Source organism: Coregonus clupeaformis, unplaced genomic scaffold (assembly GCF_020615455.1).
Source record: "Coregonus clupeaformis isolate EN_2021a unplaced genomic scaffold, ASM2061545v1 scaf0089, whole genome shotgun sequence".
Lineage (NCBI taxonomy): Eukaryota > Metazoa > Chordata > Actinopteri > Salmoniformes > Salmonidae > Coregonus > Coregonus clupeaformis.
The window spans coordinates 599,972-672,060 of record NW_025533544.1 but is presented as its reverse complement, the minus strand read 5'-3'; the positions used below and the strand labels follow the sequence as shown (position 1 = coordinate 672,060).

General features: G+C 44.8%; 2 protein-coding genes across 3 annotated transcripts in view; both read left to right on the top strand.

The window, feature by feature from the left end:
* The window catches only part of LOC121554401 (retinal guanylyl cyclase 2-like), a 20,430-nt gene extending 12,134 nt beyond the window's left edge, over positions 1–8,296 (top strand). Inside the window, exons 17-26 of one of the 2 annotated variants that reach the window (XM_041867976.1) lie at positions 260–409; positions 828–976; positions 1,514–1,677; positions 1,874–2,066; positions 4,214–4,388; positions 4,483–4,581; positions 5,865–5,959; positions 6,212–6,300; positions 6,398–6,501; positions 7,692–7,777. In XM_041867976.1, the coding sequence (XP_041723910.1) occupies positions 260–409; positions 828–976; positions 1,514–1,677; positions 1,874–2,066; positions 4,214–4,388; positions 4,483–4,581; positions 5,865–5,959; positions 6,212–6,300; positions 6,398–6,491 (1,208 nt within the window). In that variant the 3' untranslated portion in view covers positions 6,492–6,501; positions 7,692–7,777. Of the gene's footprint in view, positions 1–259; positions 410–827; positions 977–1,513; positions 1,678–1,873; positions 2,067–4,213; positions 4,389–4,482; positions 4,582–5,864; positions 5,960–6,211; positions 6,301–6,397; positions 6,502–7,691 lie in introns of both variants that reach the window. The other variant, XM_041867975.1, reaches the window with a different exon arrangement.
* Positions 8,297–15,161: 6,865 nt separating this feature from the next.
* Positions 15,162–36,062, top strand: LOC121554744 (insulin receptor substrate 2-B-like). The gene is made up of 2 exons (XM_041868474.2): positions 15,162–19,604; positions 34,100–36,062. Exons 1-2 carry the CDS (start codon positions 15,470–15,472, stop codon positions 34,102–34,104), a joined length of 4,140 nt encoding a protein of 1,379 aa, XP_041724408.2. The 5' UTR covers positions 15,162–15,469; the 3' UTR covers positions 34,105–36,062.
* The last annotated feature ends 36,027 nt before the right edge of the window (positions 36,063–72,089 follow it).

Sequence of the window (72,089 nt, the reverse complement as noted above, 5' to 3'; positions counted from 1 at the left end):
CAGGGTTCAGTATGGACAGGGTTCCATCTGGACAGGGTTCCATCTGGACAGGGTTCCGTCTGGACAGGGTTCCATCTGGACAGGGTTCCGTCTGGACAGGGTTCCATCTGGACAGGGTTCCGTCTAGACAGGGTTCCATCTGATAAAAAAAAGTGTATATAACTGTAGTGTGTTTATGTACAGTATGTGTTTCTTTGTTTGTTTCTCTTCGTGTGTGTGTGTCCCTCCCTCCCTCCCTCCCTCCCTCCCTCCCTCCTAGACCTGTTGTGGACTGCCCCAGAGATCCTGCGGGGCCCCTCCCCCGGTCTCTACGGCAGTCTCCATGGAGACGTGTACAGCTTCGCCATCATCATGCAGGAAGTGGTGATGAGAGGCCCGCCTTTCTACATGCTGGAGCACTCTGCTGCAGGTAAGAGACTACATTACACAGAGTACACCTGTACTACAGGTAACAGGAAGTGGTGATGAGGGGCCCACCATTCTGCATGCTGGAGCAGTCTGCTGCAGGGAAGAGACTTCATGGTAACACTTTATTTGGATAGTCCATCAGTCTTTCGGTAAGACCTGTCCCTCTCCATTAGATGTCTCTGCCATTGTGAGACAATAAAGTTGTGATTTGAATTGAATATGACTGGCTCTACCTAACTGTCTATCTGTGATTCCTCACATTATATCTCATCGCCTCCCATCTCAACCATATTGGAGGAGAAGATCCAAGGTCCCTCCCCTCAAACCTTCTTCTCCAATGAGTTTTGAGGAGGAATTGAGGAAAGATTAATTTACCTGAATAGTCCTCTGACCCCTGCCCTCTGACCCCTGTCCTCCAGAGTTGATCCAGAAGATCCGTAAGCCCCCTCCTCTGTGTCGTCCGGTGGTCTCCCCTGACTACGCCCCTATGGAGTGTATACAGCTGATGAAACAGTGTTGGAACGAAGAGCCAGACAGACGGCCATGCTTCGACCAGATCTTTGACCTGGTACAGGGGGTGGGGGTGTGTTATACAATGCCTTCAAATCTGTGTGTGTGTTTCAGAAACTCAAATGCTCTCTCTCTTCTCTCTCTCTCTCTCTCTCTCTCTCTCTCTCTCTCTCTCTCTCTCTCTCTCTCTCTCTCTCTCTCTCTCTCTCTCTCTCTCTCTCTCTCTCTCTCTCTCTCTCTCTCTCTCTCTCTCTCTTTCTTCCTCTCTCTCTCTCTCCTCGCTCTCTCTCTCTCTCTTCCTCTCTCTCTCTCTCTCTCTCTCTTTCTTCCTCTCTCTCTCTTTCTTCCTCTCTCTCTCTCTCTTTCTTCCTCTCTCTCTCTCTCCCTCTCTCTCTCTCTCTCTCTCTCTTCCTCTCTCTCTCTCTCTCCCTCTCTCTCGTCCACCCCCATCTCTCACCCCCCTCTTTCTCTCGCTCTCTCTCGCCCCCCTATCCTCCCCGCCCTCTCTCTCCCTTCTGTCACTCCCCTCTATCCTCTCCTCTCTCTCCCCTCTCTCCCCCTGTCCCTCTCTCTCTCTCTCCCCCCCTGTCTCCAGTTTAAGAACATCAACAAGGGGAGGAAGACCAACATCATAGACTCCATGTTGAGGATGCTGGAGCAGTACTCCTCTAACCTGGAGGAGCTGATCAGAGAGAGGACAGAGGAGCTGGAGATAGAGAAACAGAAGACGGAGAAACTACTCACTCAGATGCTGCCACCGTAAGTACACACACACGGACACGCACACACACGCACACGCACACGCATGCACACACACACACACACACACTGGAGGAACTGATCAGAGAGAGGACAGAGGAGCTGGAAACAGAGAAACAGAAGAATGAGAAACTAGTAACTCACACACACACACACATACACCCCCACCCACACACACACTCCCTCTCTGTCCTAGGACGGTTGCGAATGCCCTGAAGGTGGGTGGTACTGTGGAACCGGAGTACTTTGACAACGTGACGCTGTACTTCAGTGACATCGTTGGCTTCACCACCATCTCAGCCAATAGCGAGCCCATCGAGGTGGTTGACCTTCTGAACGACCTCTACACGCTGTTTGATGCCATCATTGGCAACCATGATGTCTATAAGGTAGAGAGAGAGAGAGAGAGAGAGAGAGAGAGAGAGAGAGAGAGAGAGAGAGAGAGAGAGAGAGAGAGAGAGAGAGAGAGAGAGAGAGAGAGAGAGAGAGAGAGAGAGAGAGTGGGTGAGAGCGAGTGGGTGAGAGCGAGAGAGTGAGAGTGAGAGCGAGAGAATGTGCACATACAAGTAACTGTGGTGAACCACACTTTAATCACACAATGACATTTAGCAGTGCCCTAGAACTAAGAATCTGGAGCAAAGATACTACCTAGTACTTACACTTACTGTAGGGATACTTAACAGTGCCCTGATTGGCTTTGGTCTGCCCAGTACATTTACCTTTCTATACAGTACCAGTCAAACGTTTGGACACACCTACTCATTCCAGGGTTTTTCTTTATTTTTACTATTTTCTACATTGTAGAATAATAGTGAAGACATCAACACTATGAAATAACACATATGGAATCATGTAGTAACCAAAAAAAGTGTTAAACAAATCAAAATATATTTTATATTTGAGATTCTTCAAATAGCCACCCTTTGCCTTGATGACAGCTTTGCACACTCTTGGCATTCTCACAACCAGCTTCATGAGGTAGTCTCCTGGAATGCATTTCAATTAACAGGTGTGCCTTGTTAAAAGTTAATTTGTGGAATTTCTTTCCTTCTTAATGCGTTTGAGCCAATCAGTTGTGTTGTGACAAGGTATGGGTGGTACCCTTGTAACGCCAATGTAGTGGGTTCGATCCCCGGGACCACCCATACACAAAAAAATAAAAATAAATGTATGCACGCATGACTGTAAGTCGCTTTGGATAAAAGCGTCTGCTAAATGGCATATTATATTATATTATTATACAGAAGATAGCCCTATTTGGGAAAAGACCAAGTACATATTATGACAAAAACAGCTCAGATAAGCATAGAGAAACGACAGTCCATCATTACTTTAATACATGAAGGTCAGTCAATACGGAACATTTCAAGAACTTTCAAAGTTTCTTCAAGTGCAGTAGCAAAAACTATCAAGCGCTATGATGAAACTGGCTCTCATGAGTACCGCCACAGGAAAGGAAGACCCAGAGTTACCTCTGCTGCAGAGGATAAGTTCATTAGAATTAACAGCACCTCAGATTGCAGCCCAAATAAATGCTTCAAAGAGTTCAAGTAACAGACACATCTCAACATCATCTATTCAGAGGAGACTGCGTGAATCATGCCTTCATGGTCGAATTGCTGCAAAGAAACCACTACTAAAGGACACCAATAATAAGAAGAGACTTGCTTGGGCCAAGAAATACGAGCAATGGACATTAGACTGGTGGAAATCTGTCCTTTGGTCTGATGAGTCCAAATTAGAGATTTTTGGTTCCAACCGCCATGTCTTTGTTAGACGAAGAGTAAGTGAACTGATGGTCTCCGCATGTGTGGTTCCCACCGTGAAGCATGGAGGAGGAGGTGTGATGGTGTGGGGGTGCTTTGCTGGTGACACTGTGATTCATTTAGAATTCAAGGCACATTTAACCAGCATGGCTACCACAGCATTCTGCAGCGATACGCCATCCCATCTAGTTTGCGCTTAGTGGAACTATCATTTGTTTTTCAACAAGACAATGACCCAAAACACACCTCCAGGCTGTGTAAGGGCTATTTGACCAAGAAGGAGGGTGATGGAGTGCTGCATCAGATGACCTGGCCTCCACAATCACCCGACCTCAACCCAATTGAGATGGTTTGGGATGAGTTGGACCGCATAGTGAAGGAAAAGCAGCCAACAAGTGCTCAGAATATGTGGGAACTCCTTCAAGACTGTTGGAAAAGCATTCCTCATGAAGCCGGTTGAGAGAATGCCAAGGGTGTGCAAAGCTGTAATCAAGGCAAATGGTGGCAACTTTGAAGAATCTCAAATATAAAATATATTTTTATTTGTTTAACACTTTTTGGGTTACTACATGATTCCATATGTGTTATTTCATAGTTTTGATGTCTTCACTATTATACTACAATGTAGAAAATAGTAAAAATAAAGAAAAACCCTTGAATGAGTAGGTGTGTCCAAACTTTTGACTGGTGCTTTATATATACTGTATATATCACCTGAAGTTAATTGACCAATCAAAATGTTACCTACCTGTCCTCCTCTCTACCCATAGGTGGAGACGATAGGCGACGCCTACATGGTGGCGTCAGGGTTACCGGTTGCCAACGGAGATCGTCACGCGGCAGAGATATCCAACATGGCGCTAGACATCCTCAGTGCTGTGGGCACCTTCAAGATGAGACACATGCCTGACGTACCTGTACGAATACGCATAGGACTACACTCAGGTGAGAGATACAGGGGGTACACACTCATACATATGAACGCACACGCGCACAAACACAAAGCGCCTCATCTATCTATTGTGTGTGTGTCTTATAGGTCCGTGTGTGGCGGGGGTGGTGGGACTGACCATGCCTAGATACTGTCTGTTCGGAGACACAGTCACCACAGCCTCTCGGATGGAGTCCACTGGGATGCGTAAGTTATAGTACACGATGCACTGCTGCAGTGCCTTCGGAAAGTATTCAGACCCCTTGACTTTTTCCTGTATTTTGGGAGTTTCTCCTATTCTTCTCTGCAGATCCTCTCAAGCTCTGTCAGCTTGGATGGGGAGCGTTACTGCACAGCTATTTTCAGGTCTCTCCAGAGATGTTAGATCGGGTTCAAGTCCGGACTCTGGCTGGGCCACTCAAGAACATTCAGAGACTTGTCCCGAAGCCACTCCTGCGTTGTCTTGGCTGTGTGCTTAGGGTCGTTGTCCTGTTGGAAGGTGAACCTTCGCCCCAGTCTGAGGTCCTGAACGCTCTGGAGTAGGTTGTCATCAAGGATCAATCTGTACTTTGCTCCGTTCATCTTTCCCTCGATCCTGACTAGTCTCCCAGTCCCTGCCGCTCAACAAATCCCCACAGCATGATGCTGCCACCACCATGCTTCACCGTAGGGATGGTGCCAGGTTTCCTCCAGATGTGATGCTTGGCATTCAGGCCAAAGAGTTCAATCTTGGTTTCATCAGACCAGATAATCTTGTTTCTCATGGTCTGAGAGTCTTTAGGTGCCTTTTGGCAAACTCCAAGCGGGCTGTCACGTCATGTGCCTTTTACTGAGGAGTGGCTTCCGTCTGGCCACTCTACCATAAATGGGTTCTTCTTCCATTTAAGAATGATGGAGGCCACTGTGTTCTTGGGGACCTTCAATGCTGCAGAAATTTTTTGGTACCCTTCCCTAAATCTGTGCCCCGACACAATCCTGTCTCGGAGTGCTACGGACAATTCCTTCGACCTCATGGCTTGGTTTTTGCTCTGACATGCACTGTCAACTGTGGGACCTTATATAGACAGATGTGTGCCTTTCCAAATCATGTCCACAAGTGGACTCCAATCAAGTTGTAGAAACATCTCAAGGATGATCAATGGAAACAGGATGCACCTGAGCTGAATTTCGAGTCTCATAGCAAAGGGTCTGAATACGTATGTAAATATGTAAATTTCAAAAAACCTGTTTTTGCTTTGTCATTATGGGGTATTGATGAGGAAATTTATTTTATTTTATCCATTTTAGAAAAAGGCTGTAACGTATCAAAAAGTGGAAAAGGTCAAGGGGTCTGAATACTTTCCGAAAGCACTGTATCTGCACTGTTCTAGCTTAAGTTGATTCTGAAGAAGTAAAGGACTTGTTGTTGTGCATCAAAGAGACATCAAGCTTCTCTAGAGAGTGTCTATGTGAACTTGACTTTGTGAGTGTCCTGCCGCCTGTATTTGCAGCGTACAGAATCCATGTCCATAACAGCACAGTTAAAATCCTGCTGGAACTCAAGGCAGGATACAAGGTGCAACTGAGAGGCAGGACTGACCTGAAGGTAAGAGACAAAATACTGAATATCCCTGGGACCACCATCATGTTGCATACAGTAAGCTAGAACTCTCTAGAACTACCAATAACTCTCTAGAACTCATTAGAACTCCATAGAACTCCCTATAATTCATTTAGAACTCCCTGGAACTCCCTAGAACTCCACACTCTCTGTCTCTCACTCTCTCTCGTCTTTCTCTGCCCTGTCTCACTCTGTCCTCTCACTGTCCTTTCCTCCTCTACTCTCTACTCTCCACAGGGAAAAGGAGGAACAGAGGAGACCTACTGGCTTATAGGGAAGGACAACTTTGAGAAACCTCTCCCCGTCCCCCCCGAATTCAAGAAAGGGTAAGGAACGTCTTCATCCCTTCCCTCCCCTGTCTCTCCTCCACTGTCTGTGTCTTTTCTTGTTGATCCTGCCTCTGTGTCCGATTCGTTTTCACAGGCAAATGGCTCATGGCCTGCAGGTGGAGGAGATAGCGAGGTACAAGAAGAAAAAAGCTGAGAAACTGCAACAGCTTACAAAGAAGAATAACTGAATTACATAAGGTAATGTTATGCATGGAAAATGTATAACATTACTTGTTTGGTGACGTTTTTACTTGCTGTAGTTTGGGACTTGCCAGGCGGTCATTGTACATAATAATTTGTTCTTAACTGACTTGCCTGGTTAGATAAAGGTTAAATAAATGAAAACTCAATCAAACTTAGGACAAACATTTTTTTGTTTGGTTTACCACCCAACACCATTCATATTCATTTGTTGGTCACTGATCAAATCAGTTCTTCTACTTTACAAGTTTAAGGCCGGGATTCAATCAAAGGTGCGTTTTCGACAATGCACTTTTGATTCAATCCCGGCCTAAGTTTCACTTGTAAACAGTGATATGTGAAGATTTGATTATGAGTATTTCAATATAATTTTAGCTAATCTACTGGTATGAGAGCACCATTGTGTTTTTTAATAGAGCAACAAATCCTGATCCTATCATAACTACCCCTGGGAGGGCAGATATCTTGATACATCTGGGACACGTACCTACCATGTAGTTACTATGTTATGTGAGCTGGGACAGGTAGATACCATACAGTTAATATGTTATGTGAGGTCGGACAGGTAGATACTATATAGTTAATATGTAATGTGAGGTCGGACAGGTAGATACTATATAGTTCATATGTTATGTGAGCTGGGACAGGTAGATACCATACAGTTCATATGTTATGTGAGCTGGGACAGGTAGATACCATACAGTTCATATGTTATGTGAGCTGCCTAGATAGACTGCTGCCTACAGTGTGGAATCCCTGTTATGTTGTTGTTTGTACTGTATGTTACACTGTCTATGTATGTTGTATGTTGTCTATGTTCTTCCCTTTAGTTTTGTTCCTGAAAACTCACTAACTTTCGTGTAGTAGTTACATATTTATAATTTTTCTAAATGCCCATTTGATACCAATACCATTATATAATGTCTGTATCACTTTCAACAGAGTTGGTGTTTCATGAAACATGTATGAACCCTGAACTGGGTCCACAGTACTGCTTCTCCCTGGTAGTTCATTGATTTATTCTTCAATGTCACCAATTGACCAGTGAGTCTACTCGTTGGTGTCCCAGGTCTGAATCTGACCAGCAGTACTGTGGCTGGACATCGAGGCCTGGAACTGACTGACCCTTAGTGTAAGCCACGTTAGGACTAACTCTCTCTCTCTCTGTTGTATTATGTGTGTTCCAGGTCTGCCCAGCAGATCAACAAGGACTTCAAGCGGCTCCTCCAGAAGGCCGTGAAGAAAATCTCCACTGTCAGAACGGTGGCTATGATCACTATGGTGGACGACGACAACGTCATGATGCACCACCACTGACCAATCAGACTTCATGATGCACCACCACTGACCTTTGACCGGTCTTTCAGACTGATTCTGTGTCCATTTTGAGCCTCGGATCCTTACTATCTCTCCATGGTCAACGAAGAGGGAACAGCAGGAAGGAAGAGGATCTAGTGACAAGTTTGTGTCTGCAAGTTATTGGTGAATATTCAGAAAGGGGCGCTTACAAGTGTCTGGTCATGCATTGCCCAAGCAACGGTGTGTGTGTGTGCGTGCGTGCGCCTGCATCTGCATGTGTGTGTGTGAGATGGGGGAGGGAAGTGAAATGATGTGCTGTGTAGAGATTACTGCAGCTCGTTTTAAATATGAAGCATCTTGCCAGATGGTAGGACGATGAGTCACCTGAGCCAGGGACTATTATTAGGACTGCATTACTCATTATAAACTGGGTGGTTCGAGCCCTAAATGCTGATTGGCTGACAGCCGTGGTATATCAGACCGTATACCACGGGTATGACAAAACATGTATTTTTACTGCTCTAATTACGTTGGTAACCAGTTTATAATAGCAATAAGGCACCTCGGGGGTTTGTGGTATATGGCCAATATACCACGGCTAAGGGCTGTATCCAGGCACTCTGTGTTGCATCGTGCTTATGAACATCCCTTAGCCGTGGTATATTGGCCATATACCACACCCCCTCGTGCCTTATTGCTTAAGTAAACCACGGATCGGATCTGTCAGGAGATGAACGCTTTGCTCAAACCTTTCCTGCTTCCTGCTTCCTGCTTTCTTCTCCTCCTTTCCTCCTTCTAATCCTCCTCTCTTCCTGACCAAACAGTCTCTCATGAGCGTCATGTTCCCTGCATCCACACGTTTCGAGGAAGCACACTGTCCATCTGCTGACTTACTGAAACGCAAGCTTTGCTTTTTTAGCTTTTGTGTGTTGTGTTATGGTGATGTTCTTTAATGTAAACCTCAGACTCTTCTAGGAAAACTCTCCTGGATTTTGTATTTGTCACATCCGCCGAATACAACAGGTGTAGGCTTTACTGTGATATGCTTACTTATGAGCCCTTTCCCAACAATGCAGTGCAAAAAAACAAAAAATAAAAAAATATATGATGGGTCAGTGATGGGTCGCTACAGGTGTAAAAATCAAGTCCCCGCATAAGTGATACGTTTCTGTAACATGTATAGCACATCTGTGAAATCACTCACAAAAGACTTTAGGTTTTTAAATGAATTTGTAAATTCGTGGGGCCTAGAAGGGGCTGTTATGTATAGGATGTGCTTTTGTATGTGAGAGACAATCCATCAAATATCACCTGTAGGACTTCTCTGATTCCTGTACGGATGTCTTTCTGAATTAGTGTTTCTATCATGATTTCTCAACATTATAACAAATTCAAGACAATATAATATTCTGTTTGTCTACCTGTGTTGGTTGTATTTATGTGTACTGTAACTTATCAGCATGGTTTGCAATACAAATGTGGCTTTTTTCTTGCCTTAAATACTAACAATAGACACTTGTCACTACTGGTCAGTTAACCCACAATAATGCACTTCCATTACCCGTATGTGGGGACTCATGGCAATATGTAGGCCTACTGTATGGTTATGCAGTTAAATGATCGAAAGACGGCACACTGTTACAATAAATGTATTTCCTAGATCACAAATACTGTATTTTTGGTATTCTGAATGGCATTCAAATTAGATACACAAAGGTAAACCTAATAGCCTTATCAATTATGAAAATGATTTGTATCAGTGGTTAGTAGAGGTAATTTATTCGACCCTTCTCCCATGTACTGTCCCCACTCCCCATGTCACAGGTTTTAATCGGTAGAGACTAAATTGACTTTTCTGACATGCAAACCAATCTTTAATGTTAGAATAGGTTATAATTAGGTTAGAGTCAGGGTTAAGGGTTTGGTTAAGGCTATGGTTAAGGCAAGGGTCAGTTTGCATGCCAGAAAAGTCCCTTTGGTCTCATTCAATCAGTTTTAATTAAACTACAGTGCCCTCCGGTGGCAGACAGAGCAGACGCAGCAGATGGGCCCCCAGAATGCAACTGGGATTGGGATTATCTACTGCTCTGCTCCTGCCCCGACCCGATCTGCTGCTCCTAGAACATCATGTACAGGAGGGGCCGGTTCATCCTTAACCAGATTGTAATCCCACTATAAACCTGCTCATAGAGGGACTCGTCGAGAAATGATATGCTGCCTGGGAATACGTATCAGTCTACAGTACAGTACCATTTACTGTACATCAGGGTTCCAGATCCTACCGGCTTTTGTAGGTTTTTGTTACAGCCAGGCAGTACAGACAGAATATATGATAATACACTGCTGCCTGGGAATATGTTATCAGTCTACCAGTAGAGTCTGGTGGGAGGAGCTATAGAAAAACTGGCTCATTGTAATGGATGGAATGGGAGAAATGTAACGGAGTCAAACGTGGTTTCCATATGCTTACATTTGACATTTTAGTCATTTAGCAGACGCTCTTATCGAGAGCGACTTACAGTTAGTAAGTGCATACTTTTTAATACTTTTTCGCTCTACCAACTGAGCTACAGTGAGGAAAAAAAGTATTTGATCCCCTGCTGATTTTGTACGTTTGCCCACTGACAAAGAGATGATCAGTCTATAATTTTAATGGTAGGTTTATTTGAACAGTGAGAGACAGAATAACAACAACAAAATCCAGAAAAACGCATGTCAAAAATGTTATAAATTGATTTGCATTTTAATTAGGGAAATAGGTATTTGACCCCCTCTCAATCAGAAAGATTTCTGGCTCCCAGGTGTCTTTTATACAGGTAACAAGCTGAGATTAGGAGCACACTCTTAAAGGGAGTGCTCCTAATCTCAGCTTGTTACCTGTATAAAAGACACCTGTCCACAGAAGCAATCAATCAATCAGATTCCAAACTCTCCACCATGGCCAAGACCAAAGAGCTCTCCAAGGATGTCAGGGACAAGATTGTAGACCTACACAAGGCTGGAATGGGCTACAAGACCATCGCCAAGCAGCTTGGTGAGAAGGTGACAACAGTTGGTGCGATTATTCGCAAATGGAAGAAACACAAAAGAACTGTCAATCTCCCTCGGCCTGGGGCTCCATGCAATATCTCACCTCGTGGAGTTGCAATGATCATGAGAACGGTGAGGAATCAGCCCAGAACTACACGGGAGGATCTTGTCAATGATCTCAAGGCAGCTGGGACCATAGTCACCAAGAAAACAATTGGTAACACACTACGCCATGAAGGACTTAAATCCTGCAGCGCCCGCAAGGTCCCCCTGCTCAAGAAAGCACATATACAGGCCCGTCTGAAGTTTGCCAATGAACATCTGAATTATTCAGAGGAGAACTGGGTGAAAGTGTTGTGGTCAGATGAAGTCAAAATCGAGCTCTTTGGCATCAACTCAACTCGCCGTGTTTGGAGGAGGAGGAATGCTGCCTATGACCCCAAGAACATCATCTCCACCGTCAAACATGGAGGTGGAAACATTATGCTTTGGGGGTGTTTTTCTGCTAAGGGGAAAGGACAACTTCACCGCATCAAAAGGACGATGGACGGGGCCAAGTACCGTCAAATCTTGGGTGAGAACCTCCTTCCCTCAGCCAGGGCATTGAAAATGGGTCGTGGATGGGTATTCCAGCATGACAATGACCCAAAACACACGGCCAAGGCAGCAAAGGAGTGGCTCAAGAAGAAGCACATTAAGGTCCTGGAGTGGCCTAGCCAGTCTCCAGACCTTAATCCCATAGCAAATCTGTGGAGGGAGCTGAAGGTTTGAGTTGCCAAACATCGGCCTCGAAACCTTAATGACTTGGAGAAGATCTGCAAAGAGGAGTGGGAAAAAATCCCTCCTGAGATGTGTGCAAACCTGGTGGCCAATTACAAGAAATGTCTGACCTCTGTGATTGCCAACAAGGGTTTTGCCACCAAGTACTAAGTCATGTTTTGCAGAGGGGTCAAATACTTATTTCCCTCATTAAAATGCAAATCAATTTATAACATTTTTGACATGCGTTTTTCTGGATTTTTTTGTTGTTATTCTGTCTCTCACTGTTCAAATAAACCTACCATTAAAATTATAGACTGATCATTTCTTTGTCAGTGGGCAAACGTACATAATCAGCAGGGGATCAAATACTTTTTCCCCTCACTGTAAATGAATTCCATTCCAGCCATTATAATGAGCCCGTCCTTCTATAGCTCCTCCCACCCAGTTTCCCCTGGTGTCAACAGTACAGTACCATTTACTGTACATCTGAGTGAGTGGAGCAAAAATACGAGGTTTGCAGGTTTTAGTTCCTTTCCATTACTAAACACACAGGTTTTGACACGATCAATTAACTATGTTGAAATGTCATGCATAAAAGAGAGGAGACTAGAGTGCTTTCATGTAGGGAACTGTTATATCATCTGGGGTTTAGTGGTGTGTGAGGAGGGGGAGGAGAGGGGGAGGAGGGAGAAGGTGAAAGGGAGGGAGGAGAGGGGGAGCATAATGTTTCCACCTCCATGTTTGACGGTGGGGATGGTGTTCTTGGGGTCATAGGCAGCATTCCCCCTCCTCCAAACACTGCGAGTTGAGTTGATGCCAAAGAGCTCGATTTTGATCTCATCTGACCACAACACTTTCACCCAGTTCTCCTCTGAATCATTCAGATGTTCATTGGCAAACTTCAGACGGGCCTGTATATGTGCTTTCTTGAGCAGGGGGACCTTGCAGGCGCTGCAGGATTTCAGTCCTTCACGGCGTAGTGTGTTTCCAATTGTTTTCTTGGTGACTATGGTCCCAGCTGCCTTGAGATCATTGACAAGATCCTCCCGTGTAGTTCTGGGTGGATTCCTCACCGTTCTCATGATCATTGCAACGCCACGAGGTGAGATCTTGCATGGAGCCCCAGGCCGAGGGAGATTGACAGGTCTTTTGTGTTTCTTCCATTTGCAAATAATCACACCAACTGTTGTCACCTTCTCACCAAGCTGCTTGGCGATGGTCTTGTAGCCCATTCCAGCCTTGTGTAGGTCTACAATCTTGTCCCTGACATCATTGGAGAGCTCTTTGGTCTTGGCCATGGTGGAGAGTTTGGAATCTGATTAATTGATTGCTTCTGTGGACAGGTTACTTTTATACAGGTAACAAGCTGAGATTAGGAGCACTCCCTTTAAGAGTGTGCTCCTAATCTCAGCTCGTTACCTGTATAAAAGACACCTGGGAGCCAGAAATCTTTCTGATTGAGAGGGGGTCAAATACTTATTTCCCTCATTAAAATGCAAATCAATTTATAAAATTTTTGACATGCGTTTTTCTGGATTTATTTGTTGTTATTCTGTCTCTCACTGTTCAAATAAACCTAACATTAAAATTATAGACTGATCATTTCTTTGTCAGTGGGCAAACGTACAAAATCAGCAGGGGATAAAATACATTTTTTACTTCACTGTATCTATATATATATATATATATATATATATATATATATATATATATATATATATATATATATATTTGTGGAAAAAAACATATGGGGATTGGAAGTGATGCAGACAACTACATTGATGGAAGTTACAATCTATCTGCAATATTAAAGCTGATCTACCCCCTAAAAGTAACACAAAAAAAAACCAAATATATAAAAAATACAACAAAAGATATATAAATTAAAAAAAATGTTCAAGGAAAATGTGACTCTGTGCAGCCAATGGTAATGTCTGCTTTAGGTATAATGCAAGTTGTGGATTTGACAGCTGTAATGCAGTTCCACCTCAGACACCGTCAAAACAACTTTGGATGTCGGCTAAAGCGGATCTGATTGAAAAGAGCCCCTATTCACATTATGACCAAAGACACTACTGTTGTGTATTATAATATAATATAATATAATATGCCATTTAGCAGACGCTTTTATCCAAAGCGACTTACAGTCATGCGTGCATACATTTTTGTGTATGGGTGGTCCCGGGGATCGAACCCACTACCTTGGCGTTACAAGCGCCATGCTCTACCAGCTGAGCTACAGAGTATTCAATTAAAGGGGCAATCAGCAGTTGCTACATCCATTTTTGGACTTGATTCTTGAAGAATATAACTTATAAATGGATCACGAGCTTAGTTCAACAGTCGTATCCCATCAGAACCCAAAATATAATGTTTTATGACAATGTTTGTAAACAAAGTAACTGTAAAAAAACACTGTATAGCCTAAAAACATGGTTAAAACTATCATTTAGATATCATGGATGGTCAGTCTTTGCATCCATAGCTCTGTTTTTGAATTTGAGAGTGGTTACTTTTCTCCAGCCCTATCTCCCCGCTTTTTAACTAAACAGTTGTGGGGAGTCATCTTTGTTATTGTTTTAACTGCTGATTGCCGCTTTAACAAGGTAGGTGTCTGGATAGAATGAATAACTTATTATTATGCTTGACACCCATCCCTGTCTCTCTGACCAGACAGGGCACAGGTCAATTATTTCTCAAGCTCCTGAATAAATACCTAACCATGCTGAGTCATAATGATTCACACCACTACAGCGTGCAAACAACTAATCATAAAAGGAATACAGGAAAAACAAAACAATATGAATCATTTCAAAACACCCACTGTGACCCCTGGCTTTTTGCAGATCAGGGGTCGCGCGTAAAGCACCTCAGAGTAGGAGTGCTAATCTGTTTGAATACGATTATGGAGATGGATGACCTGATACTAGATCAGCACCTTGACTCTTAGGCGCATTACGAATATTGTCCCTGAAATAACCGGATAGGTGGTATTTCATTGCATTCCAATGGATTTAGGGTAGTCCCTGCCATGTTGCTTACACCTATCCAGTTCTTTTGGATCTGCAAAGTATACCAAAGGGGTAGGAGATAAGGAAATGTTTTGGGGAACATTTGGCCTTCAATACCTACAAATAAGTAGCATAGGAGAAACTTGCAATATGAGGGAGGGGATTCACCTTCGTGCCAAACGAAAACAGCACAGCCAATGGTCCACACTGTGATTAGATAACCTCAACGACAATCAACAATATTGTCCAATGACAGTGGTAGTATCAACGAATGCTTATCACTCTACAGATAATCATTGGCCAGTCAGATGTCGATCATCACGAAAACGTACCCTCCTATTTTTACATCAATGAAACTCCGTGCGATATCATTAGTCGACCGTATAGACGTAAAACACGAATGACCCTCAACGATTGGCTGATTTACTTGTCCGTTTCTGTCAATCTCGCTGAAAATCCAATGAGAAGCCCCGACTCGCTCATTGTTCCTCCTGCTTATGGGTACGCACGGGTCACGTGTTGTTTGTGCTCTGCTCGGTAGAGTTGTGTACAGAGAGTGAGAAGGGGACTGATCGCTAGCTTGGGTGCTAACGATTATAGAAACTGGGGTGAACGTGGAGATGTTTCACAGGGTGTGCTTCCTTTTCTAAAAGCGCATATTGGATACCTGTTTGTCACGAAGAGGCCTGGAGGACGGGCCGTTTTCAAACGGAACCAACATACATTTCTGCATGTATTGTAGCTAACCATCGCGCCGTGTAGCCACAGCAGCTCCAGCCGGAGCCCGTCTCCAAAACAAGAATGGGGTCTAGGTCCACATCACGGCTTAGGTAAATAAAGTGACCTTTGGTTGTGTTCTCTAAATGGCAAATTTCACGAATTACCAAGAAAGCAAAGCCGCTATGTTGTTAGTGGAGACGCAACAGAGGGTCATCGGGACGAAACCAGCGGCGGCGGCGGCCAACAGCAACGACACCTCGGTCGGGGAACCCCCTTCCCTATTATTGAATATCGGTGGCGTCGGAGCCAGCGGAGCTCGTGTCCATCAGCAGCACTTTCCACCCTCCAGACAACATCACTACCCCCAGAGCTCGCTGCCCAAAGAACAACAACACCCGCTGTCGCACCACTACCAGGCGGCGACGCAGCAACCGCAGCATCATCTCTCCGGTGAAAACATAACGGAGTCCCCGGTAAGGAAAGCTTCGTCGTCGTCTTTGAACCTGGTACAACAGGACCCTGCTGCTAGCCACCACACACACGCCGCGTCGGTAAACGCAGCGTCGGCCGCGATACAACTCGCCGTGAATGCTAATGTTAGCGTGGCTACCTCAGAAGGTGTCGTGGACGACATTCAGAAGTGTGGCTATCTGCGGAAACAGAAACACGGCCACAAGAGGTTTTTCGTGCTGAGGGCGGCCAGCCACCTAGGCCTCAGCCGGTTGGAGTATTATGACAGCGAGAAAAAATTCCGTAATAGCCTGCGGTCTGCTGCTGCAGCCGCCGCAACCGGTACGGCCGCCCCTTCTCCCCCGAAAAGGGTGATCTATCTGTATCAGTGCTTCACTGTCAACAAAAGAGCAGATTCCAAAAACAAACACCTCATAGCCCTCTACACTAAGGATGAATACTTTGCGATTGTGGCTGAAAATGAGCAGGAACAAGACGACTGGTACGTTGCCCTGAGTGAATTGATGAGTGAGGGGAAAAAGGGTCATCTAGACTCTGATGAGTTGGATGATGGCTACGGTACCGTCACACCAGGTACGGTTTTCAAAGAGGTGTGGCAGGTGAACGTGAAACCCAAAGGGCTGGGTCAGACCAAGAACCTCACAGGTGTGTATCGTTTATGCCTCTCTACTAAAACTATCCACCTGGTCAAACTAAACTGTGAGACGCCATGTGTCAACCTTCAGCTGATGAACATCAGACGCTGTGGACACTCAGAAAGCTTCTTCTTCATGGAGGTGGGTCGGTCATCCTCTATAGGCCCTGGGGAGATATGGATGCAGGTAGATGACTCTGTAGTGGCACAGAACATGCACGAGACCATTCTGGAGACCATGAAGGCTCTGAAGGCCTTCACCGAGATCCGCCCCAGGAGCAAGAGCCAATCGTCTGGCTCCAACCCCATTGCTTTCATCACCACCCGCCGTCACCTAGGCAACCTGCCTCCGAGCCAAACAGGTCTCCAGCGCCGCTCCAGGACCGAGTCGGTGGTTGGGACGCCGCCATCAAGTAAGAGCTCTGGCGCCAGCGGCTATCGCTTCCGAACATCGAGCGAGGGTGAGGGGACGATGAACCGGCCGTTCCGCTCCGTTACTGGCAGCCTGATCCACCTGAACACCGCCCGGATCCACCTGGGGCGCCAGGAGGGCGGGGTAGGGGCGGGGAACACCGGGAGCACCGGGGGAGTAGGGCGCTACGCCAGGGCGCTACCAGGCTCCACCTACCACGCCCGCTCCGCCTCACTCCCCGTCTCCCACTTCCCCTCCACCACCTCCCCCGTCAGCGTGTCCAGCAGCAGCGGGCACGGCTCGGTCTCCGATACCCTCACCCGGCCCTCCTCCGCGTCAATCTGCGGTTCCCCCTCCGACGGAGGCTTCAACTCCTCAGACGAGTACGGCTCAAGCCCTGGGGACTTCCGCTACTTCCGGGTCCGGAGCAACACGCCTGATTCCCTGGGCAACACCCCACCTATCAGAGAGGAGAACAGCATGAGCGACTACATGGTCATGGGCTGGCACCGCGAGGTGTTTGGTGCGGGCGGCGGGGGAGGGAGTAGTTCTGGTAGCGTGGAGACCCCCCACCGGGACGAGAGCACGTCGACGGATGACGACCGGTCCCTGAGGAGGCAGACCCACTCGTTCACGCGGCCCGGGGGTCAGGGTGGTGTTACCAGCGGCAGCAGTGGCGTGACTGTGTACCAGAAGATGACCCAGACCACCTTCTCGCTGGACGAGTCGGTGTCCGTGAGAGAGGCCCTGTCTCTGGGCCGTACCGACAGCATCACCCAGCCTTCCTCCTCTTCTTCCTCCCTCCGCTCTGACTACAGCTCCTGCTCCGAGCACAGCCAGGGCCGACCCCCTCCTCCCTCCTCCTCCTCGGCCAAGGAGGACAGCGGCTACATGCCCATGTTGTGTGGGGTGGCAGCCTCACCCTGTGACGCCCCGGACTACATGCCTATGCAAGCCAGCTCCCCCTCTCACCACCACCACCATCACCAACCCTCCCACTCTCCCCAAGCCCCCAGCTCAGCCCTAGCCCCACGTTCGCCCCAACAGCCCACAGACCCCAGCGGCTACATGATGATGCTACCAGGGGGGCGGAGCTCCTCTTCCCCAGTCCAGGCCTCCCCCAGCCCCCACAGCAGTAGCAGTAACATGGGTCTGGGTGGAGTTAGTGTCAGTAGTTCTGGTAGTATAGTGGAGCGTCCTGAGAATGGAGAATACATGGACATGTCTTACAGCATAGGAGGAGGTGGAGGGGACGCGGCAGGGGGACGGAAGCTCTCCAACGAGGGGGGATACTATGCACTGAGCACCCCTGAAGGGAGAGACCCTAAATCATACAGCCCCTACTTCTCCCTGCCTCGCTCCTACAAGGCCCCCGCTGCAAGAGAGAGAGAACAGAGGGAACATGATGAGTATGTGCCTATGAGCTCCCCGGCGAAACCAGTCTACTCCCAGATCGCTACCGGCAACGTCGCCGAGAGGGGCGTGACGACGAGGGGTGTTGGTAGTGGGGGGTCAGACACCCATCACATCCCGCCTCACGCCTACCCGCCCCCTCCCTACGGGGTGCACCACCAAGCGGCTAACGGTGACCGACGGACGACCCCGGTCCGGCCCAACCGCCTCCCCCTAGGGCGCCGCAGCTTCCACGGGTCTCTGAGGGTCAGCGAGCCGGCCGCCGACGAGGTACTCTCCAGCCCTGGAGAGTACATCAACATCGAGTTTGGGGGCTGCTACAGACCCCCCACGTCCTATCCTCTCTCTGCCCAGGATGGTTCATCCTCGGTGGGCTCTGCTGAGCAGCGCCGCTCCCCTCCCCACCCCCATCCTCAGAACCAGGACTATATGAGTGTAGAGGTGGGGGTTGGAGGTGGTGGTAGTGGGGTTGATGATGGAGGTCGCCTGGCTAAGAACAAGTCTCCCAGACCCTCTCTGGTGGCTCCCTGGAACCCACCCAGCTACATCCGACCTCTTGCCACTGGGGCCTCCGTGAGTGGGGCCCCTGGTTCTTCTGGAGCTCGATGGCGGACGGGGACAGATGACTACACAGATATGACCTTTAACCTCAGCAGGGGTGAGGAGTCGCGGGGGTTACGGAGTAGCCCCACGGCCATGCTGCAGCATCTGTGTTTGATGGAGGGCCGCTACCCCCCCACCTTACCCCCCAACTCTGCCTCCCCTCCCTCCTCCAGCCCCCAGCCTGAGCCCATCAAGGTGGTACGCGCGGACCCCCAGGGGCGACGCAGACACAGCTCCGAAACCTTTTCCTCATCCTCCACCTCCGGAGGAGGCGGAACCACAAGCTCCAGCACCAACCCCTCCTCGGACTCAGCCAACCCCTCAGCCCTCAACGTAGCTCCTTTGGCTGAGAGCTCCAAGTGGACCGGCTCTGGCTCCTTTGACAGTGTGTGGATGTGTGTTGAGGGGGTAGCGGGGGACTCGGCCGGCCTCCATGCCCGGCCAGGGCCTTCTGATCTGGGCATGGCCTCTGCCTCATCTGGGTGTCCTCCTGGAGGTCGGATGTGCAGGAACATGTCTGTAGGGTATCAGAATGGACTCAACTACATCGCCCTGGAGCTGAGAGAGGACCGGGACTCTAACCCTCTACCCATACCCCAGCAGCAGGGGGGCACCGGGCATGGTACCGGGGCGACCCCCAACGCTCCCCAAGCCAGTAACGTGACTGTGCCAGTAGCGGAGGACAACGGAGCCTACGGCTGTATAGACTTCATCAAGTCAGACGGGATGACTGCCACGTCCAAGGGTGAGTGACAGAGGGATTGTGTGTGTGTGGAGGGGGGGTGCGGTGAGTAAGTGTGTGTGTGTATACAAAAGCGTATTGCTCATACGTCTGTGATAGGCTTTGGGCGGTACACCGTAATATACCGTATACCGGGGTATTTGGAAATAGCCACAGGATGGTTTTTCAATACCGTTTAAACAATTTCTTTGAGGTTTTTCTATACATTTTAATATTTGTAGCTACTTTTTAAGTAAATACCTTCTGTCAACTTGTGCAATATGTTAGGAGATAAAGAAGATCGAGTTCTTCATTTCACCTGTCACATTATTTAACATTATGAAGCTGTCCGTAGTTCCCCAGAACTGTTGAGCCAGTCACGTGTTTGTTTGTAAATAGCACAGCTGGAGAAAGCGGGAGTCCAGCTGTGTATTGACAGGGGTCATGTTTTATATTGAAAGTGAAGTGTTTTTTTGCTTCCATAGAATGATCAGGGGCATGCAACTATAGTTTTTCTTCACAGAAAATACATTAGTGCAACACATTCGGCAGAAAACAGCTTCATTTTCATCAGATGACAACAGAAGTGCAACGCTATTTGGCTGGCAGCCACTCAAGTAGGCTAAATGAGCTTACAATGAAAAAGCAAGGTATGTTTTGCAAAAACTGTTTTTTATTATTTTTATTTAATCTTTATTTAACTAGGCAGTTAAGTCAGTTAAGTACAAATTCTTATTTACATTGACAGCCTACCCCGGACAAACCCGGACAACGCTGGGCCAATTGTGCGCCGCCCTATGGGACTCCCGTTCACGGCCGGTTGTGATACAGCCCGGGATCGAACCAGGGTCTGTAGTGACGCCTCTAGCACTGAGATGCAGTGCCTTAAACTATGCATGGCCATCATATTTCTGTTTATTATAGAATGTAGCTACATTTCATCATGTTTTTCTTAAAGTTAATCTAGCATTTTACCAGAGAAAAGTAGGCTACACTGAGAAAAGTACCAGAGAAAAGCAGCTATACACCAGTCAGAGCTGTCTGCTGATAGAATGCAGTGGAGAAGTGCAACTGAAGCGCAACATTAGTCTGATGCCGAGCAGAAATTACAATAAGAAGCATTTTAGATCTGTGTTTACAAAACGCAGCAAGCTATTTCTTATTCGTTGTATATTTTTTTCCTGCCTGAAAACAAATAATTCTGCATTAACTAGCAAGTTAAACGTTATCTAAGTAAGTGGCTGACTTAATGAGGTGACGGAGGCGTCATAATGTGTTGGCTTTTTGCCGTGTTTGAGAAGTCACAGCTGTTTTGGATGCGTTATCTGTACAGCTGCCACTGCTATCTTTTGATTTCCTAGCATTTTTTTCTCCTCTCAGTTCTCAGCCTGTCTGCTCCTCCCCCATGTTCTCTGAGCAGAGCAGGCAGGCCCGTTGCCCTAGCGACTCCAGACTCCACACAGACACAGCTTGAATGCTGCCCTAGAGCCAGTACTGTTCATTTGCACCAATGTATCTCGTTCACATTCGCTTGTAAATGTCCAAACTCACCAAAAATGACATTCGGTAGCTCCTACCTAAATACGTATAACTTTATGAGCTGGACTGCCTGTCTTTGCAATTTGTTTCTTTTTTTTTGTTTGCGCTCGTTAGCATATTTATCTAGCAGCCTCCATGGAAATGCTAATTTTGTTAGCATTCTGATAATAGACACCTAATGGGCTTATACTAAGCTGGTAATACCGTAAATCCCAGGATAAGAGAAGGACGATATGAGAATCTGGATACCGCCTAACCCTAGTCTGTGACTGTGCAGTCTGTGTGTGTGCGCTGGCCCTCCAGTTGTCGGCATGCCCTGCAGTGTAAAAGGTAATCATGATGAGAAGAGAGGGAATCTCACCTACTGTACTACATACACTTCATTGATCCAGGTCCTGGCCAAAGTGGGTCAAACGGTACCATGTAATATGGAGAAACCTTGACCTGCACTTGCCCCTGTGTGTGTGTGTGTGTTTCCACCAGAGAGAGTGTGTGTTTGTGTTCGTTGCGTTGACTCCTTGCTGCCCCCCTTAGCGAGGTCATTTCTTAGTTTCGTTCCATTGGAAAACCAACACTGTGTGTGTTTTGTGGGTGTGTGTGGTTTTCCGTAGAAAAACCAACACTCTTCTCCGATAAAGCTTGTTGTCACTGTTTGAAGTGTTTCCACTGTCATACTAATGTGTGTGTGTGTGGAGTCATGCGGAGGGTCTTTGATGTGCTCTAATTGGACCAGCGTGTCGGGGCACCACAGCAATAGAACAGAGCCACAGGAAATGCATCATCATCACACAGGAATACACTTCCTGTGACCTGCCCTCAGCAGCCAACCAGGCCCCTTTCAGCACCCTTTTCCTTTTGTTCCTCCAGAGGAACACCTTCTGAAACAGGGTAGTGGGCTACTGGGACCTGTTCATTATGACATGCTGTAGCAAAACCTTTTTACTTAGGGTAGAGAGTGTTCGCTAGCTAGCAGCACCCTTTCCTGTCCCACATCCTGGTCCTCTGTAGCTCAGCTGGTAGAGCACGGCGCTTGTAACGCCAAGGTAGTGGGTTCGATCCCCGGGACCACCCATACACAAAAAAATAAAAAATATGTATGCACGCATGACTGTAAGTCGCTTTGGATAAAAGCGTCTGCTAAATGGCATATTATTATTAACATCCAAAGGCCCCCTTCATAGTGTGACAGTGTGAGCCTACTAGTTGTACTGGTCTTGGAGCTGCTTGGAGCTGAGTTAAGGTCCTGTAGTAGAGAGTGTTGGCTAGCTGCTGGTGAGGGTGTTGGCTAGCTGCTGGTGAGGGTGTTGGCTAGCTGCTGGTGAGGGTGTTGGCTAGCTGCTGGTGAGCGTGTTGGCTAGCTGCTGGTGAGGGTGTTGGCTAGCTGCTGGTGAGCGTGTTGGCTAGCTGCTGGTGAGGGTGTTGGCTAGCTGCTGGTGAGGGTGTTGGCTAGCTGCTGGTGAGCGTGTTGGCTAGCTGCTGGTGAGCGTGTTGGCTAGCTGCTGGTGAGCGTGTTGGCTAGCTGCTGGTGAGCGTGTTGGCTAGCTGCTGGTGAGCGTGTTGGCTAGCTGCTGGTGAGCGTGTTGGCTAGCTGCTGGTGAGCGTGTTGGCTAGCTGCTGGTGAGCGTGTTGGCTAGCTGCTGGTGAGCGTGTTGGCTAGCTGCTGGTGAGGGTGTTGGCTAGCTGCTGGTGAGCGTGTTGGCTAGCTGCTGGTGAGGGTGTTGGCTAGCTGCTGGTGAGCGTGTTGGCTAGCTGCTGGTGAGGGTGTTGGCTAGCTGCTGGTGAGCGTGTTGGCTAGCTGCTGGTGAGGGTGTTGGCTAGCTGCTGGTGAGGGTGTTGGCTAGCTGCTGGTGAGGGTGTTGGCTAGCTGCTGGTGAGGGTGTTGGCTAGCTGCTGGTGAGAGTGTTGGCTAGCTGCTGGTGAGGGTGTTGGCTAGCTGCTGGTGAGCGTGTTGGCTAGCTGCTGGTGAGGGTGTTGGCTAGCTGCTGGTGAGGGTGTTGGCTAGCTGCTGGTGAGGGTGTTGGCTAGCTGCTGGTGAGGGTGTTGGCTAGCTGCTGGTGAGGGTGTTGGCTAGCTGCTGGTGAGGGTGTTGGCTAGCTGCTGGTGAGGGTGTTGGCTAGCTGCTGGTGAGAGTGTTGGCTAGCTGCTGGTGAGGGTGTTGGCTAGCTGCTGGTGAGCGTGTTGGCTAGCTGCTGGTGGCGTGTTGGCTAGCTGCTGGTGAGGGTGTTGGCTAGCTGCTGGTGAGCGTGTTGGCTAGCTGCTGGTGAGCGTGTTGGCTAGCTGCTGGTGAGGGTGTTGGCTAGCTGCTGGTGAGGGTGTTGGCTAGCTGCTGGTGAGGGTGTTGGCTAGCTGCTGGTGAGGGTGTTGGCTAGCTGCTGGTGAGGGTGTTGGCTAGCTGCTGGTGAGCGTGTTGGCTAGCTGCTGGTGAGGGTGTTGGCTAGCTGCTGGTGAGGGTGTTGGCTAGCTGCTGGTGAGGGTGTTGGCTAGCTGCTGGTGAGAGTGTTGGCTAGCTGCTGGTGAGCGTGTTGGCTAGCTGCTGGTGAGCGTGTTGGCTAGCTGCTGGTGAGCGTGTTGGCTAGCTGCTGGTGAGGGTGTTGGCTAGCTGCTGGTGAGAGTGATGGCTAGCTCATCCTATTTCACATCATCTATATTTACTGCTTTATTTTCAGACTGACAGTTATTTATCAGCTGGGTCTAGCAGTAGGCATGTGTATGCTTAATCCCAAATTGCACCCTATTCCCTAATGTAGTGCACTACTTTTGACCAGAGCCCTGTATAAGGAATAGGGTGCCATTTGAGACACAGAATGTGCACTGGCCCTAAAGCAGGAAGCTGCACAGGCAACTGGATCCCCTTTCGTGTGTGTGTGTCAGCGTGTGTGTGAGCGTGTTTGGTGTTGAACCTGAACTCTCTCACACTCTGATATACATACACACATATGTTAATATAGTCTCAAGATGTTAGGTCAAATCAATTTGAATGTTTTAGTAGGCTTTAGGTTATACCTCTTTAATTAATTGGCTTATTGCTGTATAATAAGTTGCTGGATAATACGTTTCAAATGAATATGTAAGGGGTAATCAACGAGGGGCTATGCGTTCTATGGAAAATAATGAACAACGTGGAAGGTGTGTTCCATGACGCGCTATATGAGTGGAACTGACCTTCCACCGATTTGCATTATTTCCCAGAGAACGCATAGAGCCTTGAGTTGATTATCCCTTTCATACCATGGATATAATTTAACACATCTGCCAGTAGAAATGTGTTCAACATCCACTGAAGTAGCTAGAAAGTTTACAAGATAGCTGCAGTAGTTGCTGTGGTAACCAAACAGACTTGCTAGTTTAGCTAACCAAACCATCAGTCCTAGCTTGCTATTATGAAAATCAAATTCAACAATGCCAATACTGTTTTCAATTCGACTTTTGCTTTCAAAAGCAGCTCGAACAAAACATATACCATGAGTTACAGGGAAATAATGCATGCTCTAGAACGCCAATCAGAAAAGAGTATTCAACAATGCCATGGTATAAGACGATAGAAGACTTCCATACTAATACTGCTGTTACAGTAACTGCTTCAGGTAGTGTTATCAGCCATTTCTATGGCAATGCCTCTTCCTGTGGACTTTCATTAGGCCTATATAGACTTGTATGTTAGTGTGTCCTTTGTTACTCATAGGTAAACACCTCCTGTCTCTGAGTCAAAGCCAGGGTATTTTCCCAGTAGGCTACTAGGAATATATTAGCCTAGTGACTAACAGGCTAGCTAGCTGTTTACTGTTGTAAAGTGTGGTGTGTCTGTGTGGTGTGTGTGAGTGTGTCTGTGTGGGGTGTGTGTACTGTGGTAGGCCTGAATGTTTTCTCATTCTCTAGGACAGGGATCATCAACTAGATTCAGCCGCGGGCCGATTTATTTTCTTGAACGTATAGTCTGTGGGCCGGAACATAATTACAATTCATTTGTAGACTGCAAATTGACCACAAGAAGCCCAAACTGATATAATATTTGACTAAAACATAATCATTTCAAACCTTGCTTACATTTTGTATACGGTCACGTGTCTCTCTATTATGCGTGGGAATACTTGGGAACAGATTTTTTTCCAAATTAAATTCATTTGGAGCTGATTTCCTGGTGTTTTTACAGTCTTATGTCCAACAATATAAAAAACAACTTGGGGGGGCAAATGAAATCACCCGTGGGCCACCCTGCTTTAGGATGATGGAGTATTAATAGTAAACGTTCTCCCACATTCAGATAGGAGGAGGATGTGAGGTGACTAATACGAAATTGGTTGAGTAATCAAATTCTTGGGTTACCATGTGCCTTGAGTGGAAAAAATCCCCTAAACTCCAAAGCTTATATTTTGTATTGTTGGACATAAAAGACTGAATAAAACACCAGCAGATCAGCTCCAAGGGATTTAGATTTTGAAAATCCGTTCCAAAGTATTCCCACGCATAATATAATATAATATATATATATATATATATATATATATATATATATATATATATACAGTGCTATGAAAAAGTATTTGCCCCCTTTCTAATTTTCTCTACTTTTGCATATTTGTGATACTGATTGTTATCAGATCTTCAACCAAAACCTAATATTAGATAAAGGGAACATAAGTGAACAAATAACACAACAATTACATTTTTATTTCATTTATTTCATAAACAAAGTTATGCAACACCCAATTCCTCTGTGTGAAAAAGTAATTGCCCCCTTACACTCTAACTGGTTGTGCCACCTTTAGCTGCAATGACTCCAACCAAATGCTTCCTGTAGTTGTTGATCAGTCTCTCGCGTCGCTGTGGAGGAATTTTGGCTCACTCTTCCATGCAGAACTGCTTTAACTCAGTGACGTGTGGGCTTTCAAGCATGAACTGCTCGTTTCAAGTCCTGCCACAACATCTTAATTGGGATTAGGTCTGGACTTTGACTAGGCCATTCCAAAACTTCCAATTTGTTGCTTTTTAGCAATTTCCATGTAGACTTGATTGTGTGTTTTGGATCATTGTCTTGCTGCATGACCCAGCTGCGCTTCAGCTTCAGCTCACAGACGGATGGTCTGACATTCTCCTGTAGAATTATCTGATACAGAGCAGAATTCATGGTTCCTTCTATTAAGGCAAGTCGTCCAGGTCCTGAGGCAGCAAAGCATCCCCAAACCATCACACCACCACCACCATGCTTGACCTTTGGTATGATGTTCTTACTATGGAATGCAGTGTTTGGTTTTCGCCAGGCATAATGGGAACCATCTCGTCCAAAAAGGTGACTCAAGTTTGCCAAAAAGCACCTGGATGATCATCAAGACTCTTGGAAGAGCATTCTATGAACAGATTATTCAAAAGTATAGCTTTTTGGACGACATGGTTCCAGTAATGCCTGGCGAAAACCAAACACTGCAATCCATAGTAAGAACAAGCGTGGTGGTGGTGTGATGATATATATATATATATATATATATATATATATACAGATGATATATATATATATAGACAGTGAGGGGAAAAAAGTATTTGATCCCCTGCTGATTTTGTACGTTTGCCCACTGACAAAGACATGATCAGTCTATAATTTTAATGGTAGGTTTATTTGAACAGTGAGAGACAGAATATCCAGAAAAACACATATCAAAAATGTTATAAATTGATTTGCATTTTAATGAGGGAAATAAGTATTTGACCCCTCTGCAAAACATGACTTAGTACTTGGTGGCAAAACCCTTGTTGGCAATCACAGAGGTCAGACGTTTCTTGTAGTTGGCCACCAGGCTTGCACACATCTCAGGAGGGATTTTGTACCACTCCTCTTTGCAGATCTTCTCCAAGTCATTAAGGTTTCGAGGCTGACGTTTGGAAACTCGAACCTTCAACTCCCTCCACAGATTTTCTATGGGATTAAGGTCTGGAGACTGGCTAGGCCACTCCAGGACCTTAATGTGCTTCTTCTTGAGCCACTCCTTTGTTGCCTTGGCCGTGTGTTTTGGATCATTGTCATGCTGGAATACCCATCCACGACCCATTTTAATTGCCCTGGCTGAGGGAAGGAGGTTCTCACCCAAGATTTGACGGTACATGGCCCCGTCCATCGTCCCTTTGATGCAGTGAAGTTGTCCTGTCCCCTTAGCAGAAAAACACCCCCAAAGCATAATGTTTCTACCTCCATGTTTGACGGTGGGGATGGTGTTCTTGGTGTCATAGGCAGCATTCCTCCTCCTCCAAACACGGCGAGTTGAGTTGATGCCAAAGAGCTCGAATTTGGTCTCATCTGACCACAACACTTTCACCCAGTTCTCCTCTGAATCATTCAGATGTTCATTGGCAAACTTCAGATGGCCCTGTATATGTGCTTTCTTGAGCAGGGGGACCTTGCGGGCGCTGCAGGATTTCAGTCCTTCACAGCGTAGTGTGTTACCAATTGTTTTCTTGGTGACTATGGTCCCAGCTGCCTTGAGATCATTGACAAGATCATCCCGTGTAGTTCTGGGCCGATTCCTCACCGTTCTCATGATCATAGCAACTCCACGAGGTGAGATCTTGCATGGAGCCCCAGGTTGAGGGCGATTGACAGTAAAAGTTTCTTCCATTTGCGAATAATCGCACCAACTGTTGTCACCTTCTCACCAAGATGCTTGGCGATGGTCTTGTAGCCCATTCCAGCCTTGTGTAGGTCTACAATCTTGTCCCTGACATCCGTGGAGAGCTCTTTGGTCTTGGCCATGGTGGAGAGTTTGGAATCTGATTGATTGATTGCTTCTGTGGACAGGTGTCTTTTATACAGGTAACAAGCTGAGATTAGGAGCACTCACTTTAAGAGTGTGCTCCTAATCTCAGCTCGTTACCTGTATAAAAGACACCTGGGAGCCAGAAATCCTTCTGATTGAGAGTGGGTCAAATACTTATTTCCCTCAATAAAATGCAAATCAATTTATATTTTTGTGTATGGGTGGTCCCGGGGATCGAACCCACTACCTTGACGTTACAAGCGCCGTGCTCTACCAGCTGAGCTACAGAGGACCAACTTTCTTCTGAAACTAGTCAGTTTATTCTTGTTCTGAGAAATGAAGGCTTTTCCATACCAGAAATTGCCAAGAAACTGAAGATCTCGTACAACGCTGTGTACTACTCCCTTCACAGAACAGCGCAAACTGGCTCTAACCAGAATAGAAAGAGGAGTGGGAGGCCCCGGTGCACAACTGAGCAAGAGGACATATACATTAGTGCCTAGTTTGAGAAACAGACGCCTCACAGGTCCTCAACTGGCAGCGAGTGTGTGTGTGTGTGTGTGTGTGTGTGTGTGTGTGTACATTCTAGGTACATGTCATGTCATTTTCCCCCCAGAATGAAACTGGAATGTCCACTAGTGGACATGATATAACGACTCCTAACATCCCTAGAGATGCCCACTAGCACCCCTAACCCTCCGTGAGACCTCACCCCTGGAATAGCCTAGTTATTGTTCTGGTTTTCCTGAGAGACTCTCTGGGTTCCATTACGGCGGAATTGTGATCAATTAGAATGTTCCTACTTCTAAACAGAATCAGAATGGGAAGGTTAGGAATTCTATCTCCCCATAAAGGTTGTTCCTTGTCAGCCAGTAGAATATAGTATCGTCGTTAACATAATATGTGTGTGTTTCTGTACTGCGTGTGTGTGTTTCTGTACTGCGTGTGTGTGTTTCTGTACTGTAGTGTGTGTGTGACTAGTATTCCCTCACTGTATTGATAAATTGTGAAAAGAACAGCGACAAAAACAATAGGAGATGTAATACTTAAGAAAAACTAAATGTATAAAACAAAGAAATATACAAAGCAATGTAAGTAATGGTTTACATTCAGAATCTAATTCAACAAACAATTAAAAATGACTGGAGGTACTTACATTGTTTTGTTACTTATTATACATGGAGAAAATAGTAGGCTATATTCTATGTTTCCTCCCTTAGCTTGTGGTAAGCTGTGACGTACTGTGCTGCCAACTCTTTAACATCAGACCTTTGTTTGATTGTTCTGTGAATGTAGAACTTTTCAATTTGAATTTAGGGAAGAAGGAATCTCTATACTGAACAAAAATATAAATGCAAAATGTAACAATTTCAAAGATTTTACTGAGTTACAGTTCATAGAAGAAAATCAGTCAATTAGAAATTCATAAATTAGGCCCTAATCTATGGATTTCACATGACTGGGCTGGGGAGCAGCCATGGGTGGGCCTGGGAGGGCATAGGCCCACCCACTTGAGAGCAAGCCCACCCACTGGGGAGCCAGGCCCAGCCAATCAGAAGGAGTTTTCCCCCACAAAATGACTTTATTACAGACAGAAATTCTCTCTCTCTCTCTCTCGCTCTCTCTCGCGCTCTCTCTCTCTCTCTCTCTCTCTCTCTCTCTCTCTCTCTCTCTCTCTCTCTCTCTCTCTCTCTCTCTCTCTCTCTCTCTCTGTCTCTCTGTCTCTCTGTCTCTCTGTCTCTCTGTCTCTCTGTCTCTCTGTCTCTCTCTCTCTCTCTCTGTCTCTCTCTCTCTCTCTCTGTCTCTCTCTCTGTCTCTCTCTGTCTCTCTCTGTCTCTCTCTCTCTGTCTCTCTCTCTGTCTGTGTGTTAAGCCTGTGATTAGTTGATAATGCCATTAGCTGCCTAAAACACACACAGAGTGGGGGGAGGGGCTAATGTGCCCCCCAAACCCAGATTATACTAATGTATAGGATGCATAACTCTGCCTTCGCCTACAATGGTTGCGCTCCCGCATACATCTGATTAACATAATACAAAAATCCCCATTGAAATCCGTCTGTTTAAGCTAGAGATATGTGTTTTTTTTGCATGGCCTGCGTCTCAATCCACTGCATCTGCCGATATCGCCCTTCCGCATCTGTGGTGAAAGGTGGCAGAGCTCGAGCGGTGTTTGTCAGACCATGAGAGATCCCAAAAATCGTTTTTCTTGCGAAAACGGTTTGGCCTACAAACTGTTATGACCACTCAATTGAAAGCGGAGACTCTCAAGAACACGATGGTGTTCTCCGATTGTGTTTTGCCCTAGGACGCTCACAAGATTCATCTGAAGGTCCCCAGTACCAGTTAAAAAAATTAATGGTCATATATATATATATATAGTTTAGTGCCTAAAATAAAGGGATAAATACATGGGGATAAATACATGTACAAAATAAATACATTGTTTCCTGATCTTTCTTATATCTCTCAGATATAGGACAGACACTTCAGAAAAAACGTCATTTTGATTTTCTTTGGGGGGGACTATCTGTTGTTCCATTTAGTGAATCTGTTATTCAATGTGTTTCTATTGGCTAATAGCAGTAATGCCAAATTCCATGTTTCATCCAATCATTTTTTTCTATATTTTTTTTGATACCTTAAGGGGTCTTAAAATTTAATGACAGACTTTTGGCTGCAATGTTTTTTTTAAAAATCTGGCTTTACATGTGGAAATGTTGTACAGTGTACCTTTAACAGAAAAACACCTTCCGGTGTAAAAACCACTGAAATTAAAAACAAACCACATTTGAAGTGAGAAGTAGGCATCAAGCTGAAAAAGAACTTTTAACAGTATGAATTAGGCTGTTTTGAGAAGGTTCGAATCCTACGCGCACACTGACACGCGCGCACACTGACACGCGCGCACACTGACACACGCGCACACTGACACACGTGCACACTGACACACGTGCACACTGACACACGCTGACTGGGTCATGGAGGGTGAGAGTACAGCGACAGTAGTGGGATTTAAGAATGGCTGTTGTTTTATTATAGTAGTGAGTTTGTGGGCATGGCTGGTTTCTGAATGTACTCACATGCACACAAACACACTTTCTTTCTTTCTCCCTCTCTCTCTGACTGTCACAGACAGACCCTTAGGCCAGTGGTTTTCAAGCCTCTCCTCTAGGACCCTCAGCCGTTCCTTGTGTTTGATCTATCCCATAGCTAGCACACCTGATTTCAATCATCAACTAATCATAAAGCCCTTGACTAGGTAAATCAGGTGAGCTAGTTCAGCGCTACAATAAAATTGTGAAATGTCTGTTGGTCCCCAAAGCGAGGTTTGAAAACCACTGCCTTAGGCCAAGTGTAGGGCCCCATAAAAGCAGTTATTTATTTTACCTGATTCCGTTTTTGTTTTTCCAGGTTTCCGTTTTTCCCCATGTTTTCAGGTTTCCGCTCTCAAAATCACACCTTTTTAATAGAACATAAAATGTTGTTTTTCTTAGTCCACAATAATGCTTAAACCACATCAGGAGACCAGTTTTGAGGTCTGGGAAAAATCTAAGATAATTATTATTTCGAATTTTGGCTGTAGTTACCCTTTAATGCAAGTGCCAACAGCCAGAGCCTGTTGTTTGGATAGCGGTGTTTCTGTAGCGCTCATGTGATTGCAGAGTTTGCAAAACAAGTGGCCACTGGATTGATGCATATAATCATATCATTCTGCCAGGTAGGCATAGGCTACTTTGTAGTTAACATTTAATTGAGAAGGTTTTTGAGAAAGCTTTTCCATCAACCAGCAGACGGTTATCATTAGCATCATCGCTAAATGCGACACAAAGTGTAGACTAGACATACGAGAGCTGCACACAACCCAAACAGACGGGGTCATGACCTTTTAGAAAGTTGCAGGAAAATGCAAATCACCAATGCATTTTGTTCATGTCTAATGATTAACTTGGGCAAATTAATGCATTTTCTAATATGTTCAATACATTTAGTTGATTCCCTACTAAGTTAAAAACAACTTTTTTTTAATGTCTGGATTCCGTGATTCCGTCCACGTTTTCCGCAAAACAGAATTTATAGGGCCCTACAAGTGGAAGGATTGCCCTTTCCATTTCAGTCGAGAAAAGAGGAGATGAGGCAGGGGCATGAGGTGTTGAGAAGCCACATGGGCAGCCTGGTCGCTCCGACTAGGCATACCTCAAAAAGGTATAATATAATACGAGTGGGTGTGAGACCGTGTTGACATGGATGGCATTACCACTATTAAGACTCATCCCACCATTTCATCAGGATATCTATTGAAGTTGAGCCCCTTGGATGGAATTGACCCCCAAGTCCCCAACTAGAGGGATGGGGGGAGGAGGAGAAGGAGGAGGAAGGGTGGAGAAGAGTAGAGGCTAATTCCTTCTCCTCCTTTTTTCTCCTCCGTCCGGCTTCAGCGGTCTTCTCAGGTCAACCTCTCTCTCTCTCTCCTGCCTCCTCCTTTGTCAAAGAACAGGTAGGCTACAGGGTAAAAACAGATTTGATAGAAAGACGGAGAGGGAGAGAGGAAAGCGAGAGGCAGAGAAGGGTGAAAGAGAGATGGGAATTGGAGAGGATGGAGAGACAGAGAGGACAGTGGCAGAGCTAGCTGAAAATGTGTCCTGTGTTGTACCACAGGCAGTAGCTATCGGCTTACAGGCTAATCAGGGATACTTAACCTGTGAGCTGATTTGAAACCTGACCTTTAACCTCATACTTAACCCAGACCTGACCAGGAACCTCATACCTAACCCAGACCTGACCAGGAACCTCATACCTAACCCAGACCTGACCAGGAACCAAACGGGCCGAAACGGGTATGGACCTATTTGAATTTGTCCAATAAGAAACACTTGTCGTTTTTTCCGTTGTAAAACGTTTTGCTACGGTGTGTACTAATGAATACAACTCAGTGTAACCCAGTTGGTCCTAACCCTAACCCAGCTAAAATAAACTGGCTAGCTAAAATAAACTTGCTACCTCTGGTTGGGGCTTCACTGCCTATGATGATGAAATGGACTGGTCGTTCACTAGCCAGCCTGGCAGCTGGCATTGTAACGATCCTGGAGAAAAAAACCTGTATCAGCCTGACAATAGTGGATTCAAATTGATATCCGCGTTCTAAAGAAGCCGTAAACGATCATGTGATGTTCACTTTCATAGCTTACTGTAGGTTAACTGTCGTCTGTTCTGTCGTATCGGTGATATCAAAAGTTTCACTTCAACCAGTGAGGTGTTTTAGTTTTGATAGTGTGTGTGAAATTATGTCAGCTGGCTGGCTGTTGCTTTGAGAGCCGAAGCACCCCGCCTTAGAGAGAGATTTAGCTTGGGCAAACACTGGCCCAGGCGCCAGACTAGGTCTTAATGCAGGTGGTCTAGGGGTGTTGTGTGGAAATATGCAGGCGTTTTATTGCTGTGTGTGGGGGTACAGTAGTGTCCTGCAGTGGTGGAGTCCGAGGAGATTGTTATGGTCAAAGTCAACTGACATAACAATTAACCAAAGACCTCTGTCCACCTCTTCTCTCTCGCTCTCGCTCTCTTGCCCTGTCTGTCTTTCTGTGTCAACCCTCTCTCCCCTCTCTCTCTCTCTCTCTGCCGCCGCTACTCCCCCCCGTAACAAACAGACAGATAGAAAGCGTTAGCCGGCATTCCTGTCGCTCCAGCCCGTCCACAGCTGAAGCCCTCTCTCTCTCAAAGCATATGTTAATGGTCAGCAGCCAACAGGACAAAGCCCTTATCAAAGCCCTGCTCTGGGTCAACACACACACACACACACACACACACACACACACACACACACACACACACACAAACACAGAGGCATGCACACTTGGGATACACATACCGACACACGCTTACACACACACACACACACACAGGGGATACACACACCGACACACACACACACACACACACAGAGGCATGCACGCTTGGGTTACACACACCGACACACGTTTACACACACACAGAGGATACACACACCGACACACGCTTACACACACACACACAGGGGATACACACACTCACAACAGGGCCGGTCAGAGCCCAGACTAACCTACTACCAGAACCTGTGTGGGTGTGTGTGCCACCACTAACCAGGTTAGCTGAGGCCATGCGGGGACATGCTTCTTTACCAACTGTTTTGGTGAAGTTAACTGATCATCTTTTTCTCGCTCACTCTCTCTCTCCCTCTCTCTCTCCCTTCTATCTCTCTACAGACTGATGATGGATGGAGGGATCTGAGAGGGGTGCATCACAGACCCCCTAACCCCCTCCACCGTGGCCTTCAACACCCCCACACCACACTTTGACCGTCAACCCCTCAACCTCAACCCCCAAGGCCAGCCCACGAGGTCACACCCCCTCTGAACAACAACAACCGCAACATCACTAAAACGATCGAAGACGAAGACTGAAGGCACTCGCATTTGTGTTTTAATAATTTTTTTGTTACTTTGTTTTTAATGATATTTTGTTTTTTCTCAGACCGTCTGGTTCTGAGGCTGCTGTCGATGTTAAAGGACTTTAGATATAATAACTTTTATTTCTGATCTAACAGTACGAAAAGGGAGCTTTGCTTAAACAGTTGAGTATGGCTGTATAACAGTAATGAATAATACGTCTTAGAGACTGGGTGGAGGCCGACCGGTCAGTACAGTTTTCTCTTAAGACTTATATACACACTACTATATTTATTGCCACAAAAGGTTTCAGGTGCATTTATTATGTTAACATGATTTATTTAGTATTTTTGTATTAGGTAGCAGAGAAGGGTACTGGACTCAACGATGGTCCCAGTTTTCCTGATGAAAAAGATTTTCTGTAAAAGAAGCAGGTACTTTATTTCCACTTAAGGGCCTTATTAGCACAGTTCTGGTACAGTGTGTGTGTGTGACGCTTACACAAACACACACACACACACACACTTTCACATATCTGGCTGCTTGTCTGTCCTCTTTAGGCTACATTGAATGACTACACACACGTGTCAGTGTGTCCTGTTTAGGCTAGGCGACACCTGTTGTTTCTGTGACTCCACTAGTCTGTCAGCAGGGCTGCTGGTTCACATAAACACACACAGGGGGCCTGGGCCTCGTTAGGGGTCCCAGTAATCCGACTCTACCCCCCAAGGTGCAACGTGCTGGGCATATTTGCCCCCTGTGCAACACACACACACACACACACACACACACACTCAATACACACGTGGACACGCACACATACTCATACAAACACACATCTCTGTCAGCCTCTAACTTCCCTGCTTATGAACTCTAGACCCTTCCCACTGCCAATAGGAGAGAGAGAGAGAGAGGAGGAGGAGGGGGGGTGAGGGTCTATTCTCGATCTAAACAGATCCACCAGTGGTTTGCTGGAAATGACCTTAGGGTTAGCGCTGGGGGAAGTAGCTACAACAAAGGGTTGAAAACGAGATGAGAGGTGCAATACTTTCTGTTCAATGTGTTGCTTGGAATCAGTCGCTTTGTTCGCCTCAACACAACAGCTGCCCAAACACGTCACGCATCTTCGCATCTTGCCAAAACAACGCACATTTCCACCATCGACTCGCCACACGACAAGACTCATGGGTTTTATTTTCTGATAGGAAAGGGTAGAAGTTAGAAAAACGAGTGTCAGCGCACAACTTGAGAACAGAGGAGTGATAGAAAGACCATCGGAACTCTGAAAGCTGAAGGCCTTCCTCTTTTTTATTATTTTCTTTCATTTTAAGTATTTTACTTTTACGCAAGTATGACAATTAAGTACTTTTTTTCACCACTGGTTAAATACCACAATAACTTTAAGCAGTGCTTTGCTGCAAGCCTGTACATGATGTTTGCATTATAGTACAGCACATAAGAGCAAAATCCAATGGGTACAGATGAGTGTTAACTGCAGGCTTAACCTTAGCGGACTAAACTCCACTGAATGGAACTTCACCAAATGTATTTTGACTCAAGTGTGCCATGGGTGTTTGTATAACATTCCTCTATTCTTTTTTTTTTTTTTACCTCCCTCTCCCTTCTGAAAGGCTGGAAGCTGTTAGTCCTAGAGGACTGTTGTGTATTTTGCGGTATAATCTCTGTCAGCCTTTTATGTAGTTAACCCACTGTAGAGGAGAGATGGATAGAGAGAGAAAGGGGGCTGGAGGGAAGAGGAGATGTTAGTGGCTTGACTGTAGTGTTTTTTTGTTTTAGTTTTTTGCTCACCTGATTATTATACTCCCTCCCTCCCTCCCTCCCTCCCTCCCTCTCTTTTCTAGCTCCTTTACTAATTTGATTTGATGACTGAATCAAAATGTCAGTGGAAAGAAAAATGAGCTTGACTTTTGTTGAGAAAAGAAAACGAAACGTGAAAAGCTACAGTATTTTTCATGGTACGTCTTGTCGGTGTGTTTTCAGTAAGAGGACGTTGATGATGATGATTATGATATTTGTTGGTGCAGAAAAGGGGACAATATGAAAAAGTTGACCCCAAACCCTTTCAACAACCAGTCAGATCCCATCCGTCTAGCTACCCCTCCAGGAATAGGGTGACTTCACCTGTTTTACCCCATTTGGTACAACCAGTGTCTTATATGGTACAGTTACGGGGCACAGAACCTACTGTTATGTTATGGAAAAGGAACCGTTACCATACCTACCAAGGCTGGAACTATAGAACTAGAATTATCATAATTCTAATTCTATGGTTGGAACACATTGAAAGGCTGTACTGTGATTTGTCTGCAATATTTTAAACTTTTATTTGTTCATAAAAAAAACATACATTTCAATTTGAAAGGTTATGATATGCGGTGAAACAAACTTTGTTGCTTTCATATTTCGGATACGTTTAGTTTGACAATGTTTTATTTTTTAGGTTACGCTGCAGTGCTTTTCGGCTTTGAGCTATTAGATTTGACCAATAAAAAAGCTATATTTGGCAAAATACTTTCTGTGATTGAGAAGTCTTACCTAATCAATTATCTAATCAATTCAATCAATCATAAAGATGAGTATTGATTATCAGCCTTTTTTTTTTTTTTTTTTTTTTACAATTTAGTTTTAGTGAATGATTCTGCTTTGTACTGTCTTTATGTTCTGTTGATGATATAGGCCACTACGGCTGTGTCCCAAAACTCCATACTAGCCATGTACTAGACATGCATTCTCAGTAGTGTGCTAGTGTGGATGTTTGAAAAGGGCCATAGCGTTCTGAGTAAACAATAACAAACCCTTTAGAAAATTAATGGGAAAATTCTGATAATAATAACTACGTAATATATTACAGAGGACGTAAACGGTACTGCATAAATATATATGCAGCTGTATTTTCTTTGTTTATCTACTTTACAGAAAAGAGCAGAAGTTAAATCTGTTATTTTATCTAGTTTACAGAAAGGGCAGAAGTTAAATCTCTTTTTTTTGGTGTTGTGTTGATCAGTTTGGTTGAGTCTCTTAAAGACAGACGGGGGTTTTAAATAATTTTGAAACTAAACAAAGACAGGATAAACTTTTTTTCAAAAAGTACAACGACTTGGACATTTTGCAGTTTTGTAAAAAAATACAAAAAAAAGACAAAAGAAAAGAAGTAAAATTGCTGCCTAATGTTTTGTAATTATTACTATTTTATTTGCTGCTGTGTAGTACGAAATAACAACTGGTTGATTGATGGCAACCGCCACAGTGATGAGGAAGGTGTCATTTTCATTGCTACCTGTGGTTTTTCTTTCAGAATTGAATGGCTTTGTAATTTAGCTTTACGGAACAGACAGTTCTCTTCATACTGTGGAGGTGTTGATCCTCGGATGTGCATTATATTTCTCTGCAACGTGCGTCTTTATGAAAAATAAAAATGGTTGAAAAAAAACGAATGATTTCAAAATGATAACTGTTCTTGGTGGATTCCACCCCCCCTCTTTAAATAGCATACAGTTGTTGTTTTTTTCATGTTAATGGCGCCTCAAGGCACCTTTTTTATTATCTCTCTCATCTACTTCAGGAGGGAAAGAGGGATGGGTGCAGGTTCTATTGGGAGGAATGTTGAGCATTGCATAGTGTTTATATTTATCAGACCTTTTGCTTTCGATAGAGCTATTGCAATAAAAATGTCTTCATGTACATCTTACCGTCTCAACTGTCCCTCATTTTGTATTCTTGTATGCTTGTTTGTCATATGGTGTGTGTGTGTGTGTGTGTGTGAGCTTGCACATGTACAGTCGTGGTCAATTGTTTTGAGAATGCCACAAGTATTGGTCTTCACAAAGTTCGCTGCTTCAGTGTTATGAGATATTTTTGTCAGATGTTACTATGGTATACTGAAGTATAATTACAAGCATTCCATAAGTGTCAAAGGCTTTCATTGACAATTACATTACATTTATGCAGAGTCAAAATATGCAGTGTTGACCCTTCTTTTTGAAGACCTCTGCAATCCGCCCTGGCATGCTGTCAATTAACTTCTGGGCCACATCCTGACTGAAGGCAGCCTATTCTTGCATAAGCAATGCTTGGAGTTTGTCAGAATTTGTGGGTTTTTGTTTGTCCACCCGCCTCTTGAGGATCGACCACAAGTTCTCAATGGGATTAAGGTCTGGGGAGTTTCCTGGCCATGGACCCAAAATGTGGATGTTTTGTTCCCCGAGCCACTTAGTTATCACTTTTGCCTTATGGCAACGTGCTCCATCATGCTGGAAAAGGCATTGGTCGTCACCAAACTGTTCTTGGATGGTTGGGAGAAGTTGCTCTCGGAGGATGTGTTGGTACCATTCTTTATTCATGGCTGTGTTCTTAGGCAAAATTGTGAGTGAGCCCACTCCTTTGGCTGAGAAGCAACCCCACACATGAATGGTCTCAGGATGCTTTACTGTTGGCATGACACAGGACTGATGGTAGCGCTCACCTTGTCTTCTCCGGACAAGGTGTTTTCCAGATGCCCCAAACAATCGGAAAGGGGATTCATCAGAGAAAATGACTTTACCCCAGTCCTCAGCAGTCCAATCCCTGTACCTTTTGCAGAATATCAGTCTGTCCCTGATGTTTTTCCTGGAGAGAAGTGTCTTCTTTGCTGCCCTTCTTGACTCCAGGCCATCCTCCAAAGGTATTCGCCTCATTGTGCGTGCAGATGCACTCACACCTGCCTGCTGCCATTCCTGAGCAAGCTCTGCACTGGGGGTGCCCCGATCACGCAGCTGAATCAACTTTAGGAGATGGTCCTGGCGCTTGCTGGACTTTCTTGGGCGCCCTGACGCCTTCACAACAATTGAACCTCTCTCCTTGAAGTTCTTGACGATCAGATAAATGGTTGATTTAGGTGCAATCTTACTAGCAGCAATATCCTTGCCTGTGAAGCCCTTTTTGTGCAAAGCAATGATGACGGCACATGTTTCCTTGCAGGTAACCATGGTTAACAGAGGAAGAACAATGATTTCAAGCACCACCCTCCTTTTAAAGCTTCCAGTCTGTTATTCTAACTCAATCAGCATGACAGAGTGATCTCCAGCCTTGTCCTCGTCAACACTCACCTGTGTTAACGAGAGAATCACTGACATGATGTCAACTGGTCCTTTTGTGGCAGGGCTGAAATGCAGTGGAAATGTTTTTTGGGGATTCAGTTAATTTTCTATGGCAAAGAGGGACTTTGCAATTAATTGCAATTCATCTGATCACTCTTCATAACATTCTGGAGTATATGCAAATTGCCATCATCAAAACTAAGGCAGCAGACTTTGAGAAAATTAGTATTTGTGTCATTCTCAAAACTTTTGACCACGACTGTACAGTGTTTTAGGAAAGTATTCAGACACCTTGACTTTTTCCACTTTTTGTTACGTTACAGCCTTATTCTAAAATGGATAAAATAAAAACATTTTCCTCATCAATCTTCACAAAATACCCCATAATTTTACATTTCAGTCATTTAGCAGACGCTCTTATCCAGAGCGACTTACAGTTAGTGAGTGCATACATTTTCATACTGGCCCCCCGTGGGAAACGAACCCACAACCCTGGCGTTGCAAGCGCCATGCTCTACCAACTGAGATACAGGGGACTAATAATGACAAAGCAAAACAGGTTTTTAGAAATTTACATATTTACATACGTGTTCAGACCCTTTGCTATGAGACTCGAAATTGAGTGCATCCTGTTTCCGTTGATCATCTTTGAGATGTTTCTACAACTTGAATGGAGTCCACCTGTGGTAAATTCAATTGATTGGACATGATTTGGAAGGCACACGCCTGTCTATATAAGGTCTCACAAGCCATGAGGTCGAAGAAATTGTCCGTAGAGCTCTGAGACAGGATTGTGTCGAGGCACAGATCTGGGGAAGGGTACCAAACATTTCTGCAGCATTGAAGGTCCCCCAAAACACATTATTAAATTGAAGAAGTTTGGAACCACCAATACTCTTCCTAGAGCTGGCCGCCCGGCCAAACTGAGCAATCGGGGGAGAATGGCCTTGGTCAGGGAGGTGACCATGAACCCGATGGTGTCACTGACAGAGCTCCAGAGTTCCTCTGTGGAGATGGGAGAACCTTCCAGAAGAACAACCATATCTGCAGCACTCCACCAATCAGGCCTTTATGGTAGAGTGGCCAGACGGAAGCCACTCCTCAGTAAAAGGCACATGACAGCCCGCATGGAGTTTGCCAAAAGGCACCTAAAGGACTCTGACCAGTTTCCCTGGTCTGATGAAACCAAGATTCAACTCTTTGTCCTGAATGCCAAGCGTCACGTCTGGAGGAAACCTGGCACCATCCCTACGGTGAAGCATGCTGGTGGCAGCATCTTGCTGTGGGGATATTTTTCAGCGACAGGGACTGGGAGACTAGTCAGGATCGAGGGAAAGATGAACGGAGCAAAGTACAGAGAAATCCTTGATGAAATCCTGCTCAGGACCTTAGACTGGGGTGAAGGTTCACCTTCCAACAGGACAATGACCCTAAGCACACAGCCAAGATGACGCAGGAGTGGCTTCGGTACCAGTCTCTGAATGTCCTAGAGTGGCCCAGCCAGAGCCCGGAGTTGAACCCGATCTAACATCTCTGGAGAGACCTGAAAATAGCTGTGCAGCGACACTCCCCATCCAACCTGACAGAGCTTGATAGGATCTGCAGAGAAGAATGGGAGAAACTCCGCAAATACAGGTGTGCCAAGCTTATAGCGTCATACCCAAGAAGACTCGAGGCTGTAATCGCTGCCAAAGGTGCTTCAACAAAGTACTGAGTAAAGGGTATGAATAGTTACGTAAATGTGATATTTCAGTTTTTTTTTATATTTTTATAAATTTGCAAACATTTCTAAAAACCTGTTTTTGCTTTGTCATTATGGGGTATTGTGTGTAGATTGATGAGGGGGAAAAAAACGATTTAATCCATTTTAGAATAAGGCTGTAAAGTAACAATGTGTAAAAAATCTAGGTGTTTGAATACTTTCCGAATGCACTGTATGTGTATGATAGTATTAATTTTCATGTCCCCGAGGGGAAAATTGTCTTAGACACGCAGAACTGCTGTATACAAATAGTGACTTCACACTCAACATGATACATGCACGTTACCCCCGTCATACACGTATATGTCTACAGTACGTCAGTTATTGACTCTTGAGCCAATGCACTTTTCTTTCAAAAGGTCTATACCCAGAAAGCAACTAGCCAACAACAGCCCTGACTGACAGTTTGACTACCTTTCTAAAAGTGACATTTAGGTCAGAGTTTGACCTTCTAACAGTTGAGGGTTCTGGTTACCTTTAGGCCCAAACAGCTTATACCAGTTCTTCTCAAACTACTCTTTCGAGTACCTCCAACTGTTTCAGTTAGTGGTCCACTCTGGTCAAAAGGAAGCCTGACAGCAATGGGGTTCAAACCCACGCCCCCAAAGAGATTGGATCCTTGAACCAGTCCCTTAGACAGCTCGGCCACGCTATCAAACAACCTGTCACACAACTTTGTTTATTTTTCACTCTCACCCCATGTTATCCTATCACGTCTATAAATATGTTTACTGAAGGGAGTCCTGCTGGGCCTTTATCCACAAAGTGTCTTAGAGTAGGAGTGCTGATCAAGGATCTGTCCATAAAATCATATCCATTGTGATCTAAAAGTCAAAACTGATCGTAGATCAGCACTGCTATTCTGAGACGTGAGTCCTGGCCTCTGGTTGCAGTGACTGCTTTGGGCTATAGATAGATCTGAACTGTGTGTGTGTGATAGTGTGGCCGAGCGGTCTAAGTTGCTGGATTAAGTCTCCGGGGGCGTCGGTTTGAATCCCACCGCTGCCAGGGTTACTTTTGACCATAGTGGACTACTAAATGGAACGGTTGAGGGTTCTCAAGTAGAGGATTGGGAAACTGGACCAAAAGGGAACCAGAGCCCATAACTGTTGGAAGGTCAGACTATAGTAAATTAAGTTGTGTAAGGAAAAATGTTGTCAGGATTACTTTATGAGCTCAGTGTACTATGAACTGAAATATTGTATTTCTAACAGCTAGAGGGTTGGGAATGGTCTTGGTAACTCCAGATTCCTGAAGGAAACACATTCTAATGGATACAAACACTGTTTTCAGACAGAACATGCTATTAGTGGGCTTCTGTCTGTTGTTCTCTTTTATCTCTCTTTATCTCTCTCTCTCTTTATCTCTCTCTCTTTATCTCTCTCTCTCTTTATCTCTCTCTCTCTTTATCTCTCTCTCTCTCTCTCTTTATCTCTCTCTCTCTCTTTATCTCTCTCTCTCTCTCTCTCTCTCTCTTTATCTCTCTCTCTCTTTATCTCTCTCTCTCTCTCTTTATCTCTCTCTCTCTCTCTCTCTCTTTATCTCTCTCTCTTTATCTCTCTCTCTCTCTTTATCTCTCTTTATCTCTCTCTCTCTCTCTCTCTCTATCTCTCTCTCTTTCTTTATCTCTCTCTCTCTTTATCTCTCTCTCTCTTTATCTCTCTCTCTCTCTCTCTCTCTCTCTCTCTCTCTCTCTCTCTCTCTCTCTCTCTCTCTCTCTCTCTCTCTCTCTCTCTCTCTCTCTCTCTCACTCCATTATACTGTAGATTTATTTCTAGTTCTCTGACTAACCCAGTGTTAGTCCCAAAATCCACCTTAAAGGGAGAGAGAGAGAGAGGCTCCTGACTGTCAAAACAAGGTAAAGTCCACATAGCAGTCACAGAGACAGGACAGCAATCAGCTGAGCTCTAGCTTTGATCAGCCGCCACATAGAGGAGTATACAGGCCTTTCCCATCCGCCTCACATGCTTAAAGGGGCAATCTGCAGCTCAAACAATAACAAAGAGGTCAACCCCCACACTGTTTCGGTAAACACATGAGGGAAGGGGTTGGAAAAATGTAATCACTCTCAAATTCATAGACGAAGCAAATTCTGAGTCTCCGTAAAGGCTCAAGCAATGACTAAGGGTATAGGTCAGAGATGTGGCTCAGCTCTTCCTGGAAGCTGTTCTGATACCCCCTCTGTCTCCCTGTTGAACACCATGCAGGTCAACCTGGGGTCATGGCTATAGAGTCAGATATTCTTCTGGTCACTAAAAAGATGTGTAAAAGCCTTCCTTCTTCAGTCAGGATTCAACCTGACCACAACCTGACCACAACCTGAGCACAACGCCACAAAATACGCTGATCTACAGAAGACACAGATACAGACAACATGAGAGCCAGTCATCCCTCTGAAGTTCTTTACCAGGTCTGATCCTGTCTAGTCAGTTATCTACTTGACCCATAATACCACATCCATTGATCCCTCACAACCTGCCACCGCCCAGCCGCTGGACACACACACACACATAGAACGCGCACACACACACACACACATACACACACATTATTATCCATTGTGATCTAAAAGGCTAAACTGATCGTAGATCAGCACTGCTACTCTGAGACGTGAGTCCTGGCCTCTGGTTGCAGTGACTGCTTTGGGCTATAGATAGATCTGAACTGTGTGTGTGTGATAGTGTGGCCGAGCGGTCTAAATTGCTGGATTAAGTCTCCAGTCTCTTTGGGGGTGTTGGTTTGAATCCCACTTCTGTCAGGGTTATGATTTACCATAGTGGACTACTAAATGGAACGGTTGAGTGTTCTCAAGTAGAGGATTGGGAAACTGGACTGGAACCAGAGGCCACAACTGTTTGAAGGTCAGACTATAGTAAATGAAGTTGTGTAAGGAAAAATGTTGTCAGGATTACTTTATGAGCTCAGTGTACTATGAACTCAAATATTGTATTTCTGACAGCTAGAGGGTTGGGAATGGTCTTGGTAACTCCAGATTCCTGAAGGAAACACATTCTAATGGATACAAACACTGTTTTTAAACAGAACATGCTATTAGTGGGCTTCTGTCTCTCTCTCTCTCTCTCTCTCTCTCTCTCTCTCTCTCTCTCTCTCTCTCTCTCTCTCTCTCTCTCTCTCTCTCTCTCTCTCTCTCTCTCTCTCTCTCTCTCTCTCTCTCTCTCACTCCATTATACTGTAGATTTATTTCTAGTTCTCTGACTAACCCAGTGTTAGTCCCAAAGTCCACCTTAAAGGGAGAGAGAGAGAGGCTCCTGACTGTCAAAACAAGGTAAAGTCCACATAGCAGTCACAGAGACAGGACAGCAATCAGCTGAGCTCTAGCTTTGATCAGCCGCCACATAGAGGAGTATACAGGCCTTTCCCATCCGCCTCACATGCTTAAAGGGGCAATCTGCAGCTCAAACAACAACAAAGAGGTCAACCCCCACACTGTTTCGGTAAACACATGAGGGAAGAGGTTGGAAAAATGTAATCACTCTCAAATTCATAGACGAAGCAAATTCTGAGTCTCCATAAAGGCTCAAGCAATGACTAAGGGTATAGGTCAGAGATGTGGCTCAGCTCTTCCGGGAAGCTGTTCTGATACCCCCTCTGTCTCCCTGTTGAACACCATGCAGGTCAACCTGGGGTCATGGCTATAGAGTCAGATATTCTTATGGTCACTAAAAAGATGTGTATAAGCCTTCCTTCTTCAGTCAGGATTCAACCTGACCACAACCTGACCAGTGGAGGCTCTTCAGAGGAGGAAGGGGAGGACCATGCTCCTCAGTGAATTTCATAAAAATAGTGAAACATGAAAAAAGTTATAATTTGTAGATAAAACTATACTAAATATATTCACACTGTTTTGCAATGAAGGTCTACAGTAGCCTCAGCAGCACTCTGTAGGGTAGCACCATGGTGTAGCCAGAGGACAGCTAGCTTCTGTCCTCCTCTGGGTACATTGACTTCAATACAAAATCTAGGAGACTCATGGTTCTCACCTCCTTATATAGACTTACACAGTAATTATGACACCTTCAAGAGGACGTCCTCCAACCTATCAAAGCTTTTGTAGCATGAACTGACATGTTGTCCACCCAATGAAAGGATCAGAGAATGAATCTAGTACTGAAAGCATACGCTACAGCTAGCTAGCACTGCAGTGCATAAAATGTGGTGAGTAGTTGACTCACAGAGTGAGAAAGACAACAGTTGAACAGTTTTGAACAAATTCATTTATTCCAAAAATAAGGAGAAGCTAGAGAGAGAGAGAGCTAGCTATATTTTGCAGTATATTTTTTTCACTTTCACTTACTTAGCATGGAATACATCTAGCTAGTTTAGCCTACTCAAACACCTGGCTCAAACAGAGAGGGATGCTATGCTAGCTAGCTGTCTATGGCTATCCAACACTGGAACTCTTCCAAGTCAAGGTAAGCATTTGGTTTGATTAATTTATTGCCACCGGGCCCTCCGGTGTAACTGCTAAACTGCTTGCTGCTAACTGTACACTGTACTGCATGATTGTAGCGGGTTTACTAACACGTTAGTTCTAGTAGCTATGTTGACTATGACGTTAGCTAATATGGTGACAACGATGTAGGCTTTGTGTAGCGGTTAGCGGTTATGATATGAAGGTTTGGCTTGGAAAGGTTTTTTCACCTGGTTACAGATAGCTGATTTGTTGTGCATTGAAGTCCCCAGGTGAAGGGAAAAGGTGAGAAGAGGAGAGCGAGTAGATGTGATAAGGAATTATACAACAAGCAAAGTGATCATGCTGTTTGTTTGTGGCTGCTATGAAAGTGAACTGTGTTTGCGTGTGATCAGGTGTGTGTTCATTCCGACGATTCTGTTGAAAAACGTTTCTTAAATGGAAGCAAACAGAATGAAATGGGGATAAACGTAACTGAATTTGTCCAATAGAAACTCTTGTTTGCAACTGTTGGACTAATGATTACATTATAGATCTGCTAGATTCCGGCAAGAGTGTCCAAGGCAGTAGTGAATGTGACATTTTCTGTCACCTTATTTATTCAAAATTCTCTCGACCTGTGCACCTATGTTGTAAACTTTCATTCATAGGCTACTGTAAGTTGTAGCAACGTCATGATGGTTACAGGGAAAATGTGAGTACCATGTAGTAGCCTAAACCTATCGATGTTACAGTGAGCTGGGTGAATGGAATATGAATGACAGTCATCCAATATGCTGTAATAGAAATAAGGCCATGCTCATAAAAAAAAGAATAATCCTCCCTCATCTTAAACGGCAATGGCCGCCACTGAACCTGACCACAACCTGACTACAACCTGACCACAACCTGACCACAACCTGACCACAACGCCACAAAATACGCTGATCTACAGAAGACACAGATACAGACAACATGAGAGCCAGTCATCCCTCTGAAGTTCTTTACCAGGTCTGATCCTGTCTAGTCAGTTATCTACTTGACCCATAATACCACATCCATTGATCCCTCACAACCTGCCACCGCCCAGCCACTTGACACACACACATAGAACACACACACACACACAGTCTTGTACAGCTAACCTTGTGGGGACACACAATTTAGTCCCATTCAAAATCCCATTTGTACATAATGTTTCCGCCATGAAGTCGGAGGTGCAGGACATACTCCTCACCCAGGACCAGGCCCTAATCGCAGGAGGTAAGAGGGTGCAGCCCTGGTGCGTTTCTTCCAGGGAAATGTACTCCGTCACGGGGAGATGAGGCTCCTCTTGCCCTGCTGACAGACTGACCTCAACAGGGGCTCTGGAGGTATGGAGATATGACGTGTGTGTGTGTGTGTGTGTGTGTGTGTGTGTGTGTGTGTGTGTGTGTGTGTGTGTGTGTGTGTGTGTGTGTGTGTGTGTGTGACGTAGGTTTGTCCTGTGTGTGGGATTGGTATGGAGGATGGCATTTCAACACAATCATGTGATTGGTAGAGTTTAATTACGACTGCCGTTAGCAGCGGGCAGCACAGACATACACACACACATACCTACCGGGTACCTCTTCAGTTTCAAAACAGTCTCTGAGTGTGTGTGTGTGTGTTTCGAATTTGGCAGTTCATCAAGAGGAAAGGTTAGGGATTTTACGGACAACGTAGTAAGCATCTGCATCTGTTTCTTCTGGAGATCAGCGTCTTTTGTAACATTGTGTGTGTGTGTTTGAGGACTGGAGTGTGTGTCAAAATGTCACACAAGTGTCCATCAGAGCCTTGACTCTCTGTTATTCTCTCAGTATTGCCAACAGGAGATATCCCTAATAAGAAACACCTGAAGTGCATTTGGAAAGTATTCAGATCCCTTGACAAAAACAATCAAGAGCTATGATGAAACAAGCTCTCATGAGGTCCACCACAGGAATGGAAGACCCAGAGTTAACTCTGCTGCAGAGGATAAGTTCATTAGAGTTACCAGCCTCAAAAATTGCAGCCCAAATAAATACTTCACAGGGTTCAAGTAACAGACACATCTCAACATCAACTGATCAAAGGAGACTGTGTGAATCAGGCCTTCATGGTCGAAATGCTGCAAAGAAACCACTACTAAAGGACACCAATAATAAGAAGAGACTTGCTTGGGCCAAGAAACACGAGCAATGGACATTAGACCGGTGGAAATTTGTCCTTTGGTGTGGAGTCAAAATTGGTCTTTGTGAGACGCGGTGTGGGTGAATGGATGATCTCTGCATGTGTAGTTCCCACCGTAAAGCATGGAGGAAGAGGTGTTATGGTGTGGGGGTGCTTTGCAGGTGACACTGTTTGTGATTTATTTAGAATTCAAGGCACACTTAACCAGCAAGGCTACCACAGCCTTCTGCAGCGATATGCCATCCCATCTGGTTTGGGCTTAGTGGGACTATCATTTGTTTTTCAACAGGACAATGACCCAACAGACCTCCAGGCTGTGTAAGGGCTATTTTACCAAGAAGGGGAGTGATAGAGTGCTGCATCAGATGACGTGGCCTCCACAGTCCCCTGACCTCAACCAAATTGAGATGGTTTGGGATGAGTCGGACCGCAGAGTGAAGGAAAAGCAGCCAACAAGTGACCAGCATATGTGGGAACTCCTTCAAGACTGTTGGAAAATCATTCCAGGTGAAGCTGGTTGAGAGAATGCCAAGAGTGTGCAAAGCTGTTATCAAGGCAAAGAGAGGCTATTTGAAGAATCTGAAATATTAAATACATTTTGATTTGTTTAACACTTTTTTGGTTACTACATGATTCCATATGTGTTATTTCATAGTTTTGATGTCTTCACTATTATTCTACAATGTAGAAAATAGTAAAAATAAAGAAAAATCCTTGAATGAGTAGGTGTTCTAAAACCTTTGACTGGTATTGTACATTTTTGCAAACTTTAAAAAAAACACACAACTGAAATATCACATTTACATAAGTATTCAGACCCTTTACTCAGCACTTTGTTGAAGCACCTTTGGCAGCGATTACAGCCTTGAGTCTTCTTGGGTATGACGCTACAAGCTTGGCACACCTGTATTCGGAGAGTTTCTCCCATTCTTCTCTGCAGATCCTCTCAAGCTCTGTCAGGTTGGATGGGGAGCGTCTCTGCACAGCTATTTTCAGGTCTCTCCAGAGATGTTTGATCGGGTTCAAATCCGGGCTCTGGCTGGACCACTCAACGACATTCAGAGACTTGTCCCGAAGCCACTCGTGCGTTGTCTTGCCTGTCTGCTTAGGGTAGTTGTCCTGTTGGAAGGTGTACCTTCACCCCAGTCTGAGCAGGTTTTCATGAAGGATCTCTCTGTACTTTGCTCTGTTCATCTTTCCCTCGATCCTGACTAGTCTCCAAGTCCCTGCCGCTGAAAAACATCACCACAGCATGATGTTGTCACCACCATGCTTCACTGTAGGGATGTTGCTAGGTTTCCTCCAGACGTGACGCTTGGCATTCAGGCCAAAGAGCTCAATTTGGCAAACTCCAAACAGGCTTTCATGTTGCATTAAAATGCAAATCAATTTATAACATTTTTGACATGCATTTTTTTGGATGTTTTTGATGTTATTCTGTCTCTCACTGTTCAAATAAACCTACCATTAAAATGATAGACTGATCATTTCTTTGTCAGTGGGCAAATGTACAAAATCAGCAGGGGATCAAATACTTTATTCCCTCACTGTATCTGGCCACTCTCATAAAGGCCTGATTGGTGGAGTGCTGCAGAGATGGTCGTCCTTCTGGAATGTTCTCCCATCTCCACAGAGGAACTCTGTCAGAGTGATCATCGGGTTCTTGGTCACCTCTCTGACCAAGGCCCTTCTCCCCCGATTGCTCAGTTTGGCAGGGCGGCCAGCTCTAGGAAGAGTCTTGGTGGTTCCAAACTTCTTCCATTTAAGAATAGAGGCCACTGTATTCTTGGGGACCTTCAATGCTGCAGAAAGTTTTTGGTACCCTTCCCCAGATCTGTGCCTCGACACAAACCTGTCTCGGAGCTCTACATTCAATTCATTCGACCTCATGGCTTGGTTTTTGCTCTGACATGCACTGTCAACTGTGGGACCTTATATAGACAGGTGTGTGCCTTTCCAAATCCTGTCCAATCAATTAAATTTACCACAGTTGGACTCCAATCAAGTTCTAGAAACATCTCAAGGATGATCAATGGAAACAGGATGCACCTGAGCTCAATTTCGAGTCTCATAGCAAAGGGTCTGAATACTTATGTAAATAAGGTATTTCTGTTTTTTGGTTTATTTATTTGCTAAAATTTCTAATAATCTGTTTTTTGCTTTGTCATTATGGGGTATTGTGTGTAGATTTTTTATTTATTTAATCTATTTTAGAATAAGGCTGTAACGTAACAAAATGTTGAAAAGTCAAGGGGTCTGAATACTTTCCGAATGCACTGTAAATGGGATTCATTCACACTGCAACCACACACATTTCTATCACTATACTAAACCAGCGATCTCTCCTAGAACTTCTGGGTACACAACCTGCTGTCCCTCTTGTCTTCAAGGAGACTTTCCCCTCCACACGCCTTTAACCTCGACCACCACACTGAAAACAGCATGCAGTGTGTGCGTGTGTGTGTGTGTGTGTGTGTGTTTGTGTGCATGTGAAGTGTGTGTCTCTGAGGTCATACTGAGCATTAGTCCACAAACTTAATTAATAGGAAACCATGCAATAAACCTGCTTATTCCAAAAATAAAGAGAAGCTAGAGAGAGAGAGAGCTAGCTATATTTTGCAGTATATTTTTTTCACTTTCCCTTTTAATTACTTAGCATGGAATACATCTAGCTAGTTTAGCCTGCTCAAACAGAGAGGGATGCTATGCTAGCTAGCTGTCTATGGCTATCCAACACTGGAACTCTTCCAAGTCAAGGTAAGCGTTTGGTTTGATTAATTTATTGCCACCGGGGCCCTCCGGTGTAACTGCTAAACTGCTTGCTGCTGACTGTACACTGTACTTGGTGATTGTAGCGGGTTTACTAACACGTTAGTTCTAGTAGCTATGTTGACTATGACGTTAGCTAATATGGTGACAACGATGTAGGCTTTGTGTAGCGGTTAGCGGTTATGATATGAAGGTTTGGCTTGGAAAGGTTTTTTCACCTGGTTACAGATAGCTGATTTGTTGTGCACTGAAGTCCCCAGGTGAAGGGAAAAGGTGAGAAGAGGAGAGCGAGTAGATGTGATAAGGAATTATACAACAAGCAAAGTGATCATGCTGTTTGTATGTGGCTGCTATGAAAGTGAACTGTGTTTGCGTGTGATCAGGTGTGTGTTCATTCCGCCGATTCTGTTGAAAAACCTTTCTTAAATGGAAGCAAACAGAACGAATTGGGGATAAACGTAACTGAATTTGTCCAATAGAAACTCTTGTTTGCAACTGTTGGACTAATGATTACACTATAGATCTGCTAGATTCCGGCAAGAGTGTCCAAGGCAGTAGTGAATGTGACATTTTCTGTCACCTTATTTATTCAAAATTCTCTCGACCTGTGCACCTATGTTGTAAACTTTCATTCATAGGCTACTGTAAGTTGTAGCAACGTCATGATGGTTACAGGGAAAATGTGAGTACCATGTAGTAGCCTAAACCTATCGATGTTACAGTGAGCTGGGTGAATGGAATATGAATGACAGTCATCCAATATGCTGTAATAGAAATAAGGCCATGCTCATAAAAAAAAGAATAATCCTCCCTCATCTTAAACGGCAATGGCCGCCACTGAACCTGACCACAACCTGACTACAACCTGACCACAACCTGACCACAACCTGACCACAACGCCACAAAATACGCTGATCTACAGAAGACACAGATACAGACAACATGAGAGCCAGTCATCCCTCTGAAGTTCTTTACCAGGTCTGATCCTGTCTAGTCAGTTATCTACTTGACCCATAATACCACATCCATTGATCCCTCACAACCTGCCACCGCCCAGCCACTTGACACACACACATAGAACACACACACACACACAGTCTTGTAAAGCTAACCTTGTGGGGACACACAATTTAGTCCCATTCAAAATCCCATTTGTACATAATGTTTCCGCCATGAAGTCGGAGGTGCAGGACATACTCCTCACCCAGGACCAGGCCCTAATCGCAGGAGGTAAGAGGGTGCAGCCCTGGTGCGTTTCTTCCAGGGAAATGTACTCCGTCACGGGGAGATGAGGCTCCTCTTGCCCTGCTGACAGACTGACCTCAACAGGGGCTCTGGAGGTATGGAGATATGACGTGTGTGTGTGTGTGTGTGTGTGTGTGTGTGTGTGTGTGTGTGTGTGTGTGTGTGTGTGTGTGTGTGTGTGTGTGTGTGTGTGTGTGTGTGTGTGTGTGTGTGTGTGTGTGTGACGTAGGTTTGTCCTGTGTGTGGGATTGGTATGGAGGATGGCATTTCAACACAATCATGTGATTGGTAGAGTTTAATTACGACTGCCGTTAGCAGCGGGCAGCACAGACATACACACACACATACCTACCGGGTACCTCTTCAGTTTCAAAACAGTCTCTGAGTGTGTGTGTGTGTGTTTCGAATTTGGCAGTTCATCAAGAGGAAAGGTTAGGGATTTTACGGACAACGTAGTAAGCATCTGCATCTGTTTCTTCTGGAGATCAGCGTCTTTTGTAACATTGTGTGTGTGTGTTTGAGGACTGGAGTGTGTGTCAAAATGTCACACAAGTGTCCATCAGAGCCTTGACTCTCTGTTATTCTCTCAGTATTGCCAACAGGAGATATCCCTAATAAGAAACACCTGAAGTGCATTTGGAAAGTATTCAGATCCCTTGACAAAAACAATCAAGAGCTATGATGAAACAAGCTCTCATGAGGTCCACCACAGGAATGGAAGACCCAGCGTTAACTCTGCTGCAGAGGATAAGTTCATTAGAGTTACCAGCCTCAAAAATTGCAGCCCAAATAAATACTTCACAGGGTTCAAGTAACAGACACATCTCAACATCAACTGATCAAAGGAGACTGTGTGAATCAGGCCTTCATGGTCGAAATGCTGCAAAGAAACCACTACTAAAGGACACCAATAATAAGAAGAGACTTGCTTGGGCCAAGAAACACGAGCAATGGACATTAGACCGGTGGAAATGTGTCCTTTGGTGTGGAGTCAAAATTGGTCTTTGTGAGACGCGGTGTGGGTGAACGGATGATCTCTGCATGTGTAGTTCCCACCGTAAAGCATGGAGGAAGAGGTGTTATGGTGTGGGGGTGCTTTGCAGGTGACACTGTTTGTGATTTATTTAGAATTCAAGGAACACTTAACCAGCAAGGCTACCACAGCCTTCTGCAGCGATATGCCATCCCATCTGGTTTGGGCTTAGTGGGACTATCATTTGTTTTTCAACAGGACAATGACCCAACAGACCTCCAGGCTGTGTAAGGGCTATTTTACCAAGAAGGGGAGTGATAGAGTGCTGCATCAGAAAGACGTGGCCTCCACAGTCCCCTGACCTCAACCAAATTGAGATGGTTTGGGATGAGTCGGACCGCAGAGTGAAGGAAAAGCAGCCAACAAGTGACCAGCATATGTGGGAACTCCTTCAAGACTGTTGGAAAATCATTCCAGGTGAAGCTGGTTGAGAGAATGCCAAGAGTGTGCAAAGCTGTTATCAAGGCAAAGAGAGGCTATTTGAAGAATCTGAAATATAAAATACATTTTGATTTGTTTAACACTTTTTTGGTTACTACATGATTCCATATGTGTTATTTCATAGTTTTGATGTCTTCACTATTATTCTACAATGTAGAAAATAGTAAAAATAAAGAAAAATCCTTGAATGAGTAGGTGTTCTAAAACCTTTGACTGGTATTGTACATTTTTGCAAACTTTAAAAAAACACACAACTGAAATATCACATTTACATAAGTATTCAGACCCTTTACTCAGCACTTTGTTGAAGCACCTTTGGCAGCGATTACAGCCTTGAGTCTTCTTGGGTATGACGCTACAAGCTTGGCACACCTGTATTCGGAGAGTTTCTCCCATTCTTCTCTGCAGATCCTCTCAAGCTCTGTCAGGTTGGATGGGGAGCGTCTCTGCACAGCTATTTTCAGGTCTCTCCAGAGATGTTTGATCGGGTTCAAATCCGGGCTCTGGCTGGACCACTCAACGACATTCAGAGACTTGTCCCGAAGCCACTCGTGCGTTGTCTTGCCTGTCTGCTTAGGGTAGTTGTCCTGTTGGAAGGTGTACCTTCACCCCAGTCTGAGCAGGTTTTCATGAAGGATCTCTCTGTACTTTGCTCTGTTCATCTTTCCCTCGATCCTGACTAGTCTCCAAGTCCCTGCCGCTGAAAAACATCACCACAGCATGATGTTGTCACCACCATGCTTCACTGTAGGGATGTTGCTAGGTTTCCTCCAGACGTGACGCTTGGCATTCAGGCCAAAGAGCTCAATTTGGCAAACTCCAAACAGGCTTTCATGTTGCATTAAAATGCAAATCAATTTATAACATTTTTGACATGCATTTTTTTGGATGTTTTTGATGTTATTCTGTCTCTCACTGTTCAAATAAACCTACCATTAAAATGATAGACTGATCATTTCTTTGTCAGTGGGCAAGTGTACAAAATCAGCAGGGGATCAAATACTTTATTCCCTCACTGTATCTGGCCACTCTCATAAAGGCCTGATTGGTGGAGTGCTGCAGAGATGGTTGTCCTTCTGGAATGTTCTCCCATCTCCACAGAGGAACTCTGTCAGAGTGACCATCGGGTTCTTGGTCACCTCTCTGACCAAGGCCCTTCTCCCCCGATTGCTCAGTTTGGCAGGGCGGCCAGCTCTAGGAAGAGTCTTGGTGGTTCCAAACTTCTTCCATTTAAGAATGGAGGCCACTGTATTCTTGGGGACCTTCAATGCTGCAGAAAGTTTTTGGTACCCTTCCCCAGATCTGTGCCTCGACACAAACCTGTCTCGGAGCTCTACATTCAATTCATTCGACCTCATGGCTTGGTTTTTGCTCTGACATGCACTGTCAACTGTGGGACCTTATATAGACAGGTGTGTGCCTTTCCAAATCCTGTCCAATCAATTAAATTTACCACAGTTGGACTCCAATCAAGTTCTAGAAACATCTCAAGGATGATCAATGGAAACAGGATGCACCTGAGCTCAATTTCGAGTCTCATAGCAAAGGGTCTGAATACTAATGTAAATAAGGTATTTCTGTTTTTTGGTTTATTTATTTGCTAAAATTTCTAATAATCTGTTTTTTGCTTTGTCATTATGGGGTATTGTGTGTAGATTTTTTATTTATTTAATCTATTTTAGAATAAGGCTGTAACGTAACAAAATGTTGAAAAGTCAAGGGGTCTGAATACTTTCCGAATGCACTGTAAATGGGATTCATTCACACTGCAACCACACACATTTCTATCACTATACTAAACCAGCGATCTCTCCTAGAACTTCTGGGTACACAACCTGCTGTCCCTCTTGTCTTCAAGGAGACTTTCCCCTCCACACGCCTTTAACCTCGACCACCACACTGAAAACAGCATGCAGTGTGTGCGTGTGTGTGTGTGTGTGTGTGTTTGTGTGCATGTGAAGTGTGTGTCTCTGAGGTCATACTGAGCATTAGTCCACAAACTTAATTAATAGGAAACCATGCAATAAACCTGCTTATTCCAAAAATAAAGAGAAGCTAGAGAGAGAGCTAGCTATATTTTGCAGTATATTTTTTTCACTTTCCCTTTTAATTACTTAGCATGGAATACATCTAGCTAGTTTAGCCTGCTCAAACAGAGAGGGATGCTATGCTAGCTAGCTGTCTATGGCTATCCAACACTGGAACTCTTCCAAGTCAAGGTAAGCGTTTGGTTTGATTAATTTATTGCCACCGGGGCCCTCCTGTGTAACTGCTAAACTGCTTGCTGCTGACTGTACACTGTACTTGGTGATTGTAGCGGGTTTACTAACACGTTAGTTCTAGTAGCTATGTTGACTATGACGTTAGCTAATATGGTGACAACGATGTAGGCTTTGTGTAGCGGTTAGCGGTTATGATATGAAGGTTTGGCTTGGAAAGGTTTTTTCACCTGGTTACAGATAGCTGATTTGTTGTGCACTGAAAACCCCAGGTGAAGGGAAAAGGTGAGAAGAGGAGAGCGAGTAGATGTGATAAGGAATTATACAACAAGCAAAGTGATCATGCTGTTTGTATGTGGCTGCTATGAAAGTGAACTGTGTTTGCGTGTGATCAGCTGTGTGTTCATTCCGACGATTCTGTTGAAAAACGTTTCTTAAATGGAAGCAAACAGAACGAATTGGGGATAAACGTAACTGAATTTGTCCAATAGAAAATCTTGTTTGCAACTGTTGGACTAATGATTACACTCTAGATCAGCTAGATTCCGGCAAGAGTGTCCAAGGCAGTATTGAATGTGACATTTTCTGTCACCTTATTTATTCAAAATTCTCTCGACCTATGTTGTAAACTTTCATTCATAGGCTACTGTAAGTTGTAGCAACGTCATGATGGTTACAGGGAAAATGTGAGTATGTGAGTACCATGTAGTAGCCTAAACCTATCGATGTTATATTGGGCTGGGTGAATGGAATATGAATGACAGTCATCCAATATGCTGTAATAGAAATAAGGCCATGCTCATAAAAAAAAGAATAATCCTCCCTCATCTTAAACGGCAATGGCCGCCACTGAACCTGACCACAACTTGACTACAACCTGACCACAACCTGACCACAACCTGACCACAACGCCACAAAATACGCTGATCTACAGAAGACACAGATACAGACAACATGAGAGCCAGTCATCCCTCTGAAGTTCTTTACCAGGTCTGATTCTGTCTAGTCAGTTATCTACTTGACCCATAATACCACATCCATTGATCCCTCACAACCTGCCACCGTCCAGCCTCTGGACACACACATAGAACACACACACACACACAGTCTTGTACAGCTAACCTTGTGGGGACACACAATTTAGTCCCATTCAAAATCCCATTTGTACATAATGTTTCCGCCATGAAGTCGGAGGTGCAGGACATACTCCTCACCCAGGACCAGGCCCTAATCGCAGGAGGTAAGAGGGTGCAGCCCTGGTGCGTTTCTTCCAGGGAAATGTACTCCGTCACAGGGAGATGAGGCTCCTCTTGCCCTGCTGACAGACTGACCTCCACAGGGGCTCTGGAGGTATGGAGATATGACGTGTGTGTGTGTGTGTGCGTGTGTGTGCGTGTGTGTGCGTGTGTGTGTGTGTGTGTGTGTGCGTGTGTGTGTGTGTGTGTGTGTGTGTGTGTGTGTGTGTGTGTGTGTGTGTGTGTGTGACGTAGGTTAGTCCTGTGTGTGGGGTTGGTATGGAGGATGGCATTTCAACACAATCATGTGATTGGTAGAGTTTAATTACGACTGCCGTTAGCAGCGGGCAGCACAGACATACACACACACATACCTACCGGGTACCTCTTCAGTTTCAAAACAGTCTCTGAGTGTGTGTGTGTGTGTTTCGAATTTGGCAGTTCATCAAGAGGAAAGGTTAGGGATTTTACGGACAACGTAGTAAGCATCTGCATCTGTTTCTTCTGGAGATCAGCGTCTTTTGTAACATTGTGTGTGTGTGTTTGAGGACTGGAGTGTGTGTCAAAATGTCACACAAGTGTCCATCAGAGCCTTGACTCTCTGTTATTCTCTCAGTATTGCCAACAGGAGATATCCCTAATAAGAAACACCTGAAGTGCATTTGGAAAGTATTCAGATCCCTTGACAAAAACAATCAAGAGCTATGATGAAACAAGCTCTCATGAGGTCCACCACAGGAATGGAAGACCCAGAGTTAACTCTGCTGCAGAGGATAAGTTCATTAGAGTTACCAGCCTCAAAAATTGCAGCCCAAATAAATACTTCACAGGGTTCAAGTAACAGACACATCTCAACATCAACTGATCAAAGGAGACTGTGTGAATCAGGCCTTCATGGTCGAAATGCTGCAAAGAAACCACTACTAAAGGACACCAATAATAAGAAGAGACTTGCTTGGGCCAAGAAACACGAGCAATGGACATTAGACCGGTGGAAATTTGTCCTTTGGTGTGGAGTCAAAATTGGTCTTTGTGAGACGCGGTGTGGGTGAACGGATGATCTCTGCATGTGTAGTTCCCACCGTAAAGCATGGAGGAAGAGGTGTTATGGTGTGGGGGTGCTTTGCAGGTGACACTGTTTGTGATTTATTTAGAATTCAAGGCACACTTAACCAGCAAGGCTACCACAGCCTTCTGCAGCGATATGCCATCCCATCTGGTTTGGGCTTAGTGGGACTATCATTTGTTTTTCAACAGGACAATGACCCAACAGACCTCCAGGCTGTGTAAGGGCTATTTTACCAAGAAGGGGAGTGATAGAGTGCTGCATCAGATGACGTGGCCTCCACAGTCCCCTGACCTCAACCAAATTGAGATGGTTTGGGATGAGTCGGACCGCAGAGTGAAGGAAAAGCAGCCAACAAGTGACCAGCATATGTGGGAACTCCTTCAAGACTGTTGGATAATCATTCCAGGTGAAGCTGGTTGAGAGAATGCCAAGAGTGTGCAAAGCTGTTATCAAGGCAAAGAGAGGCTATTTGAAGAATCTGAAATATTAAATACATTTTGATTTGTTTAACACTTTTTTGGTTACTACATGATTCCATATGTGTTATTTCATAGTTTTGATGTCTTCACTATTATTCTACAATGTAGAAAATAGTAAAAATAAAGAAAAATCCTTGAATGAGTAGGTGTTCTAAAACCTTTGACTGGTATTGTACATTTTGCAAACTTTAAAAAAACACACAACTGAAATATCACATTTACATAAGTATTCAGACCCTTTACTCAGCACTTTGTTGAAGCACCTTTGGCAGCGATTACAGCCTTGAGTCTTCTTGGGTATGACGCTACAAGCTTGGCACACCTGTATTCGGAGAGTTTCTCCCATTCTTCTCTGCAGATCCTCTCAAGCTCTGTCAGGTTGGATGGGGAGCGTCTCTGCACAGCTATTTTCAGGTCTCTCCAGAGATGTTTGATCGGGTTCAAATCCGGGCTCTGGCTGGACCACTCAACGACATTCAGAGACTTGTCCCGAAGCCACTCGTGCGTTGTCTTGCCTGTCTGCTTAGGGTAGTTGTCCTGTTGGAAGGTGTACCTTCACCCCAGTCTGAGCAGGTTTTCATGAAGGATCTCTCTGTACTTTGCTCTGTTCATCTTTCCCTCGATCCTGACTAGTCTCCAAGTCCCTGCCGCTGAAAAACATCACCACAGCATGATGTTGTCACCACCATGCTTCACTGTAGGGATGTTGCTAGGTTTCCTCCAGACGTGACGCTTGGCATTCAGGCCAAAGAGCTCAATTTGGCAAACTCCAAACAGGCTTTCATGTTGCATTAAAATGCAAATCAATTTATAACATTTTTGACATGCATTTTTTTGGATGTTTTTGATGTTATTCTGTCTCTCACTGTTCAAATAAACCTACCATTAAAATGATAGACTGATCATTTCTTTGTCAGTGGGCAAATGTACAAAATCAGCAGGGGATCAAATACTTTATTCCCTCACTGTATCTGGCCACTCTCATAAAGGCCTGATTGGTGGAGTGCTGCAGAGATGGTTGTCCTTCTGGAATGTTCTCCCATCTCCACAGAGGAACTCTGTCAGAGTGACCATCGGGTTCTTGGTCACCTCCCTGACCAAGGCCCTTCTCCCCCGATTGCTCAGTTTGGCAGGGCGGCCAGCTCTAGGAAGAGTCTTGGTGGTTCCAAACTTCTTCCATTTAAGAATGGAGGCCACTGTATTCTTGGGGACCTTCAATGCTGCAGAAAGTTTTTGGTACCCTTCCCCAGATCTGTGCCTCGACACAAACCTGTCTCGGAGCTCTACATTCAATTCATTCGACCTCATGGCTTGGTTTTTGCTCTGACATGCACTGTCAACTGTGGGACCTTATATAGACAGGTGTGTGCCTTTCCAAATCCTGTCCAATCAATTAAATTTACCACAGTTGGACTCCAATCAAGTTCTAGAAACATCTCAAGGATGATCAATGGAAACAGGATGCACCTGAGCTCAATTTCGAGTCTCATAGCAAAGGGTCTGAATACTAATGTAAATAAGGTATTTCTGTTTTTTGGTTTATTTATTTGCTAAAATTTCTAATAATCTGTTTTTTGCTTTGTCATTATGGGGTATTGTGTGTAGATTTTTTATTTATTTAATCTATTTTAGAATAAGGCTGTAACGTAACAAAATGTTGAAAAGTCAAGGGGTCTGAATACTTTCCGAATGCACTGTAAATGGGATTCATTCACACTGCAACCACACACATTTCTATCACTATACTAAACCAGCGATCTCTCCTAGAACTTCTGGGTACACAACCTGCTGTCCCTCTTGTCTTCAAGGAGACTTTCCCCTCCACACGCCTTTAACCTCGACCACCACACTGAAAACAGCATGCAGTGTGTGCGTGTGTGTGTGTGTGTGTGTGTGTTTGTGTGCATGTGAAGTGTGTGTCTCTGAGGTCATACTGAGCATTAGTCCACAAACTTAATTAATAGGAAACCATGCAATAAACCTGCTTATTCCAAAAATAAAGAGAAGCTAGAGAGAGAGAGAGCTAGCTATATTTTGCAGTATATTTTTTTCACTTTCCCTTTTAATTACTTAGCATGGAATACATCTAGCTAGTTTAGCCTGCTCAAACAGAGAGGGATGCTATGCTAGCTAGCTGTCTATGGCTATCCAACACTGGAACTCTTCCAAGTCAAGAAAAGCGTTTGGTTTGATTAATTTATTGCCACCGGGGCCCTCCGGTGTAACTGCTAAACTGCTTGCTGCTGACTGTACACTGTACACTGTACTGGGTGATTGTAGCGGGTTTACTAACACGTTAGTTCTAGTAGCTATGTTGACTATGACGTTAGCTAATATGGTGACAACAATGTAGGCTTTGTGTAGCGGTTAGCGGTTATGATATGAAGGTTTGGCTTGGAAAGGTTTTTTCACTTGGTCACAGATAGCTGATTTGTTGTGCACTGAAAACCCCAGGTGAAGGGAAAAGGTGAGAAGAGGAGAGCGAGTAGATGTGATAAGGAATTATACAACAAGCAAAGTGATCATGCTGTTTGTATGTGGCTGCTATGAAAGTGAACTGTGTTTGCGTGTGATCAGCTGTGTGTTCATTCCGACAATTCTGTTGAAAAACGTTTCTTAAATGGAAGCAAACAGAACGAAATGGGGATAAACGTAACTGAATTTGTCCAATAGAAAATCTTGTTTGCAACTGTTGGACTAATGATTACACTATAGATCAGCTAGATTCCGGCAGAGTGTCCAAGGCAGTATTGAATGTGACATTTTCTGTCACCTTATTTATTCAAAATTCTCTTGACCTGTGCACCTATGTTGTAAACTTTCATTCATAGGCTACTGTAAGTTGTAGCAACGTCATGATGGTTACAGGGAAAATGTGAGTACCATGTAGTAGCCTAAACCTATCGATGTTACATTGAGCTGGGTGAATATCACGCCCTGGCTCTGGGGACTCTAGTATGTTGAGCCAGGGTGTGAGTTTTCATTTGTTTTTCGTTCTAGTTTTGTAGTTCTATGTTGGCCAGTGTGGTTCTCAATCAGAGGCAACGTGTATCAGCTGTTGCTTGTTGTCTCTGATTGGGAACCATACTTAAGCAGCCAGTTTTCCCACAGTGTTTGTGGGATCTTGTTCCTGTGTAGGTTTGTGTTTTGCACCTTTGGACGTCACGTATCGATTTGTTGTTTTTGTTTGTGTAATCATTATTTAATAAATATGTTCACCTTCCACGCTGCGCCTTGGTCCTCTGTATCCGACGATCGTGACAGAAGATCCCACCAACACTGGACCAAGCAGCGTGTCCAGGAGCCAGCGACAGAGTTATCGCTAAAGGACATCAACCTCGACTGGGCCTGGCCCACGGGGAGGAGAGACCCCCAGAACATTTTTAGGGGGGGGCTCACGCCGTGGACGACGGGGCAGCAGGAGGCCGCGATAGAGCGGTCCAGCGGGTTTGCAGAGGAGGCCGCCAGGTTAAGGGGGCCACTGGTCACAGAGGAGAGGGAAAGTGTAGAGGCACGGCGAGAGGTACTGGGGTGTGTTACCAGTCCGGTCCGGCCCGTTCCTGATCCCTGCGTAGGGCCAGTGGTGTGTGTCCCCAGTACGGTCCGGCCTGTTCCTGTTCCTCGCATCGAGCCTGTGGTGCGCGTCGTCAGCCCGGCCCGGCCTGTTCCTGCTCCACACACCAAGCCTATGGTGCGCATCGTCAGCCCGGCCCGGCCTGTTCCTGCTCCACGCACCAAGCCAATGGTGCGCATCGTCAGCCCGGTTCGGCCTGTTCCTGCTCCCCACACCAAGCCAGTGGTGTGCGTCGTCAGTCCGGCACAGCCCGTGCCTGTTCCACCGGTGCCTGGTCCGGCACCGGTCAGCTGCTCCACGCCGGAGCTAGAGCAATCCGCTCCACCGGTGTTCAGTCCAGCTCCGGCCAGCAGGGTCAGACTGGACCAGGGGTACTTTGGGGGGTTGGAGAGGGAGTGGGAATCATGCCCGGAGCCGGATCCGCCGCCAAGGCGGAGTGCCCACCCGGTCCCTCCCCTGTGGTGTTTGGTTGGCCGGGCCGGAGTCCGCGCCTTTGGGGGGTACTGTCACGCCCTGGCTCTGGGGACTCTAGTATGTTGAGCCAGGGTGTGAGTTTTCATTTGTTTTTCGTTCTAGTTTTGTAGTTCTATGTTGGCCAGTGTGGTTCTCAATCAGAGGCAACGTGTATCAGCTGTTGCTTGTTGTCTCTGATTGGGAACCATACTTAAGCAGCCAGTTTTCCCACAGTGTTTGTGGGATCTTGTTCCTGTGTAGGTTTGTGTTTTGCACCTTTGGACGTCACGTATCGATTTGTTGTTTTTGTTTGTGTAATCATTATTTAATAAATATGTTCACCTTCCACGCTGCGCCTTGGCCCTCTGTATCCGACGATCGTGACAGTGAATGGAATATGAATGACAGTCATCCAATATGCTGTGATAGAAATAAGGCCATGCTCATAAAAAAAAGAATAATCCTCCCTCATCTTAAACGGCAATGGCCACTGAACCTGACCACAACCTGACCACAACCTGACTACAACCTGACCACAACCTGACCACAACCTGACCACAACCTGACCACAACGCCACAAAATACGCTGATCTACAGAAGACACAGATACAGACAACATGAGAGCCAGTCATCCTTCTGAAGTTCTTTACCAGGTCTGATCCTGTCTAGTCAGTTATCTACTTGACCCATAATACCACATCCATTGATCCCTCACAACCTGCCACCGCCCAGCCACTTGACACACACACATAGAACACACACACACACACAGTCTTGTAAAGCTAACCTTGTGGGGACACACAATTTAGTCCCATTCAAAATCCCATTTGTACATAATGTTTCCGCCATGAAGTCGGAGGTGCAGGACATACTCCTCACCCAGGACCAGGCCCTAATCGCAGGAGGTAAGAGGGTGCAGCCCTGGTGCGTTTCTTCCAGGGAAATGTACTCCGTCACAGGGAGATGAGGCTCCTCTTGCCCTGCTGACAGATTGACCTCCACAGGGGCTCTGGAGGTATGGAGATATGATGTGTGTGTGTGTGTGTGTGTGTGTGTGTGTGTGTGTGTGTGTGTGTGTGTGTGTGTGTGTGTGTGTGTGTGTGTGTGTGTGTGTGTGTGTGTGTGTGTGTGTGTGTGTGTGTGTGACGTAGGTTAGTCCTGTGTGTGGGGTTGGTATGGAGGATGGCATTTCAACACAATCATGTGATTGGTAGAGTTTAATTACGACTGCCGTTAGCAGCGGGCAGCACAGACATACACACACACATACCTACCGGGTACCTCTTCAGTTTCAAAACAGTCTCTGAGTGTGTGTGTGTGTGTGTTTCGAATTTGGCAGTTCATCAAGAGGAAAGGTTAGGGATTTTACGGACAACGTAGTAAGCATCTGCATCTGTTTCTTTTGGAGATCAGCGTCTTTTGTAACATTGTGTGTGTGTGTTTGAGGACTGGAGTGTGTGTCAAATGTCACACAAGTGTCCATCAGAGCCTTGACTCTCTGGTATTCTCTCTGTATTGCCCACAGGAGATATCTCTAATGAGAAACACCTGATGTGCATTTGGAAAGTATTCAGATCCCTTGACAAAAACAATCAAGAGCTATGATGAAACAAACTCTCATGAGGTCCGCCACAGGAATGGAAGACCCAGAGTTACCTCTGCTGCAGAGGATAAGTTCATTAGAGTTACCAGCCTCAAAAATTGCAGCCCAAATAAATACTTCACAGGGTTCAAGTAAAAGACACATCTCAACATCAGAGGAGATTGTGTGAATCAGGCCTTCATGGTCGAAATGCTGCAAAGAAACCAATACTTAAGGACACCAATAATAAGAAGATTTGCTTGGGCCAAGAAACACGAGCAATGGACATTAGACCGGTGGAAATTTGTCCTTTGGTGTGGAGTCAAAATTGGAGATTTTTTGTTCCAACCGCCGTGTCTTTGTGAGACGCGGTGTGGGTGAACGGATGATCTCTGCATGTGTAGTTTCCACCGTAAAGCATGGAGGAAGAGGTGTTATGGTGTGGGGGTGCTTTGCAGGTGACACTGTTTGGATATGCCATCCCATCTGGTTTGGGCTTAGTGGGACTATTATTTGTTTTTCAACAGGACAATGACCCAACAGACCTCCAGGCTGTGTAAGGGCTATTTTACCAAGAAGGAGAGTGATGGAGTGCTGCATCAGATGACGTGGCCTCCACAGTCCCCTGACCTCAACCAAATTGAGATGGTTTGGGATGAGTCGGACCGCAGAGTGAAGGAAAAGCAGCCAACAAGTGACCAGCATATGTGGGAACTCCTTCAAGACTGTTGGAAAATCATTCCAGGTGAAGCTGGTTGAGAGAATGCCAAGAGTGTGCAAAGCTGTCATCAAGGCAAAGGGAGGCTATTTGAAGAATCTAAAATATAAAATACATTTTGATTTGTTTAACACTTTTTTGGTTTCTACATGATTCCATATGTGTTATTTCATAGTTTTGATGTCTTCACTATTATTCTACAATGTAGAAAATAGTAAAAATAAAGAAAAATCCTTGAATGAGTAGGTGTTCTAAAACCTTTGACTGGTATTGTACATTTTTGTAAACTTTTAAAAAATACACAACTGAAATATTACATTTACATAAGTATTCAGACCCTTTACTCAGCACTTTGTTGAAGCACCTTTGGCAGCGATTACAGCCTTGAGTCTTCTTGGGTATGACGCTACAAGCTTGGCACACCTGTATTCAGAGAGTTTCTCCCATTCTTCTCTGCAGATCCTCTCAAGCTCTGTCAGGTTGGATGGGGAGCGTCTCTGCACAGCTATTTTCAGGTCTCTCCAGAGATGTTTGATCGGGTTCAAGTCCGGGCTCTGGCTGGACCACTCAACGACATTCAGAGACTTGTCCCGAAGCCACTCGTGCGTTGTCTTGCCTGTCTGCTTAGGGTCGTTGTCCTGTTGGAAGGTGTACCTTCACCCCAGTCTGAGCAGGTTTTCATCAAGGATCTCTCTGTACTTTGCTCTGTTCATCTTTCCCTCGATCCTGACTAGTCTCCCAGTCCCTGCCGCTGAAAAACATCACCACAGCATGATGTTGCCACCACCATGCTTCACTGTAGGGATGTTGCCAGGTTTCCTCCAGACGTTACGCTTGGCATTTAAAAAATGCAAATCAATTTATAACATTTTTGACATGCGTTTTTCTGGATTTTTGTTGTTGTTATTCTGTTATTCTCAAATAAACCTACCATAAAAATTATAAACAGATCATTTCTTTGTCAGTGGGCAAACGTACAAAATCAGCAGGGGATCAAATACTTTTTTCCCTCACTGTATCTGGCCACTCTCATAAAGGCCTGATTGATGGAGTGCTGCAGAGATGGTTGTCCTTCTGGAAGGTTCTCCCATCTCCACAGAGGAACTCTAGAGCTCTGTCAGAGTGACCATCGGGTTCTTGGTCACCTCTCTGACCAAGGCCCTTCTCTCCCGATTGCTCAGTTTGGCAGGGCGGCCAGCTCTAGGAAGAGTCTTGGTGGTTCCAAACTTCTTCCATTTAAGAATGGAGGCCACTGTATTCTTGGGGACCTTCAATGCTGCAGAAAGTTTTTGGTACCGTTCCCCAGATCTGTGCCTCGACACAAACCTGTCTCGGAGCTCTACATTCAATTAATTCGACCTCATGGCTTGGTTTTTGCTCTGACATGCACTGTCAACTGTGGGACCTTATATAGACAGGTGTGTGCCTTTCCAAATCATGTCCAATCAATTGAATTTACCACAGGTGGACTCCAATCAAGTTCTAGAAACATCTCATGGATTATCAATGGAAACAGGATGCATCTGAACTCAATTTCGAGTCTAATAGCAAAGGGTCTGAATACTTATGTAAATAAGGTATTTCTGTTTTTTGGTTTTATAGATTTTCTAAAATATCTAAATATCTGTTTTTGCTTTGTCATTATGGGGTATTGTGTGTAGATTTTTTATTTATTTAATCTATTTTAGAAGAAGGCTGTAACGTAACAAAATGTTGAAAAGTCAAGGGGTCTGAATACTTTCCGAAATGCACTGTAAATGGGATTCATTCACACTGCAACCACACACATTTCTATCACTATACTCAACCAGCGATCTCTCCTAGAACTTCTGGGTACACAACCTGCTGTCCCTCTTGTCTTCAAGGAGACTTTCCCCTCCACACGCCTTTAACCTCGACCACCACACTGAAAACAGCATGCAGTCAGTGGGTGTGTGTGTGTGTGTGTGTGTGTGTGTGTGTGTGTGTGTGTGTGTGTGTGTGTGTGTGTGTGTGTGTGTGTGTGTGTGTGTGTGTGTGTGTGTGTGTGTGTGTGTGTGTGTGTGTGTGTGTGTGTGTGTGTGTGTGTGTGTGTGTGTGTGTGTGTGTGTGTGTGTGTGTGTGTGTGTGTGTGTGTGTGTGTGTGTGTGTGTGTGTGTGTGTGTGTGTGTGTGTGTGTGTGTGTGTGTGTGTGTGTGTGTGTGTGTGTGTGTGTGTGTGTGTGTGTGTGTGTGTGTGTGTGTGTGTGTGTGTGTGTGTGTGTGTGTGTGTGTGTGTGTGTGTGTGTGTGTGTGTGTGTGTGTGTGTGTGTGTGTGTGTGTGTGTGTGTGTGTGTGTGTTGTACAATGTACAATACCAGGAATCAACCTGCTATAGGAAACAACCTGTTGGTCCTCAGATCCACCAGACACAGGAAGGGATGGGGAGCGTGTAACTAATGCTATTGTTGGGGAGGAAACTAGAGGTGAGAGGTGGACCAGTGTAACAGAGGGTTGTGGATGTATGTAAAACCTTGGTTGAACCTTGCATTCACGTGCTTTTCGTGTAATCAAGAACATCCAAATCAGCTATTTTAATCGTCTAGACACCTGTCTAGAAATGTGGGCTGAATCAGAATGTGTACAAGATCAGTACACATGATGCATGTTAGCACCTGGTATAAACAGGGATTATGTGTGTGTCTTGGGAGAGTTGGGATTAAATCCAAAAGATAAAAAGATTTCAGTTTCCTGTTGACAATCATGTAATCTTCTTATTTTACCATGTGTGTGTGTGTGTGCCTTCGTGTTTGTGTGAAACCTCATTCCCAAACTTCATTTGTAACCTACATATTACAGATATCCTTCTAAGAACGGGACTCTCCAAGCCTATTACCGACAGGGCCTAGACTAATCAAACCAGACCAACAAGTGTGTACGTGTCTTATCTGATCATTAGTTCATTCACAAACTGAATTCATAGGAAACCGGTCAAGCAGTCCTACTAAGAACTGTCCTCTCCAAGCCTATTTATTACATTTACATTCAGCAGACGCTCTTATCCAGAGCGACTTACAGAGCGACCCCCCCGTGGGAAACAAACCCACAACCCTGGCGTTGCAAGCGCCCTGCTCTTCCAACTGAGCTACATGGGACTACCATAGGGCCTATAGGACCTAGACCACCTCACTAGACCAGACCCACTGACCATTGACCTTTAAGAGCCATCTTTCAGCAGGTGACAAAGGGATAAGTAGGACTACAATATATTAGAATGGTACTGCAACAAGGCCCTGGAATGTACATATCTACCTCAATGACCTCGTACCCCTGCACATGGACTTGGTACTGTTACCCCGTGTATATAGCCACGTTATCGTTACTCATTGTGTATTTATTCCTTGTTTTATAATTTTTCTATTATTTATATTTGTTTCTCTCTGCATTGTTGGGAAGGGCCCGTAAATAAGCATTTCACTGTTAGTCCACACCTGTTGTTTACGAAGCATGCGACAAATAACATTTGGTTTGATTTAATTTGTTTGTAAATCAGTCAAACTACTTTAGGATACCGGTGATCTTATCCTAGACTATTATCCTATTAGCCTATTATCCTAGCATATTAGGTCCTAGACCACCAATTTTTTATTTATTTTTATTTTATTTCACCTTTATTTAACCAGGTAAACCAGTTGAGAACAAGTTCTCATTTACAACTGCGACCTGGCCAAGATAAAGCAAAGCAGTGCGATAAAAACAACAACACAGAGTTACATATGGGGTAAAACAAAACAAAGTCAAAAATACAACAGAAATACATATAATATACAGTGTGTGCAAATTTAGCAAGTTATGGAGGTAAGGCAATAAAATAGGCTATAGTGCAAAATAATTACAATTAGTATTAACACTGGAATGATAGATGTGCAAGAGATGATGTGCAAATAGAGATACTGGGGTACAAATGAGCAAAATAAATAACAATATAGGGATGAGGTAGTTGGGCGGGCTAATTTCAGATGGGCTGTGTACAGGTGCAGTGATCGGTAAGGTGCTCTGACAACTGATGCTTAAAGTTAGTGAGGGAGATAAGTGTCTCCAGCTTCAGAGATTTTTGCAATTTGTTCCAGTCATTGGCAGCAGAGAACTGGAAGGAATTGCGGCCAAAGGAGGTGTTGGCTTTGGGGATGACCAGTGAGATATACCCGCTGGAGCGCAGACTACGGGTGGGTGTTGCTATGGTGACCAATGAGCTAAGATAAGGCGGGGATTTGCCTAGCAGTGATTTATAGATGGCCTGGAGCCAGTGGGTTTGGCGACGAATATGTAGTGAGGACCAGCCGATTCTAGATTTAACTTTGGATTGGAGATGCTTAAATGTGAGTCTGGAAGGAGAGTTTACAGTCTAACCAGACACCTAGATATTTGTAGTTGTCCACATACTCTAGGTCAGACCCGTCGAGAGTAGTGATTCTAGTCGGGTGGGCGGGTGCAAGCAGCGTTCGGTTGAAGAGCATGCATTTAGTTTTACTAGTGTTTAAGAGCAGTTGGAGGCTACTGAAGGAGTGTTGTATGGAATTGAAGCTCGTTTGGAGGTTTGTTAACACAGTGTCCAATGAAGGGCCAGATGTATACAAAATGGTGTCGTCTGCGTAGAGGTGGATCTGAGAGTCACCAGCAGCAAGAGCGTCGTCATTGATATACACAGAGAAAAGAGTCGGCCCAAGAATTGAACCCTGTGGCACACCCATAGAGACTGCCATAGGTCCAGACAACAGGCCCTCCGATTTGACACATTGAACTCTATCTGAGAAGTAGTTGGTGAACCACCACCACACTTTGGGTTTAGGCTGGGTATCTGTAAAGCCCTTTGTGATAACTACTGATGTAAAAAGGGCTTTATAAAATACATTTGAATGATTGATCAATTGACCACACCAGACAGATTTACCAGATACCCCAGCATTGAGCTTTTTTTCAGAGACAACAGCTAGCAGGGGACAGAGAGATCAGTAGGACCATAAAACACCACCTCCACTCAACTAGCGCCTGGAATGTTTGTTTGCGGTCAGTTAAGACAGTTAAGAGCTTCTATGCAGTCAAGACGATAGCTGGGGACAGAACGGCGGATCTTCCTAAGGACATCAACAGCTCTTTCTAGATATTGTAGCCTTGGCTTACTACATACAGTGCATTTGGAAAGTATTCAGACCCCTTGACTTTTTGTTACGTTACAGCCTTATTCTAAAATTGATTTTAAAAAGAAATCCCTCATCAATCTACACACAATACCCCATAATGACAAAGCAAAAACAGTTTTTTAGAAAATTTAGAAAATGTATAAAAAGCACAACTGAAATATTAAATTTACATAAGTATTCAGACCCTTTACTCAGTACTTTGTTGAAGCACCTTTGGCAGCGATTACAGCCTCAGGTCTTCTTGGGTATGAAGCTACAAGCTTGGCACACCTGTATTTGGGGAGTTTCTCCCATTCTTCTCTGCAGATCCTCTCAAGCTCTGTCAGGTCGGATGGGGAGCGTCGCTGCACAGCTATTTTCAGTTTTCTTCAGAGTTTTCTGATAGTCCTTTAGGTGCATTTTGGCAAACTCCAAGCGGGCTGTCATGTGCCTTTTACTAAGGAGTGGCTTCCGTCTGGCCACTCTACCATAAAGGCCTGATTGGAGTGCTGCAGAGATGGTTGTGCTTCTGGAAGGTTCTAACTTTCCACAGAGGAACTCTGGAGCTCTGTCAGAGTGACCATCGAGTCTTGGTGGTTCCAAACTTCTTCCATTTAAGAATGATTGAGGCCACTGTGTTCTTGGGGACCTTCAATGCTGCAGACATTCTTTGGTACCCTTCCCCAGATCGACACAATCCTATCTCGGAGCTCTACGGACAATTCCTTTGACCTCATGGCTTGGTTTTTGCTCTGACATACACTGTCAACTGTGGGACCTTATATTGACAGGTGTGGAAACAGTTATGGTGCTATAAATCGGAGACCAGAAATCGACCCGGGAATTTCTAACACGCCAACCCTTTTTTTAAAATCTCGAGGCCCCCATTACTAGCCATATAATGATCATTCTGCGAACAACACCAATTTAGACAGGTGTAGGCTACATCAGTTGTACAACCTGAGTGTGTACGGGCCACAGAGAGACACGTACTGTCACCTTCTTCCAAGCCCAAGTCCTTAAAAAGGGATTCATTCATCTTTCCACGCTACTCAATGAGCATATAATGGGTCTGATATTAGAGTTAAAGACCTATTGTGAGAAACAGACAGGTAGCTTTAGTGACCTGAGGACAATAGTAATGGGATTAGAGTAAATAACTATATCAAGAATCAAAACAGCCTGCAGTGTGGTTTAATGATCTATTTGTGTTTTATTGGTTTTGTTTAATAAGGGCTATTTAGGGATATGTAAGCTAATTTAGATTCATAGCCTTTTAAATGTGACTTGGGGACTGACGTTGATCCACTCTTCCCTACTCCCTTCATCCTGCTCCCTCTAGTGGTGGCTTTGAGACATTACAATTCCTCCCAAAGCAAAGTGGTGTACCCCTCCATCCCCGTCTACATAATGCTGTGAATTACAACGTTGATTTACAGACAGTATTCTACTCCATTATATGATATGCTATCATGTCTCTAGTGATTTTCTATCATAGTCAAAGTCTCCTTGAAGCTTGGCTGTGCAGCATTAAAGTTTACTGTGTGAGCTGCACGCATGTTGATAAGACAATGCACAGAAGCACAGTAGTCAAGGTACTGCTACAGCAGTGGAGGCTTCTCAGAGGAGGAAGGGGAGGACCATCCTCCTAAGTGAATTTAATAAAAAATAGAAATAGTGATACAATACAAACGTTATCATTTTTAGATAAAACTGTACTAGATATATTCACGTCACCAAATAATTGTTTGTTTTGCAATGAAGGTCTACAGTAGCCTCAGCAGCACTCTGTAGGGTGGCACCATGGTGTAGCCGGAGGACAGCTAGTTTCCATCCTCCTCTTGGTACATTGACTTCAATACAAAACCTAGGAGGCTCATGGTTCTCACCCCCTTCCATAGACTTACACAGAGCTCTTGCAGCATGAACTGACATGTTGTCCACCCAATCAAAGGATCAGATAATTAATCTAGTACTGAAAGCATATGCTACAGCTAGCTAACACTGCAGTAAATACAATGTGGTGAGTAGTTGACTCAAAGAGAGAGAAAGACAATAGTTGAACAGTTTTGAACAAATTAATTTCTTCAAAAATTAAGGAGAAACAAGTGAGATAGAGAGAGAGAGAGAGCTAGCTATATTTTGTAGCATTTTTTCTACTTTCACTTAAAGATGCACTATGTAGAAATCGGTCTGCCATTTCCTTATTGCTAAAATTCTAATTGTTCACTTAATTTCAGTTAGTGACAAAACAAGCAAGTATAGTGTAGAGAATCATTGTACCATCTAAACCACTGTGAAACATATTTTCCATAACCAAAAATATTGTATATTCAGCTGTTTGAAGCTGGTGTACAAAACTGAAAGTAAAAGATGCAAAAACGAAACTTCAGA

Bases quoted from the DNA above. Each gene is read 5' to 3' on its own strand.
- LOC121554744 (XM_041868474.2), top strand. From the start codon at position 15,470: ATGGCAAATTTCACGAATTACCAAGAAAGCAAAGCCGCTATGTTGTTA.